Source organism: Sceloporus occidentalis, unplaced genomic scaffold (assembly GCF_023333645.1).
Source record: "Sceloporus occidentalis isolate IW3139 unplaced genomic scaffold, rSceOcc1.0.p SCAF_1, whole genome shotgun sequence".
In the NCBI taxonomy this organism is placed as follows: Eukaryota; Metazoa; Chordata; class Lepidosauria; order Squamata; family Phrynosomatidae; genus Sceloporus; species Sceloporus occidentalis.
Genome location: NW_028316981.1, coordinates 19,021,885 through 19,082,900, shown reverse-complemented (window position 1 = coordinate 19,082,900; position 61,016 = coordinate 19,021,885). Strand labels below are relative to the sequence as shown.

Genomic DNA, 61,016 nt, shown 5'->3' with positions numbered 1-61,016 from the left:
GTTGCCTCTTGTCTTTCTTACACATGAATATTTTGACTGAAGGCTCCCCTTCACACACCGTCATCCTGTCGCTTTCTTTTCTCTCACCACCCCCTGGCTCTTTCCACACACACCCTGGTGTGTGTGTGCATATACTGCCCACGTTGGGAATCACACAGATCTAGAGCTTGAAAAAGTTACTTTTGGGGTTACAACTGCCAGAGTCCCCCAGCCAGCAGAAGGACAACAGCTATATTAGCTGGGAAGTTTGGCAGGTGTAATCTAAAAAGTAACTTTTTCCAAGATCTTCACTGATTCGATAGCTATGGCATACCAGCTGGCACACTGATGCTCTTGTAAAGATTGGTGCATATGGAGGTTCTACATTATTTTCTTCTCATTTATAAAGGAAGGAATATGCTAATAATACAGTGAGAGGTTTGGACTCACTTTATGATCCTTTTCCTCCTTCCCAACCATTCCAGATTAAGGCTGTTCCTTCATGGCATCCTTGATCAGAACAGTGACTTGATTTGTCAGAGAGTGTTTTGAAAGGAAAGCTGCAAGTTGATATGGGGTAACAACAAGAACACGACTCGTTCAGGCATCAGAGTTCATATCAAGTCAAACTTTATTCAGCACAGCAATCTTTTTTGACTCGATTCAGAAATAACAGAACACGCAACTGGAAGAGGGATGCCAGCTGAGGCAGCCTGCCAATCTCAGAGGTGCCAGCAGAGGGAAACACTGTATTTTCCAAAGCCATTTTGCATCTGCCAGGGTTAGCAGTACCCAGTAATTTGATAAACAAAGCAGTTTTTTAAAAGTTCCCTTCAGATATTTGGTATGCAAGCATCAACTCAAAATGTGCAGGCACAGAAACAGAAATCAGAGACTTTGTTCCATTTGATAAGGAACAGTTTCAGCCACCTTTGAAGTGGGTTGCAAAATATGATAAACTCAATTATATAGATGAATCATATTTAATTTTATATAAGAACATCACAATTCATTCCTTCTTAGATGTAGGAGCCCTTGAGTCTCCATTATGTTTATTTCCAGGTACTGAGGTACAAGACTGCAACCTAAAAGTGCTGCAAAAATTGATTCCTTTTCTACTTCAAAGTAAAATTTGAACTTCTATTATTAAAGCACCTTATCCTTAAAAAATATAGAAATATATTCTGGATAACAGTTTGCGGTCTTCTTGCTGGGTATGTGTGTGCGGTGGGGGGAGAAACTGATATGTTTAAAATGCTTTAATAACAGCTAGCTACACCTTTGAAGGTTAAAAAAATTTCTAAAACAATTGACATTCTAGGATGCAAACTAGGAATCATTTTTAAAAATATAAGGTTTTTTACATAGACCCGCGAGGAAAGATAAAAAGCTTATTTTCTATCCAGACAACCTGGTACTGTTAAGATATAGTGGACTACATCATAGTCTACATGCTGTTTCAGCGTCTTTTAGTGTCCTGTTGTATTTGGGGAGCACCTGTTTCCAGGTTTTTGGTTGCCATTGAAACATGCATTTTGCTGACAGAAGTGTCACTTTGAGAAGCAAAAGTTCAGCAAAAACATCTCTTGAATAAAAAATAATAATCAAGAGGTCATCTAGTCTACATTCCATTTCTGGATAGTTCAAGAAGAGCAGGTAAGTGGCACAAGCACAAGGTAAGGCAATGCTATATTTGTGGAGCATCTGTTTCCGGGTTTTTGATTGTCACTGAAACATGTATCTTGTTGACACAACTGCCATTTTCAGAAGCAAAAGGTCAACAAAAACAATTCTTGAATTAAAAAGAATCAAGAGATCATCTAGTCTACCATCCTATTTCTAGATTATTCAAGAAGTGCAGGTACATGGTGCGAAGGCACTTGGTAAGGCAATGCTTGAAATGTTTGGCCCTGCCAAATTCTGAAGATGAACATTCATCAGAGTGTCACTCCCTAAATTGTCCACAAAGACAAGGCTGCACATTCTCCTGCCAGCAGGTACTTAGAGAAAGACAGGCTGGATGTAGAAATGTGTGTTTTTGTGTTTCGAACTTCACCTTTTCCTTCCTGCCATGTGAACTTACAGATGGCTGGAAATGTATGCAGCTACATGTGTACTTTTAAAATGGGAGTAAAGGACTTTTGGCCTCTTGTTTTGGAGAGCAACTTTCAAAGGACTGGCTGCCCTGACTGGGTGGATCTTGTGAGAGATGGGACTCCAAAACATGAGGAGAACAAAATATTTCCCCTCAACCCCTGGTTTAAAAATATGTATGTCTCAAGGCATTTGTCTCAAGATAAAATGTGGAGCTGCTGGCAAATTTCAATCAGTATCCTGGCAGCATGAAAAACTTGTAGCAACAACTAAAAATAAATGTTTACAGTTCTCTGTTCAGCTAGTATGCTTGATTTTCTATATCTGGATGCTGGCATGCCTCCAATGCTGAAAACGTGCACTCTGTGTTGGGTAACTACAGTCCGGAGTCCTCCAACATTTGGCCTGTCTCCCTCATTGACTTGCTGCCATCAGTGTGTCATCAGGAGCAGGTGGACTGCAGTGTGTGTGTGTGTATATAAACATGCCAAAGCCTAACTATGATGAAAAGAGGGAAAAGTGGTTATATCTTGAGTGAGTCAGATGGCAGATAACTGGGAAGGGAGTGGAATACACTTGCTGTGAAGGAGGCTAGAAAGAGTCTATTAACAAAAGGAAGGAGAGAAGAGGGATAGAAAACAGAAGAAAGACTAAGTGGGCGAAAATGCTAAGAACAAAGTAAATGGGGCCTGAGGAACATTTGGCCTTCCAGATGTTTTGGCCTATGTCTTCCTTCATGGCATATGGGGCTGATGGGAGTTGTAGCCCAAAACCTATAGAGGGTTTCCCAAAGATTTCCCCAGCTCTGGACTAAAGTAAGATTGCTAGGTGAAATAAAGGACAGGTTTCCTGTACCTTTTTTGCTTGTGTAGAAAACAGAAATTCAGCAAGTGTTCAGCAGGTGTCACACAACAAATGTCCACTTCTACACAGCCACGGAAGGGACAGGAGCCCTGTTCTTTATTGCATCAGGCAACCCTAAACTAAATGTTGTGTGATTTTAAGTTGTTTCCGATTTATGGCGATGCTGTCACTGGGTTTTCTGGGGCTGAAAGTATGTGGCTCACTCAACAACTCCCTGTGGGTTGCAGTGGCCAAGCGAGGAATCAAACTCTTGTTTCCAGAGTCATAGTTTAATAGTCAAACCACTACACTACACTGTCTCTCTAAATAGAGACTAGCAAGGAATGAACAGACGTGGAAAAGCATTTATTGATGTGGTGAATAAAAGGAGGGGGAACCAAGATGGAAAAGAAAAATGAATCCAAATTCAGCTTCAGATTTTCACGGCATCTGCAAAGAATATCCTCAGTGTATGAGATCTAGCTAGGCCTTATGTGAAGTGAGAATATATCCCCAAATCCCCAGCAATGGTATAAGATATTCAGGGGCATTTTCCCACTCAACAGGCACCCAAGAGATCATGTGGTTTAGTCTTGCTGGCTGCTCACACCAGCGCCAGAAAGTGGATACTGGAAATTGTTTTACCACCTTGTGACTTTAACACAGTGTACATGTTAAACCTACTGGAAAGGCAATTTCCAGATAGTCAAAACTAATGAATGCAATTTATGTTGAACTCTCTCATCCTAAAGTAGCTTAGTTATCTCTAGAAAAATACATGATTTATCAGACAGAGATGCCCAGTAAATTTTGCAGTAAAATCGTTGTCTGTGTATCCCTCCACAAATCAAAAAGTAAAATCAAAAGAGCATTTGTTCAATAGGGGAGATTTTTTTTTCCTCCAGACACTCTTCCTCCAAAAGTAACATTTTCCACGCATCACTGGTTCATTTGATTTAAAAGTAGCAGACATTTAGAAAGAAATACAAGCCATAATTTGTTAACAAAGGGCCCTTTAAGTTAAAAAAACAAAACAAAACATGGAAGAGGGAAACCTATTTGATACAGTGTTTGGTAGGCCTAATTTTATTTTTTCTTTTCGCATCCTATAGAAATTGCTTTCTGAGGAGGATTAGAGGAGGCAATTAGAGGAGGCGAACAAGCCAGACACCCAGCATAGCCAGGACCATAGGCAAGGAGAGGTGGGCAGAGGGCAAGGTGGCAGCTGAATTGCAGAAGTCACCTTCGCAGCAGTCATAGGTGGTGACGTAGCTGATTCCAGCAAAGGAGGCAGTCTCATTCTTATTGCATTTGTCTGAATCAACACAGTTTCTCTTCTTGATCAACTTCTGTCCAGCTGTAAAGGAGGAGACAACTATTAGGCACAGTGAAGTGGTGGCTTAAGGAAGAAGTTTGGTGAAGGGAGATGCCAACTTGTCATCGCTGAAGATGCCAGTCACAGATGCTGGCGAAACGTCAGGAATAAACTCTTCCAGAGCACAGCCACATAGCCCGAAAAACCCACACAAAAACTATTAAATTAGGGTTTCAGTTTAAGTTTGAAGGTTATTAGTTAAGTTACTAATTAGTTATATGATTGATCTCATTAAAGAATGAACGAATTTCACTGTTCTGACCTGGCTTTCCCCTCAAGGTTCTTTTAATTTTTTTAAAAAATCTACTTTTTGCTTGTTGTTGGTCCCTCAGCATTGTGGAGTTACAATGTTTATGTCATAGGATTTAATCCACTGCAAAGGCAAATAGCTGTAGGAATCTTTGTTTTCATTCATGATTAAAATGTGATCAGTATAAAAGTGATATTTCCACACACACCCCCCAAAAAAAATCAACAGTAAGGGCAATTTATAAGGAGGCTGATCTCTTTTGCATCCAAATGGTCTTCCGGTTGTGTACACTAGACAGCTCTAGACAGTGGCAGGTATGGGGTGTGTGGACTGCACCAGGTGACACACTAAGGGTGTGTGTGACACCACTACTTCCCAAACACCAATCTTTTGGCATTAATGGGCTGTGGCATTCATCTGCTTCCCTTTAAAATGCTTTAAGAGATGGTGGGAGTGAGGTAAAGCTCAGTGAGAGGAGAAAGGAGGGCCCCCAGAATTTTTTAAAATTAAAATTTCAAAATTTAATATTTAAACTTTTTTTGATTTTTTTAAAAAAATATTCTTTTAAAATTTTCTTTCAAAACATCACATTTTAATCATATATGTAAATATATTTAGGCTGTGCATATGATATTGTAATTTGAAGGTATAGTTTTAATTTTTCTAGTTGTTTATGACACAACTATGAGCATTGCATTCAGTGGTATATGGGAATTACGATTTATGAGTAACATTGGTGCAAGAAAAATATTACTAAGGGCCCATTCACATTACAAAAAACATCGGTTCTGAAACCGATTCAATCACGTGAAGTTCCTACTCACCCCGAATCTCACACAAGCGAATCAGGAGCTTGCACACCCGTTCCGTGTTAAATGGCCCCTAGCGCGGGTCTTTTGAAATCGGCGCAAATGCCGTTTCTTTTTAAAAACCCCGGGTCCTGGGAATGAGAACTTTGCCTCGATCACGATCGAGGCAAATTGAGGGAGGGATTTAGGTCAGAGGGTGGGCAAAGGGCAAGGCATTTCCTCCCCTCATCGGAGGGGAGGGGGAGGAGGAAAGAGCCCTGAGAAGAAGGGCTGCTGCTGGGCAAGAGCAGGCAGGGCTCCTGGCGCCGGGAGGAAGGGGATGCTCTCCTCCTCCTCCTCCTCCTCCTCCTCTTCCTCCTCCTCCTGCTCTCCTGCTGGCCCCTGCTCCCTCCGGGGCCATTCAAGGCCGCCTCTCTTGCTGGGGGACTTGGCCAACCCCAGGAGGGCACATTGTATGCCCACGGAGGCAGCCGCTTCCAGCCTGGAGCCTGGCACCCAGAGAGGGGCTCCCCTGAGAGCCAGCCTGGCAGCCAGGGGATGGCGGGAGGAGGAGGAGGAGGGTCGCTGGCCAGGCAGCAGCAGACCTCCAGCAGCTGAAGCAGGGAGAGAGATTCCTCTCTCTGTGTGTGTGTGTGTGTGTGTGTGTGTGTGTGTGTGTGTCAGAGGGAAAAGGGGGGGTGGTCTACTCCCCGCTCCCGCAGCCTCCCCATTGCTCTTCTCCCTCATGATCCCAAGGCTGGAAGGGATCCCCAAGGGACATCCAGTCCAACCCCCAATCAAAGCAACACCCCCCCCTTTTCAAGCAGCCTCTTTTGACCATTTATGCGCATTTTTGACCATTTATGCGCATTTTTGGGGGGGTGACATGTCTGTGTGCTTGCTTGTGCTTTATTTCCTCTTGCTCCTGGATTATTTATTATTATTATTATTATTATTCTTGTTGTTGTTGTTGTTGTTATTGTTATTATTACTGTTATATGCGGATGCTACAGTCAGAATGCCTGCACTGCATTTCCCCTTTATTCCCAATAAATTCCCAATAAATCCCCATGATTCCATGGGTTAGAGCATTCCTGCCCCTCATCGGAGGGGAGAGAGAGGAGGAAAGAGCCCAAAGGGTGGATGCTAAGGGTGACAGGTGGCAAAAGGGGAGCCTGGGCTGCATAGGGCTGGGGGTGGGGGGGGAGATGGAGAAAGTGATGGAGGAGGAGGAAGGAGGAAGAGGAAGAGGAGGATTGCCAAGGCTGGGGGATGTAGGGAAATGGATGCAGCAGAAGCATTTATGCGCATTTTTGGGGGGGTGACATGTCTGTGTGCTTGCTATTTCCTCTTGCTCCTGGATTATTATTATTATTATTATTATTATTATTATTATTATTAATGCGCTGCATTTCCCATTTATTCCCAATTGATTCCATGAGGTCACTCTCTCTCAGCCTCAGTGGAAGGCAATGGCAAAGTGTAAGCAGGAGGAAAGGGGTCAGTTCAGCAGAGGGGGAAGCTACAATGTTGCAAAAGACCTCACTTACAATCAGTGTTACATTTTTAAACAATTTTTTGGAGCAAAGGGAAAGCTACAAATGTTGCTTTTAAAAGCATAAAAAAATGCATGACAATTCCATCCTTTGCCTGGGACGGGGCAGATCTGACCCAAATGCCCACAGGTTTATAAAAAAATTAACCCTGTGCCTGGCTCTTTAAAAAAAGGGAGGAGGGGGAGGACACTTTCCGATGCCCTGCAAAACGTCACCATGACAATCGCTTGATTGACAGCGGCCACCTCGCCGGCAGACAGAATGCATTCGATTTCTGTCAAAATGCATTCGATTTCAAATTTGTAGTGGGCACTTGCTAACGGAGCGATTCGGGGGAGGGGCATCCGGATCATCCCAGTTCCCTCCATGTCTTTTAAGCCAGTATGAATGGGGCCTAAGGATTCGGTATGGTGTGAAATGGGAGGAGGTAAAGGATTTGTGTGTGTGACACCATGAGTTACCGCACCGGGTGACACCAACCTTAGTGATGCCACTGCCCCTAGAGGTGTTTCATATGTCCCATGGGGACCCACATGGGAATCAATAAACTGAAGGGAATGGAGGAAGAGATGAGATTATAATGGACAGCCAAAGACCACAACAGACAGCAAGAAAAGGGGGTTTGGTGGGGTAGATGAGAATTTGAGTTTGCTTTTTTAAAAAAATCAAGCAGCTGTTTCATTCTCCCACAAATTTGAGGGAGGGAGCAGAACTGTGAAAGGCATTTTTCACTTTCCCTCTGAAATAGTTTTAGCACAGGCTTTTGAATTATCAATGATTTAAGTCATTAAAAGGAATTGATCCACAATTTCATTTGATCTGACATTCTGATTATGCATTATTGCTCCAATCCTGCTTTTGAGTTAGATCTTAACTTGTTCAGTTTTTGTTCTTTATTGTACTTGTTCTTGGTTTTCATGTTGTGAAATGGCTGCTATAACCAATTTAAACCAACTGCCAGTTTTACAGTTTGGACAATGTCTGACCAGTTCAGCACCATAGCTCCCTTAGTATGTTTTTTAAAAAACTCACTATTTGCTCTGTATCTTCTGGTATGGTACCTGGCGTGGTAACTCATAGTATCACCCAGAAGATCCAGAGCCATCATTATGATGCCAGGTGGCTGTTTACAATGCATCCTGTTGTGCTGCCTGGGGGCAAATTACTTGCTGTAGTATCAGAAAAAGGCAGCCAGCCATGTGATTAATGCTGAGCACGTTGCTCTGTGGGATGCATCCATGAATACCCATAGAGCATCACAACGGAAGGCCCCAGGTAATGCAGGGATGTTGAGGCAACTCTGGGACCAGAGTACTCCAGGCTGCTCCCTGAGTAGTTTAGCCTGTGCTGATCTGGCCTTAAAATGTTAATAAATGAACATGTTAACATGTTCTTGTGTGTACCAACTAATTATTTTACCATTTTCCTCTCCAGTATGAGAAAGTCCCCCAAAGCTTTGCAATTTGTGGGACAGAGAGCCACATGTGTGGGTTTTGCGCAGAAAATATTATTTTCTATGCAGAAAACACAGTTTTCAGCACACACACACACACACACACACACACACACATATGTGTTCATATATATAAGGAATCCTGAACTGTGAACATGTGTATTGACTTCATCAAGGTTTCCCAAAGCTCGGAAATCCACTTTTAATCTATTATTCAAATATTTCCAAACATTGTTTTTTGTGGGTTTTTCGGGCTATGTGGCCATGTTCTAGAAGAGTTTCTTCCCGACGTATCGCCAGCATCTGTGGCTGACATCTTCAGAGAATGCTTGGAGCGTTCTCTGAAGATGCCAGCCACAGATGCTGGTGATATGTCAGGAAGAAACTCTTCTAGAACATAGCCACATAGCCCGAAAAACCCACAAAAAACTATGAATGCCAGCCATGATAGCTTTCGACTTTACATTTCCAAACATTCTTTCCATCCCTCATGTAAATGACAATTTAACATAAACTGAATAGTTAATTTTGTTTTCTAACATTAAGGCAATTGAATTAATTTATTAACTCATTAATGATTCACTACATACATTAATCTGTTTCTAATAATTTTCCTATTTGTGTCCTTCTGTAGTAAATTTCCCAGAGTTTGCAGTTTTCACGGTTGCCAAAGGAGAGGGCATGATGAACAAATTACTTTTAGGGCTAAGCTTCTGTTTTTAATAAAACTGGCAATGTTGATGTCCTCTTCCAAAAAATAAAAAAAGTCTGTACTGCTTTTAGTTTTATTGTAAGCTGTTATGATGCTGCTAGCAATAAAGGAAGGAGTAACATTTTGCAAACAAGCAAGATTGTTGTTGTAGTGCACAACTCATTTGAACGAAGCCTTTCAGACAGTCCCAAAGCTGAACCAAGTCCTCTCTCACCAGATGCTGCAAGGTTTTTTTTTAAATGATATTTACCATATGTTGTCCAAGACACTAGATTAATTTAGCGGGTTCCTGTGGATAGATCTTTCCCACAAAAATCTTAACCAAATACAAAATGGCTGAACAGTTTAACAAAATGGAGGAGTTTTGTCAGACTTAACAATGTGAATTTTAGAAGGCCAGTATAATGTTTTCCACATGTAAGATTTCACATGCCAAAATGTGGAACCACCCAAATACCAACATGTTTAAGCACAGAGAGGCTTGTGCGGAAAATAGTACAAGGAAGGAAGGAAGGCAGGGAAAATGTGCTTTCTAGTGGAGGTGAGTGGGGAATGAACTGATGAAAATGAATTGGCTCATTTACCTGCTCTTCCTCGGATGGTAGCACACACCTGTCCAGCTTCGCAGGTGACAGTTGTGGTGTGGCAGGGGATGTCAAAAAATGTGAACGAGCATTTCAAGCACTGCACAGCAGCTCCTGAGGCAAAGAGAAAGAAAGTTGAAAAAGTGAGAGATACAATTCAATGTGATTTCTGGGGATCAAGAAGAGGATACAGATGCAAACTCAGCAAGACACTCAGCAATGTCTTTTAGGGATAAATAGAGCTATAAGCTTATTTTTAGTATTTGATCTTTACAGAGCCTTCCTTAAAAAAGGCTCTGAGCTTAGAAAAGTTACTTTCTGGATTACACGTTCTAGAGCCCCACTGCAAAGAGAGCTCAGTTCTACATGGCTTGGGACCAGAATACTTAAGGGATCACCTTCCTCCGTACTGCCTGTCCCACAGGAAAGAAACTACTTCAGCCGAAAAAACCTAGGGTGATTTCAGTAACCCTGAAGGCCTTCTCTACTGCTGCTTCAAAGCTATGGAATGACTTGCAGGAGGAGCTCTGTCTTATTTCCAGTCTCACAGCCTTTGAGAAGGCTCTTAAGATGGATCTCTTTTGGCAGGCCTTTCCAACCTAGCTCCTCTCCCCGCATACTATGACCTACGTCGGCTGCCTACCTATTATTTCCCCCTTTTAAAGTTATTGTATTTAACTGTTTTTAAATTGTGATAGTTTAATTGTAATTTTAGTATTGGGACGGGGGCTGTGAAGGGACTAAATTTGGATTTTATTGTATTCCATGTATTTTTACTGTTATAACCCGCCCGGATTCCTTGTGATTGGGCGGGCTATAAATAAATAAGTTATTATTGTTAATAATAATAATAATAATAATAATAATAATAATAATAACTTCTATGCAATAGCATAAAAAATTATCTGAAGATGCCAGCCACAGCTGCTGGCAAAACGTTAGGAATAAACTCTTCTACAACATGGCCACATAGCCTGAAAACCCCACAAAAAACTAAGTGTAAGAAATTATTTCCAGCTCCTATAAGAAGAGTCCAGGTAGGATAGGAGTGGACAGCTTTGGGAGGGTAGGGGGGACACATTAGCCCCCCAGGAGACCAAGGAGACCACAACCATCTACTGTACCCCCTGAAATTAGGAAAAAAATGCCCCTAAATGCCCTTCTAGGGGCAATAGGGAGCATTTTTACCATGTTATTAGACCCTACTGGGTCATTTAAGGTCCAGAAGAGGCATTTATTAAACAATAGGAAATGACATTAAATCACCTCCTGTTTTCTTCATGCTTTCAGAAAGAGAACAGAAGTTACGTTTTCAAAAATTGGGCCCCATGGGGGTCACAGGAAACCCAAGGGCTGCACTTTTCCCCCTCTTCTGAGGTAAGATTGTCTTTTTTTGTCTGCTGAGGGACTTGTTCTTGCTGCTGCATACCTTGTCCTCCCCATGGCACCTATTTTGCTTTGGATAGCACCAGAAATAGGTCCAACACACTCATGCATTTACACTGTGGAACATATTTTGGCACAGGATGCCGTGCATAACTGCTGAACACTCCCTGCATATCACCTCCCAAGTGGGAACAAGTACTACCAGGGGAAACTCAACTTGTGTTTGATTTCTTTTGAATGAGATGTCAGCAATGGATATTAACTGTTCTTTGCAATGTTTCCCAAGAACAGCTTAAGTGGAGACAAAAAATTGGCACACATGAATGGAAACTAATGTACCTGAGATCAAATTGGGCATCCTTCCAAGGCTGCACCCCTAATATCATCCATCTCTCTTTCTTTCCCCTCCCTCTCTCCAGCACACACACACACACACACACACACACACACACACACACACACAGTCTTTGCACTGCAGAAATAATCCAGTTTGACACCACTTTAACCGTCATGGTTCAATGCTATGGAAGCCTAGTATTTGTAGTTTGTTGTGGCACCACAACACTCTGACAGTGAAGGCAAAATGCCTCACAAACCTAAAAAACCCAAAGTTCCATGGCATGGTATGATAATTAAAGTGGTGTCAAACTGGACTATTTCTGCAGTGCAGATGCAGACAAACGCATACACACACATATCTCTTCCAGCCTTTTCAAGTCCTCATGGATATCTCTTTCAATTAAAGAGAGTGGACTGTTAATAATTTTTTAAAAGAATGCGAATTTATAACTGATTTTATGAGAAAATTTTGGGGAGAAATAGCAAATCTTTTTTGGATTTGAAGAATACTAGTATGAGATAAAACGTAGAAGCATATCATATATATCTATTTAGAGGAAATAGAATAATTTGATAGCTACAACTGTCATCTAGTAAGTTGGAAGCCACATATATTCCCCCCTTTTTGTTTTACTATTATTTTTTTGTGAGTTCACTATGAAGCAATATAGAAATGTAAAGTGCTAAGTGCTAGTGCAAACTTGTACAAAACTTTGTAACCTTCAAAACAGATTCTTTACACTTTCTTTTCCCCTCATGTATATATATTCCTAGTGTACGATTTGCATAGAGTGGAAAAGGAAAGAAGAGGGAGGATGGAAAGATGGAAAAGGAAAGATGGGTGGTATAAGTAAGAAGAGGGAGTCAAAAATAGACATTTATGTATAAAGAGCTGTTATAATTACTGTAGATCATTGACATCAGAAGATTTAACAGGTAAATATAGGTGTGTTGATAGATATGTTGCTTACACGTGTATGTGTAAAGTGTTTATAGGTGTATGTATGTGTTGTGTATGCATTTTCTTTTGCAAATTTAATTTAAAAAAATTATTTTAAAAACATATGTTCCCAGGCAGACCTTGTATACTTCCCTTCTTTCAGGATCTTCTAAAGAATGTGTTTTTTAAACAAACAAAAAAATCCAAATTCTTTAGAGGATCCTGAAAGAAGGGGCGTATACAAGGTATCAGATCCTCCTGGGAACTTGTGTTTCTCAAAGTATACATAGCTGAAGTTTGGAAGTTGCTGCCCCAAGAAGAAACAATGGCCACCAACACGGGTGGCTTTGAAAGGGTATGGCGCACAATAATGGAGGGATAAGGCCATCTATAGCTAACAGACTGGCTTTTCAGCTTCTGCTACTATGGATTTTATCACACGGGAGGAATTTCTCTTAATTTCGAATGAAAAGAAAGTGGGGCCAGAACGCATTCATGTGAATTCGCTAGCTCAGTGAATTTATGTGAATTCGAATTGCATTTGAACTGACTTCCCATTGCCTGAAAATATCTTGCCATTGCCTGAAATTGCATGTGGTAGTCTATCACACAATAATGTGAAACCCCATGATTGCGTTCGGACTGACTTCCCATTGCCCAAAATTGCATGTGGTAGTCTGTCACGCAATAACATTAAACTCCATGATTGCGTTCGGATTGCCATTGGATTATACTTCCAATTTCCCTTGTGTGATAAATTTGTATGAGAGGAGGATCATCTGCATGGGGGACCAAGTTGGCATTGTCTGAACCCAGTTCTGGGCCATCAGGGCTGCTGCTGCACTGCAGAGTAAATGCAGATTGAGACCACTTTTACTGTCATGGTTCCATCCTATGGAATCCTGGGATTTTTAGTTTGTTGTGGCACCAGTGCTATCTGACCAAGAAGGTTAAATCGCTCACAGAACTACAGAATTCAGAATTCCATAGCATTGGGGTATGGTAGTTAAAGTGCTGCCAAACTGCATTCATTCTGCACTGTTGATGCAACCCAGGAAATTTGGAAAGATTCGACAGTGCAGATCCAGAAGCATTATAGTTCATGGAAGCAGGTTTGTTTCATGTTGAAATCTGCTCGAGCTTCAGCCTCTGCTGTATTACCTCAGCTTGTTATTTCACTGAAGGAAAAATATTAAATTATTCCTTTATGTTTCGGTGCTCCAGGCACTTCCAACTTTTCTAGCAGTTAGGACTGGATGTTCAGTACCTAACAGTCCTTTGCCTTGTTGCTGTTATGTAAGGTTGTGTTTATAGAGCTTGGAAAAGTTACTACAACTCCTCGAACCTTACAAGCAACATGGCCACTGGCTGGGCAAGTTGGAAAATGACTATCCTAAAAGTAACTTTTCCAAGATCTGATTAAGTGCTGAGATTCCTTAAACTAGCTCTTGCAATGAACTTGAAGGGTACAGCTTTTTGTCAATGTCATTCTAGAAATTATAAGGACTTTTCCAAATTTTCTGATTATTTTTTAATATTTTGTGATGTTTTGCAAAAAACACATTTGTGCAAAAATATTTTTCCTCAAAAATAAGTTCCCCAAATGTTAACATTTTCACAGAAGTTGACCTCCCCCTCACAAATTTAAGGATGTCCTGACATACTGAGAAACTCTTTGCTGTCAAGGGCTGCTATCTCACAGCAGAACTAGTGCAGTTTGACATAGGAGTTTATCACATGGAAGGCAAAGTGCCCAAATCCCGTGGACAAATGGGGTTTAAATCCTGGGAATATCCTGCAAGAGCGGGATTGTTTTCAGACATGTCAGGCGATTTTGACATTAACCTGACATTAACCTGTGCAAAAAGCCACAAAATCATGCCGTTTTTTAACTTCGGGGTTTTCCCGAAGCTAAAAAGCGTGATAACTGTGCAGCTTTCTGCATAGGTTAATGTCATGTTAATTGTCAAGTTGCGTGATGTCATCTGAAAACAATCCCACTCTTGCGGGATATTCCCAGGTTTAAACCCCGTTTATCCACGGGATTTGGGCGCTTCCCTTCCATGTGATAAACTCTACAGTTTTAGGGAATTCTATGGAATCCTGGGATTTGTGGTTTGTTGTGGCCTTTGACAGAAAAGGCTAAATATCTCACAAAACTACCAGTCCCAGAACTACCAATCCTAGCATTCTGTAGCACTGAGACATGGAAGATAAAGTGGTATCAAACTGGTTTATTTGTACACTGTGGCATCAACCAAGGATAAAAAAATCAGAGGATTCTTGATATCCCTAATAAATAGATTTCCTCGCTTACTAGAAGGGAGAGGTCTGTTGTGTCCTGACAAATTCCAATAATCTGACTCAAATCTTTTTCAGTTTCTTTGAAATGTCTACAGCTTCTATCCAGTGGTGTCACTATGGTTGGTGGCACTAATTTCCCCCATTGACCTCCTCCTGTACCACACCATACAGAGTCCTTTGTAATGTTTTTGTACTAATGTTACTCATAAATCATAATTTCCGTCTGTCACTGAATGTAATGGTAATAGTTGTGATGTAGACAACTAGCAAAATTAAAATTATACTTTTAAATTGCAATATCATTTGCACAGCCTAAAAGTATTTACATGTACATAGTTTGATGTGGTTAAAGTGAAAATTTGGTAAGATGTGATGTTTTTAAAGAAACATTTAAAAGGATTCAAAATAAAAAAAGATTAAATTAATTTTTAAAGGATTACTTTAATTTTTAAATGTCTTTTTAAAAAAATCTAAAATGTTGAATTTATTATTTTTTTTAAAAAAATCTGGGGCCTCTCCTTTCTCCTCCTACTGAACCTCACCCCACTCACAGCATCTCTTCAGCATTTTAAAGGGACACAGGAGAACGCCACAGCCTGTTTCTGCCCAAAGGCAGATGTTTGGGGAGCAGTGGTGTCACTCACCTTAGGGTGGCATCTAGTACATTCTGCACCCCCCACCCTAAAACCTAGTAACACCCTTGCTTCTGTCCATGGAGAGTTATCACAATGGGTGTTCACTGCCTTGGCTATCAGAGGACCAGAGGCCCCTTTCATGACTAAAGAATTATAGTGCTATGATTCAACTACCATGGCTACATCCTATGGATTCCTAGGATTTGCAGTTTGCGGAGGCCCTAACACCTCTGGTGGAGAATTCGAAATATCCCATGAAACTACAAATCCCAAAATTCCATAGGAGAGAGCCATAGCATTTAAAGAGCAATCATTTGCTATAATTGTGTATTGTGAAAGGGCCCCAGAGGAACTGTGTCTGCATAAAAGTACTGTAGTGGGGTAACATGAATGGAAAGGTGCAGTTGAGCTCATGTTTAATTTGTGGTCTTCACAGAAACATCTGGTATCCTTTCACACTGCACATTTGGAGTGCTATGATTCCAGTTTAATTGACATGGCAACATCTAGATCAAGGGAAGTAATAGTGCCACTTTTTTCTTCTTTGGATATACTTCATTTTGAATGCTGTGTCCAGTTCTGGGCACCACAGTTCAAAAAGGATGTGGACAAGCTGGAATGTGTCCAGGGGAAAATGACCAAAATGGTGTAAGATCTGGAAACCTTGCCTAATGAGGAATGGCTTAGAGAGTTGGGTACTGTATATACTCGTATATATGTCGACCTGATGTATGTCAAGGACAGGTTTAGCTGATGGCTTGAAAAAAGGGGGACACAGACCACCAATTTCCCTCCTTTCCCCACAACTTTCCCCAAGGCTGATGGCTTGCAAAAAGGGAGACACAGACATCCAATTTCTCTCCTCTCTCTCCTCCCTCCCTTCTCCACAGCTTTCTTAAGGCTCATGGAGAAATATTATCGTATTGACCCATATATAAATCTATCTACCTAGGATTTTGGAACCCATTTTTGGTTATATATGGTATATATACGGTTAACAGAGGGTTAAGAGATTATGATAGCCATGTTTAAATATTTGAAAGGTTGTCATATTGAAGAAAGAGCCAAATTGTTTTCTTTAGCTCCTGAGACTAGGACACAGAACAACTGATTCAGACTACAGGAAAGAGATTCCACCTAAGCATTAGGAAGACGTTCCTGATGGTGAATGCTATTCGACAATGGAATGTGGAGTAACCTTCTTTCAAGGTTTTTAAGCAGAAGCTGGATGACCATCTTCAAGGAGTGCTTTCGCTGTGCATTCCTGGATTGACAGATTGCCTTTGTGGTATCTTTGAACTCTATGGGGCTCTATAGACCATCCCTTTCCTAGCCGGATTGGGGCTGCAGCAAGCTTATGCCGCGGCCCCGATCTAGTCTTTTGAGGGCGCAAAAAGGAGCCGCAAAAAGCTCCTCAAAAGGGTGCCATAGCCACAGCAGTGCGGCTATATGGCACTCCTTCGGCTCTGCATTGTATGGATGAAGCACCAGAGGCACACCATGATGCCAGGCACCGTGTGGAGCGGCACATGGCATCAGGGTGCCCGGGGGGGGAGGAGTCGGGCGTCCATTGTCAGGATGCTACACCCCGACTCTTCCCCCATGCCAGCCTTTCAGGTACTATGAATTTTTAAAAACCCTTTAACCTTGCCTCTCCCATAATAATAGTAATAATAATAATAATAATAATAATAATAATAATAATAATAATAATGAACAACCTTACAGTTTCTCAGCTTCCTGGGGAAACACATTGAATAGTAAGCCTATTTTCAAGTCTGTACTAAGCTTAGCTTTTTGAAAACGCAGCAAATAGTGCACATATGTGATTGAAAAAGCACATCACTTAAATTCCATTGTGGCTGCCAGTGGGGTTACGAGGTGATTTAGCAAGAGGCAGGTAGATGCAATGACCTTTAAACATAATTGCTTCAGCTGTCTAGGCTTGTCTGTTTTTGTTGTGAGTTAATTGCGAGTCATGAAAAGTGTTGTTTCCAGACAAACTGCTTTTACAACAGCTGTTTACCTGCAAGGGATATTTATTTTCTTTAATTGGTTTAGGAAAGATGAGTTGCGGGAATGGGTCGGAAACATAGTTGGGGAAAAAGCACTGAGGCAGCTGCCACACTGCAGAATTAATACCGTTTGACACTGCTTTAACTGTCATGGCTTCATCCTATAGAATCCTAGGATTTGTAGTTTGTTGTGGCACCAGACCTCTCTGGCAGAGAAGGCGAAATATCTCACAAAAGTACAATCACATAGTTCCATAGCACTGAGCACTGACAGTTAAAACAAAGGCAAACTGCATCAGTTCTGCAGTGTAGATGCAACCTGAGTTTGTGGAAGACCAGGACCATTACCTGAACCAAGGAAGAGCTGCACTAGGACTAACCACCTCTGAGGATTTCTTGCCTAGGAAATTTTTTATAAAATTCATGGAATCACTGTAAGTCGACAGGCAACTTGAAGGCAAAGGTGTGTGCGCACACACACACACAACTAGTGGCAACTTCTTCCACATGATGCCAGTTTTATGGCTCGTAATGGTCTTTGGCTTGGGTCCCCAAACTGTGCATTCTAATTTGAATTATATTTGGTGCTCTTTCGCAGCTTCATGTCTCTTCCCAACCCCACCCTGATTCTATTTGTAATGGCTTAGCAGAACTCATTTTTTTTTGGACTATGAGTCTCAGGATCCAAAAATGTAACATTTTCAAAATTTTCCAATGACTGACTATCATGTGATGATGTTCTGATTCATTATTATGGTATTTCTCCCTGAAGTCTTCTCTAACCTGATGTGTTCCAGATAAATTTTCCAGATGGAGTGTTCCCAATGCAATTTGAGGATGATGGGAATCCTCATCCAGCATATCTGGAGAGTACCTCTGAGTTGGAAAAGTGAACTGCTTTGATTGCTTGTTTATTCTACTTTTCTGCTTTCTACGGTGCTCTTAGTACACATGGCTATAGAAAATTGGACTAAATAAACAGCCCAAATTCTCTCAGTGATTCTCTTTTGAGTTTCCTTGGAAGAAAAACAAGATTGAATGTTGAATTGGCCCTACTTGTTGTTCCCTCTACTAGCCTATCCTTTTCCTCTGAAGCACTGCAGAGTCAAATCCATTCTCATCTTCCATTCAACAGGCTTTAACCATGAATGAGCAAACAATTCTCCCCAAAAGGTTTGAAAGAAAAGGGAATGCCAAATGAAGACCCTGCAATTCTAAACACGACTCCTTCAGCGTCCCAGGTGGAAAGGCAAACACCTGAGGTGTGTTTGCGGTAAGAAGCAAATATTGTTAGTTTCTGCTCCTGGGAACAAAACAAGCTGGAGCCAGGAGAAAAAGTATCCAGAGGTTTTATGGGGGGAAAAGTCAGGGGGAGGGAGAGGGAAAAAAGCACATTCTGGAGAAGAGGGATGAAACGGATGCCCAGCCTGGAAAAAATACCTCAGCTCCAAAACCACAGCCCTTCATGAAAAACAGAACCTTTCCTAAGGCCTCAGTAAATGTGTGTTTCCTGCTTGCTAGTACAGTTTGTCCTCCTGTTTCTGTGTGCCCTTGAAGTGGGCGATGGCAGTACAGTTAGGAAGGAGAGAGCGATTTTTGGAGTGGGTTACTCTTTCCCTGATTTAGACTGTAAAAGAAACTTAAGTGGGGTAGCCAAATAACTTAATCTATAGAGAATCATTCTCTAAAAGGGGTTATTTGGACCGGGAAAATAAACCCAGTAGCATGTGGGTTGAATCTGTGTTGTTCACATGAATTTCAAATACACCCATTTAAGGGTTTTTCTTTTTTGGTGGGGGGGGGGGGTAGATGGTGCTGCCAAAAAACCTGCAAAACCTAGGATAATTGTTTTTTGAGTTTCCCCCCCAAGTTTTCCTGCAAGATTTGCATTGTCAGCTATGTGAATAACTGATGCAGATAGAACCGGGATAAAACTCTGCATGGCTTCAATGTGTTTTGAATGCATCCACATCATCGACTCCGTCTTTATTCACAGTGCTGACACGTGTGAGCAACAGACCTTGTAGAGATGTGCAGAGATATGTTTCTGATAAACAATAGCGTGAACAACAAATCGGGAATGTGTGAGTGAGATTAAGTGCACATTTGTCCTAAAAAAACCCCTCAATTAACAACTCTGGAGATTATCGCACCACTGAAAAACGTGTTTTACCGCTGCCAAATTCAAGCTTAATTCGGGCTGTACCCTGGTGTTATCACACGGCTTTTCCCGAATGAAGTTTGAATTTGGCAGTGGTAAAAAAATTTTTTAACGGTGTGATAATCTTGTCTGACAGAGGAGCTCCTTTTTACAAAGCCCTTTTCCTCCAACCCAGTAAACCCTGTTTTATCCTTGTCCTCAGTCTAGCTGGAGGTTTTTAAGAACCATTGACTTTGGGATGATAATGAAAGAGAGGTGGAGCAACAGATTTTTGGTGCTGGTTTGCAGCAGCATATAATGCAATGAAGAATGCAATAAACAAAGCCTGTACTGGGGCAGAGCGGGATTCAGCTATAGTTGATCTAACTGTAGCTAAATGTTCCATGTTTGCATGTGTCAAAACACTCTTTCTCATTTAGGAGAAGACAATTTGCAAGGCTTCTTTTCGTCCTTACCCACAACTTTCCTCTCTAGGATCATAGCATTAATTTCTCAAAATCTACAAATCTACTTTGCCAAATTTATTTATTTATTTATTGGGGGGTGGGTGGGGGGTTGTACACTACTACTACATTACTCTATAGACAAGTGTTATTTAGTATCTCAGAAATAGCGCTCAGAAAAAAATTACTTTTTGCACTACACCTCCCAGACTCTACCAGAAAGCATGGACTAGTGAGTGGGCGATGGCAGTACAATTAGGAAGGAGAGAGCGATTTTTGGAGTGGGTTAGTCTTTGTCATTGAAGGATTTTAAAGAGATGTAATCCAAAAGAGAGTGAGAGGTGGGGGGGGGGAGTGTTTTCATAGGTTCTGCCAGAAAAAAAATCTAAATAACTTGTCAAACACATGAACAATATACTATTCACATCTTATTAAATACTATGAAGCAGACACCTAAGTAAATTGAACATAAAGCCATGATATATATTTCCCCCCCTGCTGTGGGACATGTAGGACACAAAAGATCGTCTGTAAAGTGGAGTGCTAATTTAATGTATAGACATCTGTGTGGGTGTGTTTACTCTTCTGCTCCCCCATTTCTTCTATGTGGCTTGGTGTTAAAGAAAACCCGCAAATAATAACAGTACTCGGGGGTGGTTTCCAAACCATAAGACACCAAAAAATTCATGAAAACATATAATTAAATACCAATGCTATTTAAAAAAAATCCTCCTCCACCCTGTCTATAATTCTCTTTATTAGGGTGGCCTCATCCCTGCCTGGCTTTGCTCATGTGCTTTCCACAGTGATGTTAAATTGGTGAAAGGCTCCCATCACTCCATTTCCATAACAGGGAAGGCTTCAATTATTAGATTTATGTGTGCTATCTATCTGTAATAGGAGCCAGCATGGTGTAGTGGTTTAAGCATTGGATTATGACTCTGGAGACCAGGGGTTGAATCCATGGCTCAGCCAAAGGCAAAGCCCTCTGAACAAATCTTGGCAAGAAAATCTTGTGATAGGGTTGTCTTAGAGTTACCGTAGGTCAGAAATAAATTGAAAGCACACAATAACAACAACATCCATATTATATCCATCATTCATTAGGGAGCCCTGGTGGCACAGTGGTTAAATGTCTGTATTGCAAGCCGCAAGGTTGTGAGTTTGATCCCAGGGGCTCCAAGGTCCACTCAGCCTTGCATTCTTCCATAGGTCATTAAAATGAGTACCCAGCTTGTTGGGGCAATTGGCTTACACATAAACAGTTTAGGGAGTGCTTAGTTCACTGATAAGTGGTATAGAAATGTATTTGCTATTGCTATTGCTATCTTTAATAGGAATAGAGATACTGATTAAAATCCTTCAATTAAAAGGCAGCTGGGCCTAAATAACCTAAAGGAACCAGATCATGTCTGATCTTGGAGACTAAGACCCAGGTGCCTTAGGTTATATCTCAGAGGAAGTACCTGGCAAAACCGCTTCCGAGAATGCCTTATCAGAGAAAACCCAATGAAATTCATAGGGTCACCATAAGTTGACAGGCAGTCTTGAAGATGTGCTCACATACACACAGAGATTTGGTTAGTGTTAGTGTTGCCAAATCAGGATAATGAGCCAGGTCTTGAGATCTCAGGGCTAAAACCTGAGACCTAGAGATGATTTCTTGTGATGTGACGAGAGGCTGCTCCTGGTGATATTACATTAGGCAGCAAGCATAGCTGCACAGAGTGTGCCTTTCAGATAAAAAATACCAAGACTAAAAAGTGAGAATGCGCACACACAGAGGCACACACATACACACCCACTCTTTTCTTAGTGGTGCCAATTCTGACTCCTCTTTTGCTTTTAATGATGTCTGGACATTTAACAAGCTATAATAGTTGTCACAGCCGAAATAACCTAAAGGCATGGAAGCTAAGCAGAGTCAGCCTTGGTTAGTACTTGCACCAGAGAGTGCCAATGAATACCAGGTGCTGTAGGCTATATTTCAGAAGAAGGAACTGGTAAAACCACCTCTGAGTGGTGTGAGGTGACCTAAACAGCTGCCCAGATTTGTCCCTTTCCCTTTGAGGTTTGAGTTCTGCAGGAACAACTGTGAAACTGCTGAGAAAGGGAAGAAGGTAGGCTAGGTTGCAAGAGGTGTGTACTCCATAGGTATTCCCCACCAATGGCCATGTCACTCATGTGATACTCATGTCACTACAGTTGGCATCACCTGGTGCAGTAACTAATGGTGTCACTCCCCCTCCCCATCGACCTCTTCCTATATCACACAATACAGAACCCATAGTAATGCTTTTTGTACTAATGAAACTCATAAATCATAATTCCCATATCTTACTGAATGTAATTAATTAGGTTTTTAAAAAAATTGAAATTTTATTTTAAAAAAGAAACCTTTCTTCTCCTACTGAGCCTTGCCCCATTCACACCATCTCTTCAGCATTTTAATGAGACACAGGCGAATGCCACAATCTGTTTCTGGCAAAAGGCAGATGTTTGCCAAGCAGTGGTGTCACCCTCTCCTACGGTGTCACCTGGCATGTTCCACATCCCCTTCACTCTACTAGTGACGCCACAGACCCTATGAATAAAAGCCGAAGGAGCTGGGTATGTTTAGCCTTCTGAAGAAAAGACACAGGAGATACTATACCCTCTTTTAACATTGGATGGGCTGTGGAAGATGGAGTGAGCTTGTTTTCTTCTTCTTCAGAGAACAGATCTTGAACCAGTGAATCCAAATTACAATAAAAGAGATTCTGGGGCCATTCAGACTACCTTTTACCCCAGTTCAGAAACCAGATTAACTATGGGAAGTTCATATTGGCCCTGATTCTTCCACAAGCGAAATTGAGGTTTCCACACCCATTCAGGTGCAAATGCCGCTTGGCGGGGTCTTTTGAAAGCGGATTTTAAGCTGTATCTTTTCAGAAAAAACGGGTCCGGCAAAAATGAACTTCGCCCCGGTCATGATCAGGTCAAGTTCAGGGGAGGGATTAGGTCAGAGGGGGTCAGAGGGTGGAACATGCCTCCCCTTCATCGGGGCAAATGAAGAGGAGGAGGAGGAAGGAGCGGGAGAAAAGAAGGGTGCCATGAAGGGCAGAATCGGGGTGAAAGAGGAGGAGGGGGCGGAAAGAAGGGTCAAGTTAAGGGGAGGGAATTAGGTCAGAGGAAGGGCAGAGGGCAGAACATGCCTCCCTCTCGCAGGCAGCTCCCCCCCCCTTTTTTTTTTTGTATTTTTACAAGCGAATGCTTTTTGCTACAGGGTGATACATTTTGATAGAATGGGTCTGCTTGTGCTACATTTCCTTTTCTGCTTGCTGCCAGCACGACACTTCACTTTGCAAAAGGCTGTTGTTGTTGTTGTTGTTGTTGTTGTTATCATTTTGTGTAATATGCAAATGCTACAATACAAATGTTACAAATGTTTCCCTTTCAATTTGGCAAATTGATACAATAGGTGAATGCTTTTGCTACATATGTATGTGTGTGCATTCTAGGGTCGCAAGGAGGGAAAACAAAGCAAGAGGAGGCAGAGATGGCATTCTGGGGCAAGGAATTACTATTATTATTATTATTATTATTATTGTGATGTGAATGGGATGGCAAGGCATGGCATGGGGGGAGGCAAGAGCTGTAGCATTGGGCTGGAAGCGAAGGGGAGACTGGAAGTCTGCAGAAACCCATGACTTTGGGGGAGTCACACTCTCTCAGCCTCAGGAGAAAGGCAATGGCAAATCTCCTCAGTACCAATCTCACCATGAAAACCCCAGGATGGAGTCGTTTTAGTCTTGCCATAATGCGTAATGACCCAAATACACACAACACATACACACACCTGGAGGTTTTAAAACTTGACAGAATATGCGCACGCTGCCGCCAGTTTTTTTTTTTAAAAGTAGGGGGGAAGCACCCATTCCGTTGGCCAATGGCTGTAGGAAACGTCACCTTTGATGAAAGTGGAAGTGAATTTGATTGACAACAAAGGAGCCTTCATTTTAAACTGGTACTGCAAATGTGAACTTCAGAGGGGTAAATTACCCTGATCAAGGTAAAAGATAGTGAGCACTCGTTTCCAGAGAGATTCGAGTGGGGGGATTTGGATCTGCCCAGTTCCATCCAGGGCAAATGCGTGAGTGGGAATGGGGCCTCTGACTAAACATTAGCAAGAACTTTCTGCCCTCAAGAGTGGTCCAACTGTTACTATGATCATTAGGAAACCCATTTTTACAGAAGATGGTTGTGATAGGAGAAAGTGGCTTTCCTAGGGACTTTATCACACCAGGCTGATAAGGTGTTAGTTTAGCAAATGCCAAGTTAATGGATTGGGAACAATTATTATCCCCCAGCTCTTCAAAGGTGTGATTGTGCTACGTCCATCCTGGCCTCTGCTTCTGCATGCTGGAGCCCAGACATAGGACAATTCTACCCTTTGGGGCAGATTAGGCTAATGACAAGGCGAGAATCCAAGGTGAGAATATGACAAGATGAGAATCCAAGAAGTCAGCCAGCAGTCAACTTACTATATTCTGTCTATCTTCAGTTTGAGAGCTGTCACACAATATAAATGGTTAGACTTGAACAAGACAGACATGAGTTCAAATCCCCACTCAGACCTGAAACCCAGTGGATGACCTTAAATCAGTCTCTTGTTCAGCTAGGGTTGCCAGTTCAGGACTGCCTGAGGCCTTGACATTACCAGGCCAAAACCTGAGACCTCGGGAGGTCCCCAGTGATGTCATTAAGCAAACCACCACAATCCACTATGCCTCTCTGGCTCCCAAGAATAAAATAAAAGTATATATTTAAATTACACAGTGATAATCAGGAACCAATGGATAAAATTGCTTCAACCAGCAAAATTGAGGGGGGGGGGGGTATTCTCCTTTCCTATTGCAGCTTTCTTGTGCATCCCCACAATCTACTCTGGAGCAATGAGGTCAATTTTGGTGGTGCAAAGGAAGACAGAGTGGAGGAGAATGGAACCACGTCCCAAGATGATGACAGTGGGCTGGCAGTGTGACCTTGAATATAGGCCTTAAACTGGGTTTATAAGCTGTACTGTATACTGCAGAAACGAAAATGCCTTCTTTAATTTAATAACTACAGCAACAACTTCCTAGTTTGCCTTGAATCATAGCCAACATAATTCAGGGCCCTCTTACATTAGCCTACTGCACTTGTATTGATTTATAATGTTAATACAAAACCAGCACCATAATGTGTCCAAGCACCACTCATACATGGCATGAAGAGCATAAGAAACTGAGAGGCAGTTTTTATATCTGTGCCACAACTAAGACTTTACTGTTGCTATTCTGCAGTAAATGCCACCTCTTGGTGAGTTATTCAAACTGGGATAATGACATGAGAGTGAAGACTTAACTTTCTTTCTCTTCTTGTTGCAGTGCTTGGTCCCAGATTACAGGGCCTGACTCAAGGCAAGAAGGAGAAATCCCAAGGTGAGAACACTGCCTTTCCTTTGTTAAACTTGTTTTTCTTTTAGTTTGGGTGACATACTCTGAACAGTTGTGGCTGATGACTAATGGATCATGGATAAACCACAAGGGCCTGCCTCTAGTGACATCACTAGGGGCCATCCCTTGGTCTCAGGTTTTGGCCCTGAAGGTCAGGACTTGGGATTGTAGTAACCCAGCAACCATACACACACACGGATATGATTGCTAGGTTATTACAATCCCAAGTCTTGACCTAGCTTCTGCTAACCTAGCATTTTGAAAGGATATATATATATATATATATATATATGACATTTTCTCTTTGACATGATTGTCTAGTTATGTCCAACTGTAGGGGCCGGTGTTAATCTCCATTACTCAAGGGAGCCAGCGTTGTTGAAAATGACCCCATGGTCATGTGGCCAGCATGGCTGCACAGAATGCTGTTACCTTTCTACCAAAGTGGTACCTATTTATCTACTTGCACTTTTACATGCTTTTGAAATGCTAGGTTGGCAGAAGTAGGTTGGGACTAGTGGCGGGAGTTCACTCTGTCATGCAGCACTTGGGTCTCAAACTGCCAACCTGTTAACCTTGCAATAATCAGAGTCAGCATTTTAACTGATGATCTATATACAGTCGGCTCTTGGTATTGGTGGTCCTGCCACTTCAGGATTGGTGCATCCACGGATGGCCTCGCCTGTTCTTCTCAATGGCGGTTCATGCACATAGCTGTGAAATGTGGTCATGTACCTATCATATCACACTTGAATATAATGGGACTTGTGGTCCCATGGTATTTGGCATCCATGGTGGTGTCCAGAATGGAACTCCCACAAATATGAAGGGTTGACTGCATTATATATTGCAGATTCCTGTAATTTCTCATTTGCCTTTTAAGACAATTTTGAGGAAACAACCATGCAAAACACAAACACAAACACACACACACACACACACACACACACACACACACACCACTGTTTCTCACAGAATGTTCTAGAGAACATGATGCAGTCAACCTTGCTGAAATTAAATACAGGTCTGTCTGGTCAATAGCTGGATGAGAAGCTATTTTGGAGTCTCAAGTTTACACTGCTTTGAGTGCCATGGTAAAAGAAAAAGAGAATACAGTATAAATAGAGCCCCCCCCCCCCCCTTCGTGGAGTGCCTCAGATGCATTGTATCACAACTGTATCAGATTACAAGAAAGGAATGATGAAAGCTGTCATCCAACATGTCTGGAGGGCACCATGTTGGGCAGGGTTTTTATTAAACGAATGAATGAAGTTCCTTCAGGTTCATGTGAGAAATACAGTTCTGCGCCTATGGTAATTATACATCAGTCTGCTCATACTTCCTTCATGCCTGTCTTCATAAGTTCTCAGCCTACGGTCAACCACTCTGTCAAAGTGCTCTTTGTAATTGTTGTAAACTGTTGCTTATTAAGAGATTACAGAGGCCAAAACCTTAAAAAGTCTCAGAAAGGAATCAGCTATCAGAACTTAGTGGGACTCTTGTTGATGTTGTGTGCTTTCAAGTAATTTCCGACTTAAAGCAACCCTAAGGCAAACCCGTCATGGCAAAATTTGTTCAAAGGGCATTTCCCTTTGCCTTCCTCTGAGGCTGAGAGAGCGTGACTTGCCCAAGATCACCCAGTGGCTTTCTATGTCCAAACACAGAGTCGAACTTTGGTTTCCAGACTCGTAGTCCAATACTTAAACCACTACACCATACTGTATTTAGGATTTATGCCCAAGAAAAGGTGCGTAGGGTTGAGCTGCCGATTCCATCTCAAGTTATAGCTTGTCTAGATTGGAAGATTCAGAAGGGGCCATAGCGTTGAGTGTTGGACTATGAGTCTGGAGACCAGGTTCAGTTCTAGCTCAGTCATGAAACCCACTGAATGACCCAGGGCAAGTCACACACTTTCACCCTCAGAGGAAGGCAATGGAAAACCTCCTCTGAACAATTCTTGCCAAGAAAACCCCATGATACAGTCACCATAAGTCAGAAATGACTAAGGCACAACAACAACAACAACAACAACAGTAAATGTAGGAAACAAATATTAACTCTCACATTATGGCAATGATTCTGTTGGCAAGTGTGACTACATCAATGTGGGTGGAAGCAGAGGTGTAGGCAGTGACCCAGCAGCAAGAGTAAAATGGCCATGCGGAGGGCAGACATATAGAATTATAGGCTGGAATCTTTTTGGTGCCTTGTGGCAGTGCCATGCATCATTATGCCAGCAGCATGTGAGTTTTCTCTATTGACAAATGCCTTATGCTGGCATAACAGAGCCAAGACTCTGCCAAGGCATTCTGCTCCCTGAGGCAAAGAACAAAATAGTACTACCCCCATGTAAAAAGTGTGTGTGTGTGCATATGTTTTGTGTGCCTTCATTTCTGACTTACGACATCATGGGGTTTTCTTTTCATGGGGAGCATTGGAGCAGGGGGGTGATGAGAAGGAACAGTCATGGGACTGTTATTGTTGCTCTCAGTATCTACTGCCTAAGATTATTGTCTCACACTGCCCAATGGTCAGGCTGCAATTCGACCAGAGTTAAGTTGAAGAAAATAGTATTGAAAATAGTATTATTATAGTATTTGCCACCTGCAAATGTACACATGCCGCTGTGTGTCATTTTCAAATATTTGAAGTGGTGTTATGTAGAAGACAGAGCAAACTTGTTTTCTGCTGTTCCAGCATAAAGGACCGAAACCAATGGATTAAAATTGCAATACAGTAAATTCTGAGTAAACATTGTGAAGAACGTCTTGAGGTTAAACAGATGGAACAGAGGAGGATGGACTCTTTTTCAGTGGAGGTTTTAAAGTAGAGATTGGTCTGTCTGTCTCCATCCATCATTCCATCTGGGATGCTTTAGCTGTGTATTTCCTGTAGGGCTGGGCTGGATAACTTTTGGGATCCTTTAGAGCTGTGCAGGGACCCTTTCAGACTACACAGTTATGGTGCTGTGATTCTACTTTAACTGCCATGGTTCCATCCTAAGGAATTTGGGGATCTGTAGTTTAGGGAGGGGCAACTATGTGTTGTTATTGTTATTGTTGTTGTTGTTGTGTGCCTTCAAGTTGTTTCTTACTTATGGCGACCCCAAGGCCATGCTAGGGTTGCCATAAGTCGGAAATGGTTTGAAGGCACACAACAACAATGACATATTAAATTAGAAGTGGATCTTAGCACAGCTTGGAAATGGTTGACAGTGAACTATCATTGTCATTTATTTATATAGTGTGCTATCAGTGAACATGGTGCTTTACAAATAAAAGAATAACAAAAAACCAGCTGGCCAAAGGTATACAAAGAATACACAAACAGGTGCACAAACAGAGGGGAAGGAAGGAATAATACAAGGATAAAATTAAGGCAATACAATTGTACAACCAATTATCCAGATAGAAATGCAAAACAACAACAACAACAACCCCAATGCAATATAATATAAAACAAACTGACAAATATATATAATCAAAATATATAGAAGATCATAAAACAATATTAAACTTGTTAAACCCATTGTTAGCTATCACTCAAATAGCACGTTATCACTCCTCATACTATCTCAATTAAGGACAGAAACAACAAAATGCAGGCATCTTACTAACATCTCAGTTTTTTCTCCTGTCTAGTTTGTAACATCTTGCCTGATGAAGAAGTCAGTGGAGCTGCAAAAGCTTGCGTTTCGGTTGGCCAAAAAAGGTATCACTGTTTGGTGGATTTTTGTTTGAATTTGCTAAATGGCCAACACAGCTACCCCTGCATGTTATCACTAGCAGTTGGTTTTAGCATTAGTATAGGATGCTTTGTTGTGTGACCCTGTGAATCAGACTCTTCCAAGACCCCCTGTCCTTAGCTGCTCTGCAGTATTCCTTTTTCAGTGAGCCCTCCCTTATCATAATGTGTCCAAAGTACAAAAGCCTCAATTTAGTCATCATGGCTTCCAGGGAGAGTTCAAGTGTGATCTGTTCTAAGACCTATTTGCTAGTCTTTTTGGCTGTCCATGGTATCCTTCACCCTCGCCTCCAGCACCACATCTCAAATAAACTGATTTTCGTCCAATCAGTTTTCTTCACTGTGCAGCTTTCACATCCTTAAATGGTGATGGGAAATATGATAGCTTGGGTTATCCTAACTTTACTGTTCAGTTTTGTATCTTTGCACTTCAATATCTTGTCTAGTTAATAAATAATAATAATAATAATAATAATAATAATAATAATAATTATTATTTGTATCCCGCCCCTCTGAGAACAATCGGGGTGGCTTTCATAGCTGCTCTTCCCAATCGTTCTTCTGATTTCTTGACTGCAGTCCTTGCAATCCCTCTTGATTGCAATCCCTCTTCTTCTGATTTCTTGATTTGCAATCCCTTTTCTGATCAATATTTGAATCAAGCTATGGGACATCCTTATTATACCACTCCTAAGTAAAGTGCAAGAACTATTTGGTCACTTAAAAATGTTAATTGCTAAAGCATTATTTGAGGCCTGTCCTTGCCAAAGTAAAGTAGCTAAACTATATCCTAAAATTAGGTCCCAAACCTTAAATATATCCTTTCATCTTCAGCCTAGCCTAGCCTAGCCAAGAACAAACTTTTCTTGAGCCAGTGTGGCACAGTGGTTTGAGTGTTAGACTATGGAGATTATCACATGGGGACAGGGATGGGACAGAACGGGAGTGGGTCACTCTTCCATCCTTATCCCATCCATGACCATGATCACATGAAGGAAATGCACACATGTCATGTTGATCCAGTCATTGTCCCATCAGTGAAGTGGAATTATATTAACAGGTTCTTCTGTTCATACAAAATGATGAGAAATGAGAGGACAGTTTCACTTCACTCATGGAACAATGACAGGATCAGTGCAATGTCATATGAAAGTTTTTCACATGATTGCTGTCATTTGCATTTCCTGGATGGGACAATGACAAGATTGGTGCAACGTAATGTGAAAGTCCTTCCCATGATCGCTCAGGAAAGATGGGACAAGGATGGGAAAAGAACAGAACAGGGACATCATTTTCTCTGTATGTAAGGAGATTATCGCACTGCGTTCTGAGAACGTTCCTATCATCACGTGATGAGAATGTTCCTGGAACAGATATTACTGCATTAGTAAACTAGAACGTGATCAGAACGTGATCAGAACTGCATTTTACCGCACAGCGAAACCGTTCTCAGAACGGTTTGCTGTATTACGTTTTGTGGGCTGTGTTCTGATGACGTCGCCACTCAGAGGTTGGACGGCTTGGGAGAGGCGCTGCTCCCAGGAAAGAGGAAAAAGGGAGGCTTGGCTTACTGAAATCCCTCACCTCCCTTCCCCATAGGAATCAATCCAAAAACGGAGGTTAAAAAAGAGCAGAGAGCCCTTATGGGTCTTCATCTGAGGAGGCAGAGGTTGCTTGGCTATGGGGATGTCCTGCCATCTCTCCCTCTCCCCTCTTTCCCCATAGAAATCAATCCAAAAACGGAGCTTAAAGAGCAGAGAGCCCTTATGGGTCTTCATCTGAGGAGGCAGAGCTTGCTTGGCTATGGGGATGTCCTGCCATCTCTCCCTCCCCCCTCTTTCCCCATAGAAATCAATCCAAAAACGGAGCTTAAAGAGCAGAGAGCCCTATGGGTCTTCATCTGAGGAGGCAGAGCTTGCTTGGCTATGGGGATGTCCTGCCATCTCTCCCTCTCCCCTCTTTCCCCATAGAAATCAATCCAAAAACGGAGCTTAAAGAGCAGAGAGCCCTATGGGTCTTCATCTGAGGAGGCAGAGCTTGCTTGGCTATGGGGATGTCCTGCCATCTCTCCCTCTCCCCTCTTTCCCCATAGAAATCAATCCAAAAACGGAGCTTAAAGAGCAGAGAGCCCTATGGGTCTTCATCTGAGGAGGCAGAGCTTGCTTGGCTATGGGGATGTCCTGCCATCTCTCCCTCTCCCCTCTTTCCCCATAGAAATCAATCCAAAAACGGAGCTTAAAGAGCAGAGAGCCCTATGGGTCTTCATCTGGGGAGGCAGAGCTTGCTTGGCTATGGGGATGTCCTGCCATCTCTCCCTCCCCCCTCTTTCCCCATAGAAATCAATCCAAAAACGGAGCTTAAAGAGCAGAGAGCCCTATGGGTCTTCATCTGGGGAGGCAGAGCTTGCTTGGCTATGGGGATGTCCTGCCATCTCTCCCTCTCCCCTCTTTCCCCATAGAAATCAATCCAAAAACGGAGCTTAAAGAGCAGAGAGCCCTATGGGTCTTCATCTGAGGAGGCAGAGCTTGCTTGGCTATGGGGATGTCCTGCCATCTCTCCCTCTCCCCTCTTTCCCCATAGAAATCAATCCAAAAACGGAGCTTAAAGAGCAGAGAGCCCTATGGGTCTTCATCTGAGGAGGCAGAGCTTGCTTGGCTATGGGGATGTCCTGCCATCTCTCCCTCTCCCCTCTTTCCCCATAGAAATCAATCCAAAAACGGAGCTTAAAGAGCAGAGAGCCCTATGGGTCTTCATCTGGGGAGGCAGAGCTTGCTTGGCTATGGGGATGTCCTGCCATCTCTCTCTCTCCCCTCTTTCCCCATAGAAATCAATCCAAAAACGGAGTTTAAAATCTCTCCCAGATGCAGACCCAAAGGGCTTGCCTCTGCTCCTTTTAAACTCAGTTTTTGGATTGATTTCTATGGGGAAGGGAGGTGGGGGATTTCAGTAAGCCTAGGGACTCTAGCTGGGAGAGTGCTTCTCAGCCTCACTGAGAAGTCTTCCCTCCGAAGATTCTCTTGGGAGGAAAGGAAGGCAAGCATCCCCCCTCCCATCTTGTCTTCCCTCCGAAGGGAGTCCGAGGATTCTCTTGGGAGGGAAGGAAGGCAAGCCCCTATAAAACGCTGGGGCTTCATATGCTGGCATATGTTTGAAGAAAATAGGATAAAATCTATGTAACTTGATGGGCCAAGGGCAGAGTCCCCTCCTTGGCAGCCTGGGCTTTAAGGGAACTCCACGGAGGTCCCTTCAAGCGGAGGGAAAGGGAGGGGACTGGACCAAGGGGAGAGCCCCTGCAGCCATTGCAGCTCTTTAAACCGGTTAGAAAAGAAGAGTCCTCTGCTGTCATCCCATTTCCTCCTGTGTGTGTGCATGTAATGTGTGCCTTCAGGTTGTGAGCTTCCCTCCCCGCTTTAACTCTTGTCTGGCTCTTTGCTATGGAATTCTGGGAGTTGTTTGCTTGCTTTTGTGTGTTGCTCCAAACAGAGGAGCTTTTGTGGGTTCCTTCCTGGAGGGAAGGAGGAGAAGGTCCTGGGCATCTCTGCCATCCTTGCCTCCTGCAGGCTGCCAGCACAGGAGCCCCGCTGGACATGACACTAGAGGCCTCCGCAGAAGCAGCCAGACCCTCTCCCTCTTGCTCTCTGCTCTGGCCCCCCTGTTTCCCTCTCTCTTTCTCTCTCTTTCCCTTCTTTCCTCTTCTCTCACTTGTCCCAACTTTCCTCCCTTCCCTCCCTCCTTCTTTCCCCCCTCACACACACACCCCTTCCCTCACTGCAGTCGCTCGCCTGCCTGCCTCCCTCCCTGCCTGTCATTCTTTCAGCCAATCAGGAGACGAAGGAATGAGAGAACGGATTTGAGAACAGATAAGAATATCGCACACACTTCTGTTGGAACGTTCTCATCACGTTTCAGCTCTCTGGGAACACATTCATATCTGTACCCTCCTGGAACACATTTGGAACACATTTAAGCGTTCTGAGAACCAGATTGGAACACATACGTGCGGTATACTCAAATGCGTTCCGTTCTCATCACGGGATGAGAACGTTCTCAGAACCCAGTGCGATAATCTCCATAATCTCTGTGAATCTGGAGACCAGGGTTCGATTCCTAGCTTGACCATAAAATCTACTGTTAGGCCTTGGGCAAGTCACATGCTCTAAGACTCAGGGGAAGGCAATAGCAAACATCCTCTAAACAAATCTTGCCAAGAAAACCCCTTACAGTCGCCATAAGTCAGAAATGACTTGAAGGCACAGAAGAACAGTAAAGAGTCACAGACCAATAAATTCAAACTAAAACACGGAACAGATTTACCCACTTCAGTGATATGAAAGCCGCCACACACGGAGACCCACAACTCTCCTTTTTGGTCTCTTTCAAAGCTTTTTTGAGGCAATTTCCAAACCTGAAAAAAATGTTTGTTGTTGTTGTGTGCCTTCAAGTCATTTCTGACATATGGTGACCTTAATGCAAAGTTATTACAGGATTTTCTTGGCAGGATTTGCCTTCTGCTGAGGCTGAGAGAGTGTGACTTGCCCAAGGTCACCCAGGGGTTTCCATGTCCCAGTAGGGAACTGACGTCTGGTCTCCTGGCCTCCTAGTCCAGATCTTAAATTGCTTCACCACACTGGTTCACAAAATAAAACACAGTAAGGCAAAACAAAACAAAACAAAACAAAATAAAATCCATCCTATTTACTAGAAGCCTAAAGTTAGGTGTACAACCATGAGTAATGGTCTGTCTTTCAAACCACCTTAATCTCTCCACAAGAAAAATAGCACACATTGTAGCTAGCCAGCAGCAACACCAACAAACCCTGTCTGTTTATGACAGCATCAGCAGCAACAACAAGAACATCAGGACTGTTTACAGTCTTGCTGTAACAGGTAACAATGAATGTAGGCACAACAGATTGGAAAAATCTTGTGCAAACAGGGCTGGCTTTATTATTAGCCGGAATGAGGCAGTTGCCTCAGGAGGCAGTTGTTGTGTAACACGGAGTTAACAAGAGGGACAGACTCCTTGTTCTGCAATTGCTTGTTGGGGGAATTGAGCTGTGTCCTCCATTTGAGGTGACCAGATATCACAACTGAAAAGAAGGACAAGGCACAGCAAAATGCAGGACCTTGGAGAAAAATGGAGGTCAATAAAAACTAAAAACACCAATATAAATTCCTCTCATGTGGCATATTTATAGTATATTACATATTCTATATTTTAATATCCTATTATTTATTATTATTATTATTATTATTATTATTATTTTGTTATATTTTATTAGCATATCCTCACTGCAGATAGGGGGATAGGCTAGATCTTTCTAAAGTTCCTTTCCCCCCTAGGAGCAGCAACAGACAAGACTTGCCCCCAGGTGCACTTTTTTCTCAGAGGGGAAAAGGACAGCAAACATGGTATTACTCAATGGGCTTCTTAGTCATGCTCAAAATGCAGGACATTTTGCAATTCATCCTGGACAGAAGGTTGAAAGGGAAGGTGTGTCCTGGAAAAGGAGGCTGTCTAGTCACTCTCACACTATTCAGGCTGCTCTGCACTCCTTAAGCTCTTTGGTGCATTCATAAATCAGAGTGAGGTAAAGTTGTGTTTTGGGGACTACAACTACCAGAATGCTGGATGAGTCCATCTGGGCACAGTAATCCAAAATGTAATTGTAACAAGCTCTGCTCTGGAAGTTGGAAAATAGGGTGCCCTTGCTAGTTTTGGAATAAGATTCAACTGGAAGTCCAGCTGGACTTCTCTAGGTGAGATGGGTTGCCCTCTTCACCTGTGCTCCACTCTGCAAACTTCCTTGGGCTGACCATAAGAGAAAGCAATGTATCCTTGCTGGGGCAAAAGGATTCTGAAAAGCAATTGGTTTGTCATGTCTGCCCATTTTTGAAGAATAGCCCTGAAATCATAATCTAAATTGTCACTTTTTGGCTTAAGGATAGGAATTGTGCACCCTTTGAGATGTCACTGAATGATGATGATGAGTTTCATTTAGAAAAAATATTGAGATCTGCAGTGCAATAACATTTGGCAGGCTGTACAATTCCCATTTAGGGTTGCCACAAGGAATACTGGGAGAGGGCACCTAGAATTGTAGAATCATAAGAGTTGGAAGAGACCACAAGGGTCATCCAGTCCAACGCAATGCTGCCATTAGGCATACACAATCTAAACACCCCTGACAGATGCCCACCCAATCTCTGCTTAAAAACTTCCAAAGAAGGAGAAGCAGGAACATCTACTGTCAAACAGCTCTTACTGTTAGGAAGTTCTTCCTAATGCTTAAGTGGAATCTCTTTTCCTATAGTTTTCCCTTCCTGTAGAATCCATCACTCCATGTCTTATCTCTAGAGCATCAGAAAAGAAGCTTGCTCCATTTTCAATATGATATCCCTTTACATGTACTTGCAGTGCAGTCTCTTTCTTTGAAGGCTTTTAAACAGAGACTGGATGGCCATCTGTTGTGAGTGTTTAGATTGTGTATGCCTCCGTGGCACAATGGGATTGGACAGGATTCACCTCTTCCAATTCTAGGATTCCGTGACCTGGAAATAAGTGCTCTGGTAAGTTAGGAAATGGTCTTTTAGTCTAGTGAGGATGTGGATAGCAACACCTTAATAAAATGAAGGCCTACACATCTCACTATAATATGTACATGCAACAGGGCCTTCTCTGTTGCAGCACTCTGACTCTGGAACTCTTGTGGACCTTTGGTTCTTAACTTGTTGTGCAGAAGGAACTTTTAATGGGGTGTCTTTTGATATTTCTAGGTATATTATATTTTTAAATTGTGTTGAATTGAACACTATTTGTGTCTTAATATTTGCACTAAAATGTCCGATGCAAGGCCAGAAATTTATTTTTGTTTTTTACTGCTTGATCTTTATGAAACTGCAAACCCCCAGCACCATCTAGATCATAGATCTGGAAGAGACCTCCAAGAGCCATCCAGTCCAAGTACATACCCTTCTGTAAACAGCAAATCCCACATGTTTTTCCTGTTTTGAGAGATAGCCTTCCTGCTTCCATTGTTCCTTTAACTCAGATCTGGTGCAGGAAGAACAGATCACCTGCCCCTGGCAAGGTGCCATCCAACTGTTACTTTTGAAACCACAAATCCCACTATTTTAGACTGGCTGGGGCTGATGGGAATGATAGTCCACTATATCTCACAAGAACCTGATTGGGGGAGGCTGACCTAAACAATCATCTGCCATCAGCTATGCATGGAAAAGCCTCTTTTGATTTATATTCTCAGAGAGCCAGTATGACATAATGATTTGAGTGATGGACTTTGGTTCTGGAGACCTGGGTCCGATTCCCTACTTGGCCATGAAACCTACTGGGTGATCTTGAGCAAGTCACACTCTCTCAACCTTAGGGGAAGGCAATGACAATCACCCTCAGCGCAAATCTTGCCCAGAAAACTCAATGATAGAGTCGCCATAAGTTGGAAACGACTTGAAGGCACACAACAGCAACTTTCATACTCTCAGCTTCAGATGAAGGCAAGGGGAAACCCCCTTTGAATAAGACCAATAATAGATTCACCTTAGGGTTTCCATAACTTTGAAATTACCTGAAGGCGCACAACAACAAAAATTTGGAATTCTGAGATCACTGAGATCTCTAGTGCCTCACCACTGCAAACTGCAAGATTCTGTAGGATGTAACCATGGCTGTAAAACTGGAATCATGGGGTGCATCCACATTGCAGAAATAATCTGGTTTGGCATCACTTTATGGCTCAGTGCTATGAAATTCTGGGGAGTAAAGTTTGTTGTGGCACCAGAGTGGAGCTACAATTTCCAGAATTACATAGCATTGTGCCATGGCAGTTAAAGTGGTGTCAAACTGGATTATTTCTGTAGTGCAGATGCAGCCTTAGTGCTACAAATGTGTAGTGTAAACAGGTCCTAAATCTGAAACCAGCACTCAGATCACTACATCCAGGGATGTAGCCAAGGGGGGGGGGGTCCTTGGGGTCCGGACCCCCCTTCCGTTAGATAAAATGAATGGTGCGTGCTGCTGCACCACCACACCCAAGCCCCATTATAATGGTGGCACTTAGTCTGGACACCACCCTTCCCTTCCCAAAATCCTGACTACGTCCCTGCTACATCACATTGTCTGCCCTGAGCTTATGGTTTATAATACCACCCTGTCTGAAGATGGCCTCCTTTACCATTTTTCTTTTACTATCAGAGTGACATTCAGAAAATTGCACATTGGGTAGCTGGGTGTGGCAGTATAGAAAAGGGAAGACTTTAGCAATGGGATTTGTGAAGCGAGAGTCAAAGAATTCCACTCAGGGATTGTAAAAGGAGGAAGGGTGGGGAGGTGGTAGGTCTCTGAGTCATCACAGCTGGAAGACACCGCCTTATTGGGTTTGGGGAAGGGAAAATAACTGGAACAGTCAAAGTAGCTGGAGGGGGAAATTTCCAGCTTTCTCTGCCATCAACATCATCTGATCAACAACCAATTCTGGGTTAAATTTGTTGTGGTCAATCAAAGCAAGAAACATCTGGGTTGAGCTTGTAAAGTAAAAGAAGAAGAAAGGAGTAAAGCATCTTTTGGGGGAATAATACCTCAAACCTTTCTCGAAGGCACTTGTTTTCTTATATTTACAAAAGTGTGGTTGGAATCCCAGCCTTAAGGGAGGAGAGGGATGGTGACTCAGAGAGAGTCTGATCTCACAAAGACAAGGAGGAGGCATTTTGCTTGAGCCTGCAGGGAATGGCACATTTCTGACTGCTCCACTTCTTTCCTTCCTGCTAAGTTAACTGGACACACACCTTTTTTGCATTTTGAATTCAGTTTGCAGAAATTAAAGTAATCTGAGGACAAAGGAGAACAGTGGGAGGAATTGAAAGAAACTGGAACATTTTGAAAACAGCTGAAAAAGTGGGAGGACAAGAGGATTAAGTAACTGTGGCCCGGTACAGACTGGTGCTATGTGCTGGCCTGGGGCCGATTTTAGGGCTTGGGAGAGTGGAGAGTCCACATGCTTCCAAGCCCTACTGTGTGCTGCAGGCTCCATCATGGCTTGCCCCCATCCACACGGGGCCTCCATGACATATGTGTGGCGCAGCTTCCAAATGGCACTGCACCACACATACATCATTGGTGCATGTGAGGGCTACAATGGTGTCCCATGTGTGCCCTAAAAAGAACCCGCCAGGAGGATTCCAGAGGACGCACCGTTTGGTTGTTGCGACCTCCATCGGGAGCAGAAAGGGATGGGGTCTCACCGCTCCTTTCTCCCCATCTGTCTAGCCCCTGTCTCTACCAAATTGGAACAATTTGAGGCTATGGGCCTATTGTAAGAGCCGATGAGTTGGAATCATGTTGAGGGACCCAGGTGGGTAAAGAGTGATGTGGAGTTACAAGAGACTTGGATAAGTTACCTTTTTTGCACTCTCCCCAAACCCACAATTAGCCTGGCTATGAGCTGCATCATTCTAGGAGCTGGCAATCCAACAACAAGAACAACTTCAAACTCTGGATGCTACATCAAGCTGTAGGCAATGCACACAGCCAGACAAACCAAAATGAGATTATAGAAAGTTGTGCAGTGATGGGATGGATTGTACCATTTCATTATAAACAGGGTGGTGGCAGCACCAGTTCCAAATGAAAATGCAGCAGGGAGTCAGCAAGACCATGTCCATTTTCAATAAAGTGCTATTTTTGTGTGTGTCTTTTGCTTGTCGATTCACTTGCAGAGAGTATTCAAAAATGGGATGACCCATCCAAAGCATAAATAGTAGCGTCTGCTGCAGCACTTCAAGGTCTTGCCATTGCACTCTGCTGGGGCCTTAAACTGTAGATGTATATTGACAGAGGGCTCTTACACTATTAATAATTGCAGAATTATTTCTATGTTTCTTTCTTAACAGATTTTGGGTGAGAAGAAAAAAGTTGGAAGAAGTGGAAGGAAAAAATAGGAGGACTACACATGGAAGACATAGTCATCTGGAACTCCTGTAAATTTCCTGAATGAGTCACAGCAATCAAAATCTCATTCAGAAGCACCCAAAGTCACAAGATGGCCTATTCCTACCACTCACTCTTGTCCTTGTACTCATTTTCTCCATTCTTCGGACTGACATGCAAAGATCTTAATAAGAATGGGGTAGATACACACATCCTCACAGATGAGAATCAAAATTCCCTGGCACTACTATTAGAAAGAGTTAGATGGCTGTCTCAAGCAGCAGAGTTTAAGTGACAACACACAGTTAATTATTTAGCAATAGCAAATACATTTCTATACCGTGTATCAGTGCACTTAAGCACTCCCAAAGTGGTTTACAAAGTGTAAGCTAATTGCCCCCAACAATCTGGGTACTCTTTTTAGTGACCTCGGAAGGTTGCAAGCCTGAGTCGAGCTTGAGCCCTTTTTGCTGGTATTGAACTCGCAACCTCATGGTTTGTGAGTGAATGGCTGCAGTACAGGCATTTAACCACTGCGCCACCAGGGCTCTGTCAATTAACTTTGTTATTTACTTCCAAGCAGGGGGAGAATCCTAGCTTGGGCATAAATAAAGTAATACATGAGGTGTAGTAGCCGCACTGTACAGTTATAACACTTTGAACCTACTTTAACTGGCAATGGTTCCCATCCCAGAAAACCTTTGGATATGAAATTTGTCAAGAGACTGTAAATCTCTCTAGTTCCTTCCACTGAACAACAGCACTAGGCCTTTCCAGCAATCCCACACCTAACTAGAAACCCCAGGATTTCCCAGGAAGGTACCATGACTGCTAGAGTGCTACCAAGCTGCTATAATTGTGCAGCATGGATGACCCCATAGACAAACAGATAGATAGAGGTGCTTGTGGTTTTTTCTGCTTCATGTGCCAGAACAACTCAGTTGACTTTGGGCAATATGCCCCTTGACGTAAGTGAGTAGGGGAGGCATTTGCTGCTCTGCATCAGAAAGCAAAACATCTTGGGGTGGCACTGTTTACTGACTGGCCTATTACAGGACTGGGCAAAAAAACTGCAGCCCACAAGCCACACATAGTCCCAAGGCTGTTTTTGTCATTCTCGGGGTAAAAATAAATAAATAAATACTTTGTTGTAAATAGTTATTTTGTTCTAGAATGCCCCCAAATGCACTCAAGGTGGTGGTGCATGGCATTCCTACACTTTTTGAAGTCCCACTAGGGGTCAAAAACCAATTTTGCAAATCTTCCTTCCCATGGTTAGGTGGCCAGGAGAGATGGGGAGAGGGAGAAGGAAGAGGGGTGAAGGTTTTAATATCAGGTAATCCCAACAGTGTGTTTTAATGAAGATAAGTTAATCTGAAAAATACAGTTGAGTACATAAAAAAAATACAGTATAGGTACTATGGCTGTAAATAAATAGTCTGAAATGAATGTATACTTAGATCCGTATTTTCAGGTTTTGTGCTGTAATGTCCTATCATTTTCTTGATGTCCTACTTTGCAGTTACAGCCTCTGGTCACCCTAGAAGAGAGAAGTGGGGAGAGCCTCACACCACCAAGAAACTGAGAACTAGGCACAGGCTGAAGTATAATGGAGGAGTGAAGGAGTGAAAAGTCCCTTTGTGGATGGTTGTTGAAAAGCAAGCAGTCAGTCTTTCTTGCCAGTTACATGGTGATGGTGATCTGGCAAGGAGAACAGCTGACAAAGCCATCATAGAAAAGCATGTGCCAATCTAAATAAATGGAGGGGAAAATACTGCCTAAATTAGTAAACAGACAACATCTTTTTACATCTGAGACTAACTGAAAGGAATTGGTAGCATGAGCTTTCGGAGACCTCAGTCTACTTCCTTTTGGCTTTCACTCCACCAAATGCATCTGAGGAAGGAGAGTGAAGTCTACAAGAGCTCATGCCAATTTCTTTCTTTCAGTTAGTCTCAAAAGTGCTATAAGATCTCTCCACATACAGTACTGATTCTACAGACTAACATGGCTAAATCTTTGAATTCAACATCTTTTTACTTATACATTCAGTGGGCAATCTACAGCAGAGAAACAGGCAAAAAGAAAAATCAGGATAGCTGCTTTTCAGAGGGTCAAGATAAATGTTAAGTGTTTACTACCAAAGACAGAAGACACACTACATTTCTGTTTGTTGAATTGCATATGTATCTCCTGAAACCATTGACTTATCTGTATATTGACTTATTTTCCTTTTAGTTTTCTTAAAGTTCAAGTTTTATTACTGGTAGACTACTTTTAAAAACCTCCCCAACATGGCACCCTCCAGATGAGTTTGATGACAAATCCCATTCACTCCAGCCATCAGATCCAGTGGTTAGCAGTGCTGAGAACTGTAATTCACAACTTTAGGAGGGGCACCAGAATTGGGAAGTCTATCCTGAATCACCAAGAAACAAAGCCCTGTCATTATTTCTATGAAGATGCCTGTTAGAAAGATCCCTTGGAGCAAGTAACTCTGACATCCCAGACTCTGACAATTGTACTCTACTGTGCCATAAATGTCCATAGGCAAGCAACTACCAGTGCCACTGGGCTGAAGGTATTGTATAAAACAATAACAACCCCACAACTCGAACAGCACAATAAATCTGGTAATCTTCACACACTTTGTCAGAAATTAATGTCTGAAGAAGAAAGAATAGAAATAATTTGTTAATAGAAATAAAGAATGCCGGTTGAGTCTCCCTTATATGAAATGCTTGGGACCAAAAATAGTTTGAATTCTGGATCCCCCCCCCACAGATTTTGGAATATTTGCATATAGATAATAATGTAGCTTAGAGGTGGGACCCAAGTCTAAACATGAAATTCATTCATGTCTCATATACCAGTTGTATATGTAGCCTGAAGGAATTTTATACACAGTATTTTTAATCATTTTGTGCACGAAACAATGCTTGAGTACACTGAACCATCAGAAAGCAAAAGTGTCACTATCTCAGCCACCCAGATGGACAATTTTGGATTTTGGAGTATTTCAAATTTTGGATTGTTTTAGCTCCAAGGGAGCCCACTCTGTTTTAAGGCAGCTCAAAAAGGTAAATCACAGAGTTGAAAGGTGGGGAGTTCTCTGCATCTAATTAAAAAGATTGTATGTACAGCACTGTGTAAATTTACAGCGCTATATAAATAAAGCTTGATGATGATGATGATGATGATGATGATGATGATGATGATGATGATGTGGAGCCAGCTAATCTCACCCCATTCTCTGTACCGATTCTGCAGTGGTAAATACTTCCAGACTGCATTCCTGATGGATGGCTATTCAATCTTTTCTCATGAACTTTCAGTGATGGGGAGCTCACCACTTTCCAAGGCTGTCTGAATTTGGTAGTTTCTTCTAATGTTTAGACGACAGCTGCAGCCCTGCAATTTTCCACGCACTGGTTCTAGTCCTGTCCTCTAGTGCAGCGGAGAAGTCATCTGCTCCCTCTACTGCCGAGCAAACAGTCCTTATCATGTATTACCTTAATCTCTTCTTCTTCAGGATAAACATGATAGGAATATGTGCAAGAGATAGAAAGAAGAGCAAATGTGGGCCTCTTAAGGCAGACTGAAAGTTCTCCAGCATGTTTGGCTGTGCATCCTCTTATCTCTTTACCCTCTCTGTGTTACAAAGATTCTCCCTCTCTGGAATCTGCATGGTATCCCATTAAGCTTGTCAATCATTTATGGTGAGGTTGTTTGAAATATAACAACATCTTAACCATTCTTGACTCCACTCCTATTTTCTCTTAAACCTTAATAGCCTTCAAACATTCCTCATTTTGCTTTGCCGCCTGAGCTCAGCCACATTCTTGTGACTCTTTCTCTTGAACAGTTTTGAGAATTTTTCAAGCTTTGGGGTGGGGCAAGTCTGCATCGGGTTGAATGATGGAAAAAATACTTTGCAGGGGCAAAATGTTGTAGAGGAGGAAAGTGATCTCAATAAGAGGTGAATTTAAGGGAGAGAAATTTACCCAGGATTTCTACAAATTTCTACAAATTCAAATGACTGGATGACCTTTAGCATGCATTTGTTCCTTCTGAGTGGTCACAGGAATGTCGAAAGGAAGGTTATATTAGATGCCAACACATTGGACATTGGGGAACAGAGAAGAATTATTTGTTCTTCCAAATGCAGTACATTGAAGTATCTGATGAGAGGGCACATACAAAGATCTGGTCTGTATTAAGGCATCCCATACTCTCCAATGTTTCACAGATAAAAATCAGGACATATGTCATCAAGAAACATCTGACTGTGGATCAAGATAGCAAAATTTATTAACGAGGAGGAAACAACAAGCAGGAAAAGCTGCAGCAGTTTGCTTTTGCCTGAACCTACTGGGAAGGGCAAGATTGCACCCTTCCTTTCCATCCCCCCTATTAAGCTGAGTGCAAAGTTCTTTTGGTCTTTGAACTCAGTTTGCAGAAATGGAAGTAAGCTGATCACAAAGGAGGAGGTGGGGAAAGAAACTGGGACATTTTAAAAGCAGTTGCAAAAGTGGGATGACAGGGGATTAATCGGAATGGTTCCTGTCAAATTGCAACAGTTGGAGGGTATGGCATCCAATCTGGGCAACGTTCAGATTAGTAGTTCACAGAATTCAAGACACATCACTAGACTGTTTTGCTCTACTTCCATCCTCAAACCATATAACACCTTAAGAAGCCACAGGAGTTTAAAAAGAAACTGATGCATTTATTAATTAAAGTATTTCTGCCTGAACCTTCCCTCCTGACCAGGGCCCTGCAGAGAGTTAAAAAATCATGCTGAAGTCTTCATTCATCATTCCTTAACCTATTTTATATACCTAATTCATGAGAGGCAAAATTGCTTCATCACCCCGATAAACCTGTAAACTTTTACTGAGGTGCTGTGACAAGACATTTTGAGTGTGTTTAGCCAGATGAAGCTCTACAACATTTTGGAAAGCAATTCACCCAGTTTTTTCCTGTAGCAGGGAAAACATAAGGGACATTTTAGTGACCTGTTTGTAGGATCCAGGAGCAGGTAGCAGCTTTTCAAAGGTCGATTAAAATTAAAATGAAATGAGAGTATAGGTAGTGGTGAAAGAAGGTTGGAATTAGGGACTCAGACATGGCACTGAGTTAATGTCAAGTTGGCGATACAGAGCTTTAAGAATTCTCTGTTATATAACTAGAGAAAGATTAGCTTTGAGGACAAAAATATCTCTCTTTACTATTTCCAAAGGGAACACAGAGACATATTCTTTGTGGAAAATGTTTTCCCTCTTTTATAATCTATGACATATTTTCAATATTTTAACCTACTAGTCTTTTCGCATTGTTTGCGCTGACTGCCTTCTTTTTGTTATAACATAGGTGAATTTATAGACATGATTTGTTTTTCCAAGTTGTAAATTACCATTCTCCAACTAGCCCTTGCAAAAACATTTTTAAATAAGTCAAAAATAATACACCAGAATAATTTCTTGCCTTAAAAAGAAATGTTCCAAGCCAAAGGCATTTTTAGCAAGGAGAAATAAAGTGAAGCAACAGTTTTCCAGAAAGGTGGAGAAGACCAAGAAGGCAAGAGGTAGAAATATATTTTTTTAAAAACAAACAAAACACAACATTCAAGAAGAGAGAAAGAAGTAAAACATATCAACTGAGCCATCTGTCTTACCAACACTGATACAAGCAAGAATCACTGCACAGAGGACTAGAAGCTTGCCCATGATGAGGTTGTTGTATCAAGAGAGTCAGAGGAGAATTATATTATTCCTAGAGGAGCAATCCCAAGGGTTACCAGACAGTGAAAAGGGGTTTATTACTTCTGTTCTATATATATACATGTGCTCCACCTACTTGTGGCTGGGTTGTCTTGGTGGGAGGGTCTCACTGGAGTAAACAGCCAGCCTTTGAGGGCATATGATCTTCAGAGGCAGAAAATAGACAGAAGAACTGAGTGAATCTCAGAGAGAGAGAGGGAGGGAGGGAGGGAGGGAGGGAGGGGAGGACAGAAATCAAGGGCAAGAAGCTGGAGGAAAGGCAGAAATGCCATCTCTTAAGAGGTAGTATTTCTGATAGAGGTCATTTCTCAACTGTGCACTCCTGGGAGAGAGGCACAACCTCCCAGATGCTGAAGACTTTATCACACACAGCTTTTAAAGTGACACAAAAGTTCAATAATAGTGCCTTTGGCGATACTGATCACACAACATCATCTCCCTCTCGTTGTTGCCTTGTCTGTCAATCATTGTTAGCCCACACTTTGCCATTGACAGGGAACACCCATCAATAGGTTCCCAGTTGTGCTAGATAGCAGATACACCATTACGTCCTGTTGCAGTTCTGGGATTGCATAGTCACATGTTGGCAATGTCTGCTCTTCTCTCACATCCCCCCCCCACCCCTTGCCATTGCTATTCCAGAACAGCTGGGGCTTTTTTTATATAACTTTGCTTTACTTTTCAAACCATGGAATTTAAAAATATAGAGTTAGCATAACTTTGGAAATCCATTAAGAAAACACACACAAACACAAATGCAAGGAGGTGTAGGAGGCAGGGTTAAGGATGAGTGCGGAAGGGCGTGCGAGGGGTCAGCACAGCCTGAACTATCTTGGCAACATTGCTAAACCTTTTGGAATGTGGGCCTGTAAATGTGATGAATGACTTTTTAACAATAACTACCCGAGTTCTGTAAGGCTGTAATTGGGAAGAACCATGATCAGATTTGCTATTCTTTTTGTACAGTGGAGTAGATGAAATCATGTGCAAGTTTCTCTCTGTGTGAATGGGGCTAAATGCCTTAAAAGGCACCAGATCCCATCTAAACCTGGAAACTGAACAGGATCAGCACTGACCAATGGATACTGGGTGCTAAACATTGTATTTCCGAAATTGCAAAATCACCTAAGGAAACCCTGTTAAATTCATGAGATCACCATAACCTGACAGGTGACTGGAAGGCATGCGCAACACACAATTTGGTTTGAGTGTGGTTAAGCCTTTCTCCTGTCAGTCCCCCCGCCCCCATGTAAATCATTCTCTTCTATAAGCCACTATGAAGGGCCTTCCCCATTATTTTGCTATACGCTATACCAACACCCATATGGGGACCTAGAGAGGCACCTCACCCAGGAGATTTTCATAGAATCATACAATTATAGTTTTTAGGTTGAGTATTTTTTATTTGACATGCTTGCTACAGGAACTGCTTTGGATTCCAGATGTTTCTTGGATTTTGGAATATCTCACTATGTATGTATTTTAGAATATATACATAATGAGATATTTTGGAGATGGGATTCGTGTCTAAACAGAAAATTCATTTATGTTTCATATACCTCTTATATACATAGCCTGGAGGTATGGCTTGATATATACAAACAAATATTGTGTATAAAATTACACAATATTTGTAGTACTTGCATGAAACAAAGTTGTGTTTATCAAGTCATCAGAAAGCATGTTAGATAATCTTGGAGTATTTTGGATAAGGGATCATGAAAGAGCAGCAAATTCCTAGTTATTTCACTTATTCCTATCGACAAGTAGAGAGAGAGGTACTAGGGGATATTCTGCCTTGAACTGTGCCAAAATAACTCAGCTCTCTATAAATATCTTGATACTGGTGGGTAATATCATCCAACTGTTCCAATTTGGCAAAGACAGTCGCAATTAATCCTCTGTCATCATACTTTTCAGCTGCTTTTCAAATGTTTCACCTTCCCTCTCCTCCTTCCACTTTCCCCCTTGTCTTCAGCTTACTTCAGTTGCTGCAAATTGAGCTCAAAATGCAAAGACTTTGCTAGGTGATCAGAGTCAGTGAAGTGGTGTGGTTCAGGGAAAAACAAACTGCTGCAGCTGCTCCTACCTTGGCTGTTCTTCCTCCTTAATAACCTTTGCCATCTTGACCACACTCTTATGTTGGCCTTATGTGTCCTGGTTTTCATCTGTGAAATGTTGGAAGGTATGTATGGTGAGCCATTTATTGTTCTGCCTCAGGCAACAAAATGCCTTGGGCTGCCCCTGTCATGATGAGTACAGCTTAGCAGGCTGGTCAGTAGAAAGAGAAGGGGGTGGATGAGGTGGCTGCAGGGGGATTTTTGGCAAGGAGACCCCCCTGCTCCATCCCTCTGGTGCCTGGCTGCAGCTTCCAGGGATCTGGCTGCAGAGAAGAGCCCAGCCAAGAGGTGGCCGGCTGCTCCTTCCTAGACTGTCTCAGCCTCAGAGGGTGGCAATGGCAAGCCCCTCTGAACAACCCTTGCCAGGAAACCACCCATGGACCCCCTTTGAAACCATGCAAATGCAACAGTGTGCATATACTGTCAAACTTAACAAACCACTAGCCACACCATATCCCCAAAGACCCTCCCCAACTTTGGTGACGCAGATAAAGGGGACTATTTAACTGGCTGAAGAGGAAAACAGCTGTGTAGTGGTTTAAAGGGACCACTTGACAGCACAGGAAATTTAAAGCCTCTGGATTTAAAGAGCCTGTATCTTCACCTACCAACTGTGGGCACTGAGAGGGGAAAAACAATGGCAGTTTGCCACCAAGCCAAGACTTGTGGGATGGATGGGTTCCATGCCTCTGTCCATCACCCCTCCCTCCTAGGTGCCCTGAATGGGATCAGAAGTGCGTTCCCATTGGCAGCTCCCTAAAAAACCCTGGTGCTTTTGGAAAAGATGCAGAAAATGCCTAGGTATAAAAAGCACTGGGTTAAGGGGGATTTGTGTGAACGCACCTCCAAAATGCAGGATGGGAAAACCCATGTATGGATGACCCCCTTTTAAGCCGGTGTGCAAACTGGTTTGTAACGTAGTGTAAATGGGTCCTAAGAAAGAAGCTGGTAACATGAGCTTTCATATACTTGAGTCTGCTTCCTCAGATGTGAAGAATTAATCTACAAAAGCTCATGCTACCAGCTTCTTTCTTTCATTTGGTGTTAAAACTGCTACAAGATTGCTTTTCTGATGCAGTCTACTGATATCATTATTTCAAAAGGTTGTTGGCTGAACCTTCCTCAGGGCTACACCTTCCATCAACATTAGGAAGCCCCCAGGTAACAGATTCTGAGTGTAATTAAAGGGCAGCAAATTTTTAAGTATTCTCTTTGTCATTACTGTATTTTTCATGCCCAGTGTGGGTAGAGCCAGCTCAGTTGACTTTAATTTTTACATAACAAAAACAGATGTGGGGTGGTGTGTGTGTGTGTGTGTGTTAAACATTACCTATGTGTGTCTGCAAAATTATGACAGTGATTGTGGTGGCAGCAGGTAGAAAAAGGCCACAGGCACCAAAAGAAGTCAGGCACTGGAGAAATTTGTTTCTTGGAACCATTAGTTTCTACTTTTCCTGCAGTTTTCCTGGGAAACCCCTGGATGCTAGCAAGATTCCTAATCAATACTGTCTCTAAGCAGCAAATGCCTAGCTTATTAGTTGTCTCAAAAAAGTTACCTAGAGAAATCCATGTGCTCCCCAAGATGAAGGAGAAAATTTCTTAGGAAATAGCTAACAAAGGCATGAACTTGGGCATTAAAAGAGCCCTCAGATAGCCTTTGAGATCTAAAGCATGGAAAGGTTGAAGCTAAATAGAGATATCCTGGTAGATATCTGGATGATATGCAGTAGATCTGTTTTTAATGTCTGTGTATGGTCTTTTAGAATCATAGAATCATTGAGTTGGAAGAGACCATAAAGGCCGTCCAGCCCAACCCCATTCTGCCATGCAGAAATACACAATCAAAGCACTCCTGGCAGATGGCCTCTAAACCTCTCTTTGAAAACCTCCAAAGAAGGAGACTCCACTACATTACCAGGCAGCACATTCCACAGTCAAACAGCTCTTATCATCAGGAAGTTTTTCCTAACGTTGAAGTGGAATCTCTTTTCCTGTAGTTTGAAATCATTGTTCTTTGTCCTAGTCTCAGCAGCAAAGTAAACAAACTTGCACTATCTTCAGTATCACATCCCTTAAAATACTTAATGAATGTGAAACATTGTTCAGCAATAGCAATAGCAAGTACATTTCTGCACTGCTTATCAGTGCACTTAAGCACTTCCTAAGTGGTTTACAATGTGTAAACTAATTGCCCCCAACAAGCTGGGTACTCATTTTAGCGACCTTGGAGGAATGAAAGGCTGAGTTGACCCTGAGCCCCTGGCTGGTATTGAACTCACAACCTTGTGGTTTGTGAGTGAGTGGCTGCAGTACAGGCATTTAACCACTGCACCACCAGGATTCAGTGCTTTAACTTTATAAATTATTTAATCATTTTTGAAATAACATTTACACTTATACTTTTATTAATGACTTTTCAGAGTTTTAATCTGTATTGTTTTAAAATATGTTTTTAGATGCGTAAAGTCCCATTATTGGGAGAAAGACAGGATAGGAAATAATTAAATACATTTTCAGTGGGTTCCAATAGAATGATTTGTCCCCTGCCCCACTGCTTGCAAATTGATTGCCGAAAAAGAATACATGGAAGAAAAGCAGAGCTTGGAAACATTTTTTTTTGGGGACTCTAGCTCTACAATGCTAAATGTTGTCCCCGAAAGTTTAAAAAAAAAAAAAAGAACTTATGGGATAGCCAGGAATGGATTGGCACACTGAAGTATTGTGAACTCAGCTGTGGCACTGAACACAAATTCCTAGGCTGAACATTTGCTCGGCAAACTGCTCCTAAATTCTCAGGAGTTAGAAAGCTAATACATGCCAAGTTGAGAAAATGGGAAGAAACTGAATCATTTATATATGGAAGTGGTACAGAATTTTATGACAGCATGAGCATGCAGACAATCCTTGAAAGTGCTTTAAGAGAATTCGTGGATTATTGGAAACCTAGGAGAGGAAGAAAACAGCAACGGCAACCACCATGTTTAAGAGGTACCAAATTTGGCAGCACATCTTTTACAAGGTAGCAGGAATAGACAGATTTTGTTTCTGAATTTAGTGAATTATCATTGTGTGATAAGATCTACTATTTAAGATAGATAAATTTAATATTAGATAAGATCTACTATTTCCTGTGGACATATCCAGGGGTAGCCATGTTGGCCATATACCAAAGTATAGTAACATCCAAAATCCACAAATACCTTTATTTGTGATACCTTTATTGGACAATACTCACAATATACATGTTGCAAGCTTTCAAAGTTCCACTGGTTTCTTCATCAGCCCAAAGGTGTTTAAAAAAATCATACAGGAGAAAAAAAAGTTGACAGTGTTAGTCATGGGCCTGCATTTTGTCAAGATGTTGTGGTTGTTGTCATCAGATCAAATGGTATAGAAGGGTATTCATGCACACACGCCTCTCTCCTTCTGGCTATTTGGTTACTGGGCAATTCTTAAATTCTACTTTAAATTCCTTTAAACTTTGAATTACATCAAATTACTTTATGATTTTAACACTTTTTGCCTGATGAAGATGCCAGTGGAGCTGTGAAAGCTTGCAACATGTATTTTGTGCATTTTGGTTGGGCCAGGAAAGGTATCACGGTTTTGTAGATTTTGGTTGTTATTGTGTTCCCTGTGGAGTGTAAGGAAGAAGCAAATTATACTTTGGCATGGCTTAAAATAAAAGTTTATGGTATCTGACAGAGCACTTTTACCACTGAAAAATCTACTTGGAAAGCAAATCTGAAAAGTCCTGCAGTTGCAGTTATAAGCTTAAGATATTTCTTATGCTTTGATTACATCCCATTTTGATTACTGTGACAAACACTACATGGGACTATCTTTGGAAACTGTGCCGAAACTCCACCAGGTCCAAAGTGCTGACTAGGGCTAGTTACAGAGAACATGTAACCCCTTACTGAAACAACTTTATTGGCTATCAGTGTTTCTGGGAACAATTCAAAGTGCTTGTTATGACTTGCTGAGCCCTATACAGCTTAGGTCCAGACAATCTGAAAGGCATTATCTCTGTTTATGAATCTGCCAGATTCTTAAGATGTTCAAGAGAGGGCTTTATCTCAGTCTCACTATCGTCACAGGCCCCTCAGGTAAAGACATGGGAAAGAGCCATGAGACACCATAGCCCTGTGGCTGAGAATTCTTAGCGGCTCTTCTTAAACTACAAATCCCAGGATTCCATAGGCCAGAGCCATTGTTGTTAAAGTTTTATCAAGGTTTTATAATTGTACAGTGGGAGGTAGTCATGGTCTCAACTCAGCCAGGACTCAAGTGACTGGGGAAATTTTAAAATCAAGATTCCCAAAGCTGCTATTATATTAAATGGAGACTATTTAATGCAACAGTATCCTCTTCCCCCTTTAGGGGATTAGTTTCAGGTAAAGAAATAAAAAGAGGAAATGTCTGCATTTGGTAGAAAGGTCACACTGCTCAACACGGTGGAGAAACCAGCGATGAAAATAGGAATAGGGCAGGTGGCACAATAACATAGTTTCAGAGCCAAGCCCTATGACACAACCTCACCTGTTTAGGCTTATTGGACGGAGACTCAGAACAAATATTTACATCAGGTATTCCCCATACATACGGCTCATACCAAGAGCCAGCATGGCGTAGTGGTTTGAGAGTTGGACTACAACTCTGGAGACTAGGGTTTGATACTCCCCTCGTCTATGAAACCCACTGGAAATGAAACCACTAGGTGACCGTGGACAAGCCACATTTTCTCAGCCTCAGGGGAAGGCAATGGCAAACCTCCTCTGAACAAATCTTGCCAAGAAAACCTGATGATAGGGGCACCTTTCATGTCTGAAGTGACATGAAGTCACGCAACAACAACAACAAACATTTTTCATACTACAAAACCCGTCCAAGAAAGTGAAAACTGGGAAAGATGGACTGATACCTAGGTGTAATTTACTAACAGGACAGATCTAGAAGGGAAAATGATAGATCATTGCTTGTTGTCACCACATGAGGTATCATCATGTGAGTTGCAGGCACATTTTCTGCTGACACAGGATAGAGCCTTCTTGGTGATGGTGTCCACATTTTGGAGCTCATTCTCTTATGACAGATGGCCATCTGTTGGGGTTTTTTGATTTGATGTTTTTGCATGGCAGGGGGTTGGACTGGATGGCCCTTGTGGTCTCTTCCAACTCTATGATTCTGTGATTTGGTAGGCTACTTCTCTGCTTCTCTTCTATCAGCAGGCAAAGCCCTTTTTCTTAGGCAGCCCTTTGGATGTTTAATTGGCTGTGGCAGGTGCGACTTTTAATTGGATATGCTGTCCTTTTATCCTTGTAGATATGTTTTCAATGTGTTTTCAATTATTTTTGCTTAATGATTTAAATAATATTGTTTAATTGTATTTTCCCCCAGACTAATGAACTTCCTAGATGCTTTTGATTTGCTGTGAGCCACCTTAGCTGCTGTGCCAGGAGAAAAGTGAGATAGATATAACACAAATAAACAAACAAAAATACAGTATAGCCAACCTTGAACAATGAGGCTTCTCTTTCACAGTTGTTAGGTGATAAGCTTTTACTTTGCTAATATGCAATCTCCCAAACTCTAACTATTATGCCCAGGATATGCAGACACAAGGATCAGACTTTGCAATAAAGGTGAGTGCCAACACTGTCCTCCCAACTACTCTGTCAACAATGTTATAAGGTATAATAATAATTGTAACCACAATAGGATTGGTCAAAGTTGATACTTTCATTTAAAGGACCCTATCTTTCTTTTCCCAGATACATAGTCATAAATGGGCATGTCTTCCCAAAGTTTGTGTTAACAGTTTTGCAGCTCAGTTTCTTTTCATTCTGTACTGTATTCCTTTTATAAGTGAGGTCTTAGGGGCTGTGCTAACAGCTCTAAAGAAGCAGCCTCCAGCTGCCCCTTTTTCAGCCAGATTGGGGCTGCGGCAATTGCAGACTGTGGCCCTGATCTGGCCTTTCCAGGGCACGAAAAGTAGCTGCAAAAAGTGGCTCCTTTTTGCACATCGGAAAGGATGCAATAGCCCTGGTGATGTGGTTATATGGTGCTCTTTCAGCACTGCATTGTGTGGATGAAGCACTGGAGGAGTGCCATGATGCTGCATGCTGTGTGGTGTGGTGTGCGGTGTCATGGTGCCTGTTGTGTAGACGTGACTCTCTGACTCTGCCACTAGGCTGGCCCAAAGTACCAATCTGCACAGGGCCTAAATACCCTAAAGGTACCAGAACCTGTCTGATCTTGGAAGCTATGCAGGGTCAGCCCTAGTTAATATTTGGATGGGAGACTGCCAACAAATATCCAGGTGCTCTATTTCAGAGGAAGGGACTGGCAAAAGCCACCTCTGAGTCTTCCTTGCCTAAGAAAACCCTAGGAAATTCATGGGGTAGCCATAAGGCAGGCAATGTGAAGGCATAGACACACACAGTTGTCCTGCCACATTTGCGGCTTTGACTTTTGCAGATTTGATTATCTGGGGTTTTGATTAATATGTTCCCTCTAGGAATCTCTGGGTCCTCTAGTGCAACTCTGCCAGAACTTGACCATAGAGTCACGATGAAGGACCTAGGTATTCCTAGAGAAAACACTTCTCTAGGTATTTGTAGGTCCTCTAGCATGATTCTATGATCATCTTCTGGCAGATGTTGACCACAGAGTTGTACTAAAGGATCTGGAGATTCCTAAAGAGGTCTTCTCTCAGATAAAAAGTATAGTGGTTTTTATTTGTGGTTTTCCCACATTTACAGGGGTCCTTTACCCCTAACCCCAGTGAATGTGGAGGGACCACTTTACACATTCCTTTTATAAACCATTGACACCACATTGTGACACACAACATTAGTCTGTGATATCATCTTCTTTATTTATTGACAGGCAACAGCAACAGACAGAAGTGTCATAGACACAGACATCCCCCCCCCCCCCATTTCCTCTCTTCCTTTCCTGTCTTTCCTTGCTTTCCCAACAGCCTTTCAGCAACTTCTCTTTTCTCACTGACAGTGCAAAATTTCCTTTTGCTTCTCCAAGCCCTTGTTTCTTATGTTGTTGGTCACAGAGTCCAGGTCTGGCCTTCCTCAAAACAGGATGACATTCTAGCCCAGTGATATTCAAAGTGGTAGTCCCTGGACCAATGTCAGTTCACAAGCCATTGACTGCTGGTCCCTAGTATATTTTGAGGAAAGATATAATCAATTCTATGCAATGGGCATAAATTTGGAGTGGACCCTGGGACACTGGAAAAACTAACCTCCGGTTCTGCACATCAGTGCCTGAAAAGCACTGCTCTAGCTTCTTTCCTCTGTGACAGGGCAACACTCTTGAGATAGGATGACATGGAGATACTCCTTGGGCATCTCCATCATATACCACCAAGAGGAGCTGGGCACTAAACTGCCAATAACTGAGTAGTTAGCACAGGAGTGGACAAAGTGCAGCCTTTCTAGACCTCCCAGGAGTTAAACAAATAATCCCCCCAAATTCCCCTATGCCTTGTAGGGAGTGGCAGTTGCCATGATTATGGGGAACGTCAAGGTGTGCATTCTGCCAAGCTCTAATTGTGTCACCTATTGTTGTTTTTGTTGTTAGAATGCATATAATGTATAGAATCATAGGGCTGGAAGAGACCCCAAGGGCCATTCAGTCCAACCCCCTGGCATGCAGGAACACACACAATCAAAGCATCTCTGACAGATGGCCAGATGGCCATCCAGCCTCTGCCTTCAAAACCTCCAAAGAATGAGACTCCACCACTGTTGAAGAGCTCTTATTGTCAGGAATATTGTCAGGATTCCTAATGTTTAGGTAGAATCTCTTTTCCTGTATCTTGTATCCATTGCTCCATCCTCATCCTTTCAAATACTTAAAAAGGGCTGTCATATCACCTCTTCTCTTCTTCAGGCTAAACATCCATAACTCCCTAGGTCTCTCCCTATAAGGCTTGGTTTCCAGACCCTTCCAATTTGGTTGCCCTCCTTTGGACATCCTCCAGCTTGCCAACATCCTTTTTGAATTGTCTACTTTCCCCATGGAGTCTTCCATTACTATTAGTCTTCGTGTTTAATAAGAAATGTCATACTTTTGTAGCATCTTAATGAACCACAGAAAGCAGAAAGACAGAGCAGAGCACCAGTGTCACTTTCATATCAATAATCTTTACATTAAACATGTGTCCCCTCCTCAGTCAGAGTACCGAGCAAGTCGATTCCAATAGGAAAGATCCCATGTTGTTAACTGTCAACTTCAACTCATGGAAACCCCGAAGCCAAGACCACCTCTCCTCAACCACTCATGGTCATAGCCTTCTTGATTGAATCACTCCATCTGGTATGTGATCTTCCTCTCTTTCTACTGCCCTCTACCTTTCCAAGCATTATTTTCTTTTCCAGTGAGTCATGCCTTCTCATAATGTGGTCAAAGTACAACAGTCTCAATTTGGTCATCCTGGCTTCTAGGGAGAACTTAGGCTTGTTCTGTTCAAGGACATACAGTATTTATTTGTCCTTTTGGCTGTCTTCAGCACCACATCTCTAATGAGTTGATTTTCTTCTCCAGCACCACATCTCAAATGAATGGATTTTCTTTCTCTAAGCTTTCTTCACTGTCCAGCTCTCACATCCATACATGGTAATGGCAAATATGATGGTTTGGACAATCCTTACTTTGGTCCCCTATTCTCATTGCAGTGGTTGTTGCCTGCCCACTAACTGCTGGAGAATTATAGTCCATACTTGCCTGAACAGCACTATTGGAACAATCTAGTAGAGACCTCTAAGCACTGGTTCCCAAACTACAAATCCCAGGATTCCATTGGAGGGAGTCATAGCAATTAACATGGTATAACAGCTATAACATGATATAATTGCTATAAATGTGCTGTGTAGATACACTTAATGTTTCAGGATCTATAAAAAGAGGGCTTTTTAAAAATGACTTTCCTCCTCCAATATCCCAATGTGCTTTTGGCCAACAAAGATAGTTGACCGTTGACTTATTCAGGGGTTGGGGTGCAGGATTCCTGTGAATGTGGAAAACCCATGAATATAGGCCTGTTGATGATGTTGTTATTCTTATTTACCTGAGGGAACACTTATGTAAGTATTTCTAGGTCCTCCAGTACTGGAGGACCTAAAAATACTTTGAGAAGTATTCTGTCTAGTAATTTCATAGAATTGTGATGAAGGACATGCAAGTGCCTACAGAGAACAATTTTTTTTGTTGTTGTGTATAGGGCAGCAATGGAGCCAGTGGGAATAGATTAAACTGTGAATAATCAAATATGCAAATACTTAACCCACAAATGTGGAGGGATGACTGAATTTGTATGCCTTTATTTAGGCCTCTTAAAGAAGTGGTGATAATACACAGACATGGTGAACGTTTGTGCTTCATACCTACATATATGACTGAAGATGTTTGGTAGGTCAGTGGAGATGGTGAATCTGTTCAGAAGTTTAGTTTGAACAAAGCAGTCTTAAGGTGCCAAGTTATTTGAGGGTGGATAAGTTTTAACACCTTGGATAGCTCCTTTCAAGTTCATGCTGAAATCCAGAGTGAGCTCGCTGTCCTATTAACATGGAAGCCACCTTTGTGTGTGTAATTGAATCTATAAAGACTATTGTGGCAAACCAATTGGCCTAACATGCCCTGTAAATATAAAGAGAAAGCAACTTGAAAATCTGCCTAAGATGCTGCCTCTTTTTTGCATCAAATTTCATCTGTTTCCCTATTCTCTTGCTACTTCCTCCCTCCTGTTGTGGGTTTAAACATTCAATTAAGCACAAGAAAGAAAAATAATTACAGTCAATTTCCTTATAAGTCCTTCTGGCAGCGGAACAGGACAGATAATTGCAAAGAAAATTGATATGGCATGCAGCAGGTAACATGCCACAAAGCAGGCAAAGAATAGCTGCTAGCATATGGTAGGTCATATATAATAGAATCATAGAGCTGGAAGAGACCTCAAGGGCCATCCAGTCCAGTCCCATTCTTCCATGCACAATCAAAGCACCCCCAACAAATGGCCATCCAATGCCCGAAGAAGGAGACTCCACCACCCTCTAAGTCAGCATATTCCACTGCCGAACAGCTCTTACTGTCAGGAAGTTCTTCCTAATGTTGAGGTGGAATCTGTTTTCCTGTAGCTTGAATCCATTGCTCTGTATCCTAGGCATGGTTTCCAGACCCTTCACCATTTTGATCACCCTTCTCTGGATGTGCTCCAACTTGTCAACATCCTTTTTCAACTGTGGTGCCCAGAAATGGACACAGTATTCCAGGTAAGGCCTGACCAAAGCAGAATAGAGTGACACTATTACTTCCCTTGATCTAGATACTAGACTTCTATCGATGCAGCCTAGAATTGCATTTGCTTATTTATGTCCCACATCACACTGTTGGCTCATGTTCAACTTGTAGTCTACTAGGACTCCTCAATCCCTTCCGCATGTACTGTTGTCAATCCAGGATGTCCCCCATCAAATATATGTGCATTTCAGTTTTTTGCCCTAGGTGTTGTACCTTACATTTCTCCCTGTTGAAATTCATTTTGTTAGATGGGAGAGGATAGCGCAATTGGGCATATATACACTAAGACTGAGAATGGGTAGTGGTTGTCGTACTGGAACTAAGTCCTGAGAGATCCAATTCACATCTAGACCATGTCTGCATGTGCCCTGAAGTCCCTCTGTTACCTGGACATTCTGGAGCAATGCCAAGTGGTCATTCACATATGCATCCTACTGTGCCACCCACCAGTGCCAATGCAGATCACTCCCAGTGAGGTTGAAAATGAGGCTACCAGCATTGTTCACATGGCTGGATGCCTCACTTTGACCTCAGATTGAGCAATTCGCACCAGTGGTAGCAGGCGGCACAGCAGGTCGTGTTGTAAACAGCCACCTGCTGTTACTCTGGAGGGCACTGGATCTTCTGAGAACATCCAGGGCAAAACATGGCTATTAAAAATTCACGTTAAGGATAGTATACCATAAGATTGGTGCTAAAATGGATGTGTGTGTCACCTGGACAATTTACACCAGAAATAGGGATTGGACCCTGTGTTGTCCAGACTGATCATTGTGAGGAAGTGGGGAGGATGTGTTATTTGTCCTGTGTAGACATGACCCAGGTGATCTTGGCCTGTCACTCTTTCTTGTCCGAACTATCTGATAGAGTTGTTGTGTAGGGAGGAGAAGGGTCAGTTATTTCACCTTGAGTTCATTGGCGGCAAACTAGATAATTTGAAGCTAATAGAAAAAATTACAGATGCAAATTGGAGCATGTCTGTGTCCCTTTTTTGTCCACTGTTTTTTGTTTTCCATAATTCAGTTTTTTTGTTTTTGTTTTCAATTAAGGCCTTTTATGTCCACTGTTATACATTGCTTTAAGGCTCTGTTCTGCCTGGACTCTTGCTTACTGAATGTCCTAGATCCTATCTAGTACTCATTGAAAAGGGCAGAGGACATTTGTGTACACATACACAAGTCTTTTCAGAACACATGTTGCCCTTTACAATCACAAACTTTCCCTTATTTCACAGATGAAAACTAGGACATGTCTGGTCAGGCAGCATCAGACTGTGGCTAATCTGATTCATTAGTTGCTAATAAAGAAGACACAAGTCAGAAGAGGTGCAGCAGTCTGTTTTGCCTGAACCTACTGGCAAGAGCAAGATTTCTCCTCTTTCCCTTCCCCTCCTCTCCTCTCCTTTCTGCTGAATTGTGTGCAAGTTACTTTTGCTCTTTGATTCATTTTGCAGCTGATGAAGTAAGCTGAGGATGAAGAAGGAGTAGAGAGAAACTGGGACATTTTAAAAGCAGTAAAAATATGGGATGACAGAGATATAAAAGGTTGGGACAGTTGGAGGGCATGCAAACATTTCAAAATCTGTTTTTGATGTGTGTGTTTTTAAAATATATATTTTTGTGCCTTTCTGCACCCTTTTGTTTGTTTGTTTCATGTGCTGCAATGTTTTTACTCTTTTGGTGCTGGTTTTATTTTGGTTTTGTTACACACGATCTCAAGTCGTTGTTTCGTTATTTGTATTTTATACATTCTTTTCTTTCCAATACCCAGATGACTGGTTGTTAGTCTGAAACAAAAACAAAAATACATCAACACAAACAAACAGACTTGTTCTACAATATGTTTTTGCAACAATGGAGGAATCTCAAAACATGTTGGTTGCAACAAGTCCCTGTGAAATCTGTGCACACAACGAAATGTGTGTGCTTGGTAGAAAAAAAGCAGAGTTCAGAAAAGTGTTCAGAGGGTCATGTCTGAAGCAAGTAGGGTAGCTGGAACTGCTCAAACGCTTTGCTCAAGCCACTGGTATGAAAGTTATTGTGAAGGAAAACTGGTACTGACCTTTTATACACTGGACTGAGTGCAACCCGTCTGCTTATAAGAACTATATGGCCTAAAGCTAGATCAGGGAGATAGTTGAGGAAGCAGAGACATTTGGAGAGAGAATATTTTCAAAAAAAATGCACATGTATAGGACTCCTCCAGACGGTAAATGCTGAGTTTATTGCTGTAACATACCCACCCACATTTCACAGCTGGAAATGATGACACATGTGGCCAAACAACATCAGAGTGTGGTTAGGATGGCAAAAATTATTCACAAGGAAGAACTCACAAACTAGGAGAGGCTGCAACAGTTTGCTTTTGCTGGGACCCACTCCTCTCCTTCTTTCTGGGCTAGCTCAATGCAAACTACTTTTTCACTTTGGATTCAGGATTTTATCACATGCAACTTTTAAACTGCCCTCAGAGTTTGAAAATAGCACCTTTGGCGATGCCTATTGCATGATGCCATCTTCTTCTCATGTCTTGTCTTCCAATCATGGTTAGTTGCACCTTGCCATTCTTGGTGGAAACCCGGCAATAAACTCCCAATCATGCTAGTCCTCATAATAAATTGTCCTGTTGCAGTTCTGCGATTGGGCGGTCACATGGTGTTAGTGTGTTCTTTTGTCACAGTCACATGGTGTTAGTGTGTCCTTCTGGCCCCTGCCCCTCCCTCTCCTTCTCTGTTCTAGAATAGCTGGGTTGTGTGTGTATTTTTTAACTTTAATTTTTTAAAACTATAGAGTTAGCATAACTCTGAAATGGTATTAAGAAACACACACACACACTCTGGGTAGGGCATAGGGAAGGGAGGTGGGATTATGGATGAGGGTGGAAGAGAGAATGTAGGACCAGCAACAGGCTGGTTGTGCTGATGGAGGGATGTGCAATAGGGGGTGCTCCCAAAACAGTATGTATGCATTTCCCTTCATTACCCGATCATGGGGAGAACAGGGGTGGTGTGATAAAGTCACACTAAAGTGGTGAACTAAAGAAAGCTGAAGACAAAGGTTGAAAGTGAGAGGAGGAGAGTGAAACTGGGACTTTCTAAAAACATCTGGAAAAGTGAAACAACAGAGGGACTGTCCCAGCCAAAGCAGGACAATTGAGGCCATGGTTTCTCAGATCTTTGTGCGTTAAGCATGAAGGCCGATGCAGGGCTCTTTAATCATGCTTAGCTTAATGTTGTTGCACAAGCTCCCATGATCAGAAATTTTTCCTTATGAGGATTCTAAGCCCCAGAAGCTCTGTCACTAGGTTCAGTGTGAACATGATTATGAATTCTAAACATAGTTTCTTGATAAATGAGTGAAGGCAAAGTCAGGGAACTTCCCAGACCATTGCGTCTGTTCTAGAGAAGGGCCTTAGGCTGGGACCGAGCCAGAAGAGGCCAACATTTCAAAATGTTGCTGGAAATTGCCTGAACTTCTGCTTCTCTGGCTCCAAAAAATCTCACATGACCAGGCAATAAATTCACAAATGCAAGGAAATAAGTTTCTGCAAATATCCTCAAGCACAATTTGCTGATTTATCCCTATCATTTCCTGCATAGTAATGAAAACTGTAGTTTGAACCAGACACATCTGATCTTCTGGGTCCCTTTTGACCTCCTGCTATCTTCTCACTGCATGTGGCAGCCCTGTATATAATCCTGAAGTGTGAAACTGTTTCTCTCTCCACACATCTGATATCATTAGCAAGGCTCTGAACAGGACTATAGAGAGAG

General features: G+C 42.1%; 1 protein-coding gene across 2 annotated transcripts; it reads right to left on the bottom strand.

The window, feature by feature from the left end:
• Positions 1–592: 592 nt before the first annotated feature.
• Positions 593–44,821, bottom strand: LOC149321035 (sperm acrosome membrane-associated protein 4-like). Of its 2 annotated transcripts, none has more exons than XM_089514769.1 (3): positions 44,699–44,821; positions 9,635–9,748; positions 593–4,273 (listed from the first exon to the last, which is right to left on the bottom strand). In XM_089514769.1, the coding sequence occupies exons 1-3, from the start codon at positions 44,748–44,750 to the stop codon at positions 4,062–4,064; spliced, it is 378 nt and encodes a 125-aa protein (XP_089370895.1). In that variant the 5' UTR covers positions 44,751–44,821; the 3' UTR covers positions 593–4,061. The 2 variants fall into 2 exon arrangements, with proteins under 2 accessions (XP_089370895.1, XP_089370904.1); XM_089514778.1 differs by lacking the exon at positions 44,699–44,821 and adding an exon at positions 40,478–40,556.
• Between the last annotated feature and the right edge of the window lie 16,195 nt (positions 44,822–61,016).

Coding starts and splice junctions, on each gene's coding strand:
- LOC149321035 (XM_089514769.1), bottom strand. CDS start 44,750: ATGGGCAAGCTTCTAGTCCTCTGTGCAGTGATTCTTGCTTGTATCAGT. Junction 9,749..44,698: donor TCTTGCTTGTATCAGTGTTG/GTAAGACAGATG, acceptor TCTTTGCCTCAG/GAGCTGCTGTGCAGTGCTTG. Junction 4,274..9,634: donor TACCATCCGAGGAAGAGCAG/GTAAATGAGCCA, acceptor CCTCCTTTACAG/CTGGACAGAAGTTGATCAAG.